We start from the raw sequence: 70346 nt of genomic DNA, 5'->3' as shown, positions 1-70346 counted from the left end.
AGGGTATGGTGTTCATGATCCCTCTCGTTGCATACATCTAGTATATATATTCTTGGGTTTTCTTCCGCATTTCTCGTAGGAAAATTTTTGTTTCCTATGCAACGAACCCAACAGTGGTATCAGAGCCAGGTTTATGCGTAGATGTTTTGTACGAGTAGAACACAATTTAGTTGTGGGCGTTGATGTTCATATTGCTACCTCTTTTGTGCACTATCGGATTTTGCGGGATAGTGGGATGAAGCGGCTCGGACCAACCTTACTTGTCTTCGCACAAGAGACCGGTTCCGCAATTAACATGCAACTTTTATTGCATAATGCGGCTGGCGGGTGTCTGTCTCTCCCACTATAGTTGAAATCTGATTTGCAATGGGAGGCCTATATGGTTAATAAGCAATTTGTATATCACCGTTGTGGCTTTTGCGTAAGTAAGAACGGTTCTTTTAGTGCAGCCCCTAAAGCCACGTAAAACATGCAACAACAAAGTAGAAGCGTCTAACTTGTTTTTGCAGGGGCATGTGATGTGGTATGGCCAAGATATGATATGATATATTTGATGTATGAGATGATCATGTTTTGTAATATTTCACGACTTGCATGTCGATGAGTTTGGCAACCGGCAGGAGCCGTATGGTTGTCTCATTAATTATTGTATGACCTTCGTGTCAATGATTTAATCGCCGTGTAATTGCTTTACTTTATCGCTAGTAGTAGCAATAGTCGTAGTAGCAATAGTTGGTGGAGGCAACTATACATGACGCCCGAGGACCTAGGCGCCATACTGGTGATGATGGAGATCATGCCCGTGCTTTGGAGATGGAGATCAAAGGCACACGAAGAGAAGGCCATATCATGTCACATTATTTATGCATGTGATGTTTATGCCTTTTATGCATCTTATTTTGCTTAGTTGACGGTAGCATTATAAGATGATCCCTCATTGTTAATATCAAGATAATAATGTGTTCTCCCTTAGTATGCACCGTTGCAAAAGTTCATCGTTTTGAAGCACCACGTGATGATCGGGTGTTATAAACTCTACGTTCGCATACAACGGGTGTAAGCCAGTTTTACACATGCAGAAATACTTTGGTTAACTTGACGAGCCTAGCATGTACAGACATGGCCTCGGAACACAAGGAACCGAAAGGTTAAACATGAGTCATATGAATGATATGATCAACATGCTGATGTTTACCATTGAAGCTACTCCATCTCACGTGATGATCGGACTTGGTGTAGTGGATTTGGATCATGTATCACTAAACAACCCGAGGGATGTTGATTTTAGTGGGAGTTCATTAGTAATTTGATTAGCTTGAACTTATTATCATGAACTTAGTCTAATTGCCTTTGCAAATATGTTGTAGATCAATGGCTCGTACTACGTTCAATATGAATACTCTCCTAGAGAAAGATAAACTGAAGTCCAATGGAAGCAACTTTATGGACTGGTTCCGGAATGTGAGGATTATCCTCGAAGCTGCCAAAAAGGCCTATGTTTTTGATGCAGCGCTTGGTGCAGAACCCGCAGCAACTGAGTCTGCTGACGTTAGGAACGTTTGGCTGACTCAATCTGAGGACCACAATGTAGTTAGGTGCGGCCTCTTGCTTGGTATGGAACCTGAGCTCCAAAAGCGTTTTGAGCACCACTCGGCATATGCTATGATTGGGGAACTGAATACTTTGTTTCAGACCCAAGCCCGTGCGGAGAGGTATGAAGCCTCCGAAAGGTTCTTTAACTGCAAGATGGAGGAGAACAGCTCTGTTAGTGAGCACGTGCTCAGAATGTCTGGGTACGCCGACCGCCTGAGACAACTGGGAATTGAGATTCCTAATGAATTAGGCATTGACCGGGTTCTTCAGTCACTACCACCTAACTATAAAAGTTTTGTGGTGAACTACAATATGCAAGGGATGGATAGGACACTTCCTCAGCTCCTCGCGATGTTAAAAACCGCGGAGGTGGAAATCAAGAAGGAGCATCAAGTGTTGATGGTCAATAAGACCACCAGTTTCAAGAAGGCAAAGGGAAAGAAGGGAAACTTCAAGAAGGGTGGCAAAACTGTTGCCACTCCCGCGAAGAAGCCCAAATCTGGACCTAAGCCGGATACTGAGTGCTTCTACTGCAAGGGGACTGGCCACTGGAAGCGTAACTGCCCCAAGTACCTGGCAGATAAGAAGTCTGGCAACGTCAAAGGTATATTTGATATACATATTATTGATGTGTACCTTACTAGTACTCGTAGTAGCACCTGGGTATTTGATACTGGTTCAGTTGCTCACATTTGTAACTCGAAACAGGAGCTGCAGAATAAACGAAGACTAGCAAGAGATGAGGTGACCATGCGCGTCGGGAATGGATCAAAAGTTGATGTGATCACCGTCGGCACGCTCCCTCTACATTTACCTTCAGGATTAGTTTTAAACCTTAGTAATTGTTATTTGGTGCCTGTGTTGAGCATGAACATTATATCAGGATCTTGTTTAATGCAAAACGGTTATTCATTTAAATCAGAGAATAATGGTTGTTCGATTTATATGAGTGATATCTTTTATGGTCATGCACCACTTGTGAATGGTTTATTTCTATTAAGTCTCGATAGTAGTGATACACATATTCATAATGTTAATGCCAAAAGGTGCAAAGTGGATAATGATAGTTCCACATATTTGTGGCACTGCCGTCTAGGTCATATTGGTATAAAACGCATGAAGAAACTCGATTCTGATGGACTACTTGAATCACTTGATTTTGAATCATTTGATACATGTGAACCATGCCTCATGGGTAAGATGACTAGAACCCCGTTTTCAGGCATAATGGAACGGGCGAGTGACTTGTTGGAAATCATACATACTGATGTGTGCGGACCAATGAGTGTTACAACACGCGGTGGATATCGTTACTTCCTAACCTTCACAGATGACTTAAGTAGATATGGGTATATTTACTTAATGAAACACAAGTCTGAAACATTTGAAAAGTTCAAGGAATTTCAGAATGAAGTGGAGAACCATCGTAACAAGAAAATTAAATTTCTACGATCGGATCGTGGAGGTGAATATTTGAGTTACGAGTTTGGCACGCATTTAAGACAATGTGGAATTGTTTCACAACTTACGCCGCCTGGAACACCACAACGTAATGGTGTGTCCGAACGTCGTAATCGTACTTTATTAGATATGGTACGGTCTATGATGTCTCTTACTGATTTGCCACTGTCGTTTTGGGGTTATGCATTAGAGACAGCCGCATTCACTTTAAATAGGGCACCATCTAAATCCGTTGAAACGACACCGTATGAATTATGGTTTGGCAAGAAACCTAAGCTGTCCTTTCTTAAAGTTTGGGGATGCGAAGCTTATGTAAAAAGGCTACAACCTGATAAGCTCGAACCCAAGTCGGAAAAATGCGTCTTCATAGGATACCCTAAAGAAACAATTGGGTACACCTTCTATCACAGATCCGAAGGCAAAGTGTTTGTCGCTAAGAACGGGTCCTTTCTGGAGAAGGAGTTTCTCTCGAAAGAAGTGAGTGGGAGGAAGGTAGAGCTCGATGAGGTTATTGAACCTTCTCTCGAATTTGAGTGTAGCGCAGCACCAGAAACTGTTCCCGTGCATCCTGCATCAGCTAGAGAGGAAGCTAATGATAATGATCATGAAGTTTTGAATGAGACAACTACTGAACTTCGCAGGTCGACAAGAACACGTAATACTCCTGAGTGGTACAATGTTCGTGTCATGAATGTCATGTTGTTGGACAACGATGAACCTGCGAATTATGAGGAAGCGATGATGAGCCCAGACTCCGAAAAATGGTTAGAAGCCATGAAATCCGAAATGGGATCCATGTATGAAAACCAAGTATGGACTTTGGTAGACTTACCGAATGACCGAAAGGCCGTTGAGAACAAATGGATTTTCAAGAAGAAAACAGATGCTGATGGAAATGTTACCGTCTATAAAGCTCGACTTGTCGCAAAAGGTTTTCGGCAAATTCAAGGAGTTGACTACGATGAGACTTTCTCACCCGTAGCGATGCTAAAGTCTGTTCGGATTATGTTAGCAATTGCTGCATTTTTCGATTACGAAATCTGGCAGATGAATGTCAAAACCACGTTCCTTAATGGTCACATTGAGGAAGAGTTATACATGGTTCAACCCAAAGGTTTTGTCGATCCTAAGGATGCTAATAAGGTATGCAAACTTCAGCGTTCCATTTATGGGCTGAAGCAAGCATCTCGGAGTTGAAATCTCCGTTTTGATAAGGTGATCAAAGGGTTTGGATTTGTCCAAACTCACGGAGAAGCTTGTATTTACAAGAAAGTGAGTGGGAGCTCTGTAGCATTTCTAATACTGTATGTGGATGACATATTGCTGATTGGGAATGATATAGAACTTCTTAAAAGTGTTAAAGGCTATTTGAATAAAAGTTTTTCAATGAAAGACCTTGGTGAAGCAGCTTACATATTAGGCATCAAGATTTATAAAGATAGATCAAGACGCCTGATAAGACTTACACAAAATACATACCTTGACAAAGTTTTGAAAAGGTTCAAAATGGATCAAGCAAAGAAAGGGTTCTTGCCCATGTTGCAAGGTAAGATATTGAGTAAGACTCAGTGTCCAGCTTCGGCAGAAGATAGAGAAAAGATGAATAGTATCCCCTATGCCTCAGCCATAGGCTCTATTATGTATGCCATGCTGTGTACTAGACCAGACGTGTGTCATGCTGTTAGTTTGACTAGCAGGTACCAAAGTGATGCAGGAGTGGAACACTGGACAGCAGTTAAGAATATCCTTAAGTACCTAAAAAGGACTAAAGAAATGTTTCTCGTTTATGGAGGTGACGAACAGCTCGTCGTAAAGGGTTATGTCGATGCTAGTTTTGACACTGATCCGGATGACTCTAAGTCTCAATCCGGATACGTATTTATTTTGAATGGTGGTGCTGTTAGCTGGAGGAGTTCCAAGCAGAGCGTTGTGGCAGCATCAACAACTGAGGCGGAATATATGGCTGCTTCAGAAGCGGCGCAGGAAGGGGTTTGGATGAAAGAGTTCATATCCGAACTAGGTGTGGTTCCGAGTGCGCTGGATCCTATGGACATCTACTGTGACAACACTGGTGCCATAGCCAACGCCAAGGAGCCAAGGTCTCACAAGAATTCCAAGCATATTAAACGCCGGTTTCACACTATTCGTGAATATGTCAAGGATGGTGACATAAAGATTTGCAAAGTACATACGGATCTGAATGTCGCAGACCCGTTGACTAAGCCTCTTCCACGAGCAAAACATGATCAACACCAAGACTCCATGGGTGTTAGATTTATTACAATGTAAACTAGATTATTGAATCTAGTGCAAGTGGGAGACTGTTGGAAATATGCCCTAGAGGCAATAATAAATTTGTTATTATCATATTTCATTGTTCTTGATAAATGTTTATTGTCCATGCTATAATTGTATTGATTGGAAACTCAAATACATGTGTGTGGATAAATAAACAAATACCGTGTCCCTAATATGCCTCTACTAGATTAGCTCGTTGATTAAAGATGGTTAACGTTTTCTAACCATAGACATGTGTTGTCATTTAATAACGAGGTCATATCATTAGGAGAATGATGTGATGGACAGACCCAAACCTAGACATAGCTTTTGATCGTGTCACTTAAGTTTAAGTTGCTTATGTTTTATTATGTCAAGTATCATTTCCTTAGACCATGAGATCAAGCCACTCCCTAGTACCGGAAGAATATTTTGTGGGCATCAACCGTCATCTCGTAACTGGGTGATCATAAAGGTGTTTTTCAGGTATCTCAGAAGGTGCTTGTTGGGTTGTATGGATCAAGACTGGGATTTGTCACTCCTTGTGACAGAGAGATATCTCTGGGCCCTCTCGGTAATATAACATAATGAGCTTGCAAGCATGCGACTAATGTGTTTAGTCGCGGGGGTATTATATTACGGAACGAGTAAAGAGAACTTGCCGGTAACGAGATTAAACTAGGTATGGCGATACCGACGATCAAATCTCGGGCAAGTAATATATCGCGAGACAAAGAGAATTGGATACTGGATTAATTGAATCCTCGACATAGTGGTTCAACCGATGAGATCTTCGTGGAATATGTGGGAACCATTATGGACATCCAGGTCCCGCTATTGGTTATTGATATTTGATCATGTCCACATGTTCTCGAACCCGTAGGGTCACACACTTAACGTTTCATGTTGCTTGGGTTAGATGAGATAAATGATGATGATATCGAATTATGATTCGGAGTCTTGGATGGGATCCTAGACGTAACGAGGAGCTCCGGAATGTTCCGGAGATAAAGATTTATATATGGAAAATTGTTTTCAGGTTCCGGAAAGTTCGGAATATTTTCCGGTTTTGACCGGGAAGCTTCTAGAAGGTTCCGGAGGGATCCGGAGGTTTCCACCTTGAGGCCCACCTATCCCTGGGCTACATGGGCTTGTGAGGAAGTACCCTGGCCTTAATGGGCCAGGGGGCTGCCCCCCACAAGGCCCATGCGGCCAGCCCACCCTAGGGCTAAAGGGTAACTTTGGGGGGGGGGGGGGGGGGAGGAAACCCTATTAGGGTTTCCCTCCCCTAGCCGCCAGCCCCCTTTTGGAAAGGGGGGCAGATCTGGCCGGCCACCCCCTCCCCTACCCCTATATAAATAGAGGGGGGGTGGCAAAGGGGAGGATACACCAAGCCTTCAGTTGGATCTCTCTCCCCTGAGCCCTCCTCTCCTCCTCTTCTCACGTGCACGGCGTAGCCCTGCCCGTGGGGATATTCACCATAGTCACCACGCCGTCGTGCTGCCGGGATCTCATCTACCTCTCCCTCTCGCTTGCTGGATCAAGGAAAGGAAGAGACGACGTGAAGCTGAACGTGTGGATACCAAGGAGGTGCTGTCCGTTCGGCACTGAGATTAATCTCATTGAAAGTTTCACTACACCAACAACGATCTCGTGATCGTAACGCTTAGTGGTCTACGAGGGTATGGTGTTCATGATCCCTCTCGTTGCATACATCTAGTATATATATTCTTGGGTTTTCTTCCGCACTTCTCGTAGGAAATTTTTTGTTTCCTATGCAACGAACCCAACATTGTTTTCTTAGACTTCGCTCACGTTGGCCATGCTCAAGGGAAGAAAACTATACCTACAAACTACAACATGTAACAGGTGCAATTCCAAAACATTCAAAATGTAATTGTACTCACTTTTATTGCGATTTCAAATGCTTCCTCCGTCACATAATTCTTGTCGTTGTTTTAGTTCAATTTTGTACTATGAGGTGAGGGAGTATTTGCAAATAATGCAATCAGAAAAAAGCTACAGGTGAATTTCAGAACATTCTAGCGTTCTTGTTGGCCTTGTTGATCATCCCCAAATAGCAAGTAGTGCAGTGAATCTGATCCAGTGTTATATGTTTTGTTTGCCCAGGTTCTAACTTCAGCCCTAGCAATTGCAGTTCCATATCAGTACTTGCTGTTGTAGCTTTCCTCTTCATGGCAGCTTTTCCTCTTCCTTGTCATCCTCAGCACTTGCTCTTCCTCTCCACTGACCTCCACCAGCATTGCTTGATCTACCTCTCCCCTGCCCAGCAACAACTTTGCTAGATTTTTCTCTCCCCTGTCCATCAGTAGCATTGCTTCCTTGTCCTCTCCCCTGTCCAGCAGTTGCACTTGCTCTTTCCCTGCTTCCCCTACCTCTCACACTCAAGCTGGCAGCAGTGGCTGTAGTGGACTTGTTAGTTGGCCTAGCTTCCCTTGCAGCCACAACAAAAGAGCTCTCCTCAGGAAAAGGGTCAAGTGACCTCTTTACTGATGCATGAGCTTGTATCATTCTCAATGCATTTAAACCCTTCATTATTCATTCCATCCCTGGCCTGCACCAATACATGTGCAGCCTGCCATCCATCTCATATCCCAACTATTTTAGACATTCTCAACCCACAACAAGGACTAAGTGTCGCAGCTATAATTGTCAAAATAATCTGTTGTTCCTCCCATGTAACAAAGGTTCCCCCCAAATCCACAAGAAAGTCCACTGTGCTCAATCGTGGTTGCAGACAAGTCATCACCGGCCTCTACATTGTCAAATTTGAGATAGGGTCTGAAGTAACTCATGTATTGTAAGGTTTTTACAATGAATTTGCTAACAAATTCAGTAAACAACTAGAAAATTTCAGTTAACAGCCAGGGAATTTCAGTAAACAACTAGGGTTTTACAAATGCAACTGATTTGATACATGGAGGGAAATATTATGATCTCTGAACATCTAATATACATACAAAATCAGAGCAACACATATCTAAATTTCCTACAACTCATTCGGTCAATTCCCTTCTGAACATTGCAACTGATCGTCTCGGTGGGTACATCAACATCATGACCTAAAGTACCGAAAACAAGGGCTCGATCAACCATACCGTCGATATATACATATTTTCACAGCTACAAATTACATCATAAGCCTAACATAAACCCTATCAAAATAACCCCAAGAAAACCAAAGCAAAATCACCCCAAAATAAAGCGGTTGAGCTATCTTACCGTACTGTGGTGACCCGTCGCCCCATCTACGGAGGTGCGGCTTCGGCGGCATCGTCGCGACTCGCCACCGAGTAGGAGCCCCTTGATCGCCCGTGACGTCGTCGTCCAGGCGGCAACACGAAGAGACATGCGGAGACGAAGCGGTTACCCGAGAGAAAAGCACGCAGGGGGGAGGGTGTTGTCAAATTATCTCTCTACCTATGTGGTGTGGACCTTGATGTTAATTGTTCCATTCGGGGGTGGGGGTATCTTTGCTAAAAATACAAATTGGCCTGCCGGACGGACGCGATGATGCCTCATCTTCATTCGGACTATCTTGGACCTTTTTGCTCCTGCATCTCAACTATTAGGACTAGTTCACCTCATTTTACAAAAAGTTGGACTAATTTGCTCACACCTCTCAAGAAGTTGGACCACTGGTTATTTACCACAATTACATTTGATGCTAGCCTTAGTGAACTCATAAACTACACTGTGGTGGTGTAACTATCCAAATCAGAGCATTCCTTGATCCCAATAAACAAAGCGAGAGAGAGAGAGAGAGAGAGAGAGATTGAGCCTAAAAAATAAATAAAAATAGAACCTTGTTGAATGGAAAATAAACAAATGTTTGTAAAAGATTACCTATTCTACTCCTACTCTGTATACTCCACTATGCATGCAATTATTTACGGGACTTGGATATAAAACGTCCCATTTGAGCTTGGTGGGCTCACGAACATGAAAGATGGGCATGTTTGGTTCGAGCCCCAACCAGCCCCATCAAAATATTGGCAAATTTTGACATGACCAAAACAAAGGCATGACCAAAATTTTGACAAGTATATGTTGTTTTGATAGCAGCCATTGTAATGACCAATTTTTTGACAAACTTTCCAGGTCTACATTTGGTTTGCAGCCAACTTAGTACTCAAACAATTAAGCATGATGCTTTAATTATTCCTTGAATTTTTTAGCATGATGTACCTCTCAATTAGCGCAAACGACTACCCGCGATTTTTTTAGCGCAAATGAACATGCAGCCGTATTCTTTAGGCAGAGGAATGAGAAAAGAAAAGAGAACATACATGCAGCAGTATTCTTTAGGCAGATGAATGAGAAAAAAAAAAGGATGGAACCATGGCCGGCCCATACTAGTGTTCACCGTATGCAAGGCTTATGGGAGGTGGGATATTTTGCAAGGAAAATTCTAATCGCAGTGTCTCCCCTAAAATAAAAATAAATGCCTAATGCTATATGTACTGGGCCTGTTCTGGTGACCCATAAGCCTTGCATACGGTGAATCAGCACACTATTCACGTGACAAGATTTACATCCAGATAATCGATCGGTAAATGGCAAAATATCCCACCTGTCACAATCCTCAAGTTCACAAGATTCAGTGCTCAACTTCTTTCTGTGCGCTTGCGCTGTCGGGGTCAAGTTCAGATAACGATTCGGCTGTTAAGTGAAGATGGACGGCGGATACTCAATGAGATCAATCAACGCTCCAGATCGCTTGCCTTCTTTACATTTACTGTTACCGTTCTCTATTGTCGTTTTACCTGAACTCCGTCGAACTATATTAAGCAGCTGTGCTGCCGTGAAGAGTAAGAAGAAAATTACCAAACATATTGTCTTTTAGATATTCTGCTTATCTAGGGTTAGTATCGCGTAGCTTTCCCCTTCAATTCCCCTCGCGATCTGTTGCGATTTCCTCTCAATTTGGCCAGATCCTTCCAGGATCTGACAAAGTGGTATCAGAGCCATCGATCTATTGGCGGCGAATTGATTCAGTGCGCAGGTGGTTGAGGCATCCTCGTAAAATCCCACTCTGCTGCCCTGTGTCTTGGCGGCGGCGTACGACGGCGTCAATTGGCGGTGGCGAATCTTGTGGCGGCGCGGAGGCGACGACACGTGAGGAGGCGACGTTAGGGCGGCGGTGAATTTTGTGCGGCGGCGGCAGCGAGGCACACGGGTGAGAGTTTGAGAACAAGTTTCTCTGTAAAATTCCATAGCTCTGTTGTGTCTCGATATGACCAGATCCAAGGCAGCGGAGGAGAACGCTCAGGAGGTAGCAACAATTAAGCTGGATCTGGAACAGGTTGGAACTCGAACTAACCAACTCAACACCAAGATTTGACGGAGTTCGGCAACAAGTTACTGCTAGACTGAACAACTTGGTCGCTTGCAGACTATCCTTCGTGAGCGTGGACAGCCACAACCTCCTCCAGATACATCCCCAGAATGGCATTCAGAGATTCCTCACTGGAGAAGAAGGGAGATGGAGCAACTAGTTTACACCACACTTCCATTTACTCAACACCAACCTGAGTTTTATCAGGAGTACCAGGAACATCAGCCAGCACCACATCAATATCAGCAACACTACTATGAGGTTGCCTAGTTCAAGATGAGAGTTGGCAGGCTCCTCAATTTGGCAATTCCCAGCAATTCCACCAGCCACACCCAACCCACACCACACTGACATGCATCAACACCACATCCACCTCCCCAACCATTCCAACAACCATTTCATATTCAACAACAGTTTATGGGTGAGCAAACCCAACACTTTCAGCCCCAACCAAATCATTTCCCATCCCACCCAAATCACTTCTAGTCCCATCCCAATCACTTTCACTCCCACCCAAGTCACTTCCCACCTCACCCACACCACTTTCAGCTCCAACCAAACCATTTCCAGCACCAAGGACCTCCCTTTCCTTCTTCTTACAAAGATAACAGGCAGGACAGAGATGCCCAGTTTTACAGATCCATTGCAAAACCTCCCAAGATGGATTTTCCCAGATTTGATGGCACTAATCCACAGGAGTGGTTGAGAACAACTGAAAAATATTTCTCAATGGTCCATGTCCCTAAAGCAGCCAAGTTTGACTATGCCCAACTTTACATCACCGGCAAAGCTAATGTTTGGCTGCGCAATTCTGGTTCCTCGATGAAGATCTCACTTGGAAGCAGTTCTGTCAAGTGGTTTGTCGTAGATTTGCTGGCAATAACTCTTATGAAGTGCTTGAGAACTTTAATACTCTTAAGCAGGGGACTAGTTCAGTAGCTGAATACTCTGACAAATATGAAGAACGCATATCCTTTTATAAGAAGGAGAATCCACATGTTAGTGAGGGTTACTATGTGAAGTGCTCATTAATGGTCTAAGAGGTGAAATCAAGCATGATTTGAAACCTTTCAAACCTCAGACTTTGTATGATGCTGTTGAAACTGCTAGAGATATGGAACTGGGAGCAAATGCTACTGCTTACAGTAGTCATAAGAAATATAGTACTTATAACACTCAACAGAAGAATGGTTATCAATACAAGAAACTCCTGCAGTCAAAAAGGACAATGGAAATGCCATCAAGCCAACTGGTAGACCTAAAGTTAAATTCAGAGAACCTGGGCTTTGCAGATATCGTGGTGCTAAATACTTCCTTGGGCATAAATGCCAACAATATCAAACCATTAATTTGATGGCCAGTGAAGAGGAGGATCCTACCACCACCCTAGAGGAGGAAGTTACTGAGGCACAAGTTGCTACTGATGATTCTCCTGAACAACTAGCTGAGGAACAACCAAAAGGCCAACTCATGCAGATTCCCTCCATGCTGCAAAAGGTGCCTCGGTTGTGTCCACTTTCATCATGGAGATTCTCATTGGGGGCAGAAAAGCTGCTGCCTTGGTGGATAGTGGCAGTACTCATACATTCATGGATTTGAAATTCTCCACTAAAACCACATGCAAGACTGTCAGTAATACTCTGCAAACAGTGTTTATTGCTGCGGGAGGTGAAAGCTGCTGCCTTGGTGGATAGTGGCAGTACTCATACATTCATGGATTTGAAATTCTCCACTAAAACCACATGCAAGACTGTCAGTAATACTCTGCAAACAGTGTTTATTGCTGCGGGAGGTGAACTCAAAATAGGGGCACATATTCCTACGACTGCATACACTATGCATGGTATAACATTTGCAAACTCTGAAATTACTACCTTTGAAGGGATATGATATTGTGCTTGGTTGTGATTGGTTGTGCACTCATAGCCCCATTGGGATGGATTTCCCAACTAGGAAACTGACCTTAACTGTCAATGGCAAGGAACAAGTGGATTTTTTTGACAAGGTTGCCAAGGGGGTACAAATCATTAAAGCTGCTAAACTTCACAAGTTACTGCAGAAGGGACATTCTGGTTATTATCTTTATCCTATTACTGCTAAGGATGTACAGCTAGTTGAGCTGGATGGTGATGTCAAAACATTACTGGCTCAATGTGAGGATGTCTTTGTGGAACCCACATCCCTGCCTCCCATTTGAGCTTGTGATCATTCTATCCCTCTGAAGTCTGGATCTGTACCACCAAATGTTAGACCCTATAGAGTTCCTCACAAGCAAAAAGATGAGATGGAACAACAGGTGAAAACCCTTCTGGACAATTCTATCATCAGACCTAGTGAGAGTCCTTATGCATCCCCGGCTATCCTAGTTAAGAAGAAAGATGGCAGTTGGCGCCTCTGCATTGACTGCCGCAAGCTCAATGAACAAACTTTTAAGAACAAGTTCCCTATTCCTGTCATTGAAGATTTACTGGATGAACTTGATGGGGCCCAGTACTTCTCCAAGTTGGACCTTCGATCTGGTTATCACCAGATTAGAATGAGAGAAACTAATATTCCTAAGACTGCCTTCAGAACCTACTTTGGTCACTACGAGTATTTAGTAATGACATTTGGCTTAACTAATGCTCCAGCTTCATTTCAGGCCTTAATGAATTCAGTTTTCTCCAAGCTCATGAGGAAGTGTATGTTAGTGTTCTTTGATGATATTCTGGTTTATAGTAAGACCAAAGCTGAACATCTGCAACATCTTCAGGCCGTGCATCAGATTTTGCAGCAAAATCAACTCTTTGCACGTCTGATCAAATGCAGCTTTGCAGTTCCGCAGGTTGAATATTTGGGTCATGTCATTTCTGGCCAGGGAGTTGCTACTGATCCTAAGAAAATTGAAGCAGTCCAAGCCTGGCCATTACCCAAGACCATTACATAGCTTAGAGGTTTTTTGGGCCTTGCTGGTTACTACAGGCGCTTTGTGAAAGGATATGGAGAGGTGTGCAGACCACTGCATGATTTACTGAAGAAAGATTCCTTTGTTTGGACTGATAAACACACAAATTCTTTTCAGCAATTAAAGAACTGTCTCACAACTGCTCCGGTGTTGGCCTGACCCGATTTCACAGTTCCTTTTACCATGGAAACTGATGCTTCTGGCACAGGTTTAGGTGCAGTTCTTATGCAGCAAGGCAGGCCTATTGCTTATTTCAGTAAAACATTGGGTGTGCGTTCTGCTGCACTTTCTACCTATGATAAAGAGGCCATGGTCATCCTGGAAGCTCTCAAAAATGGAGGCATTACTTCTTGGGCACTCCTTTTATCATCAAGACTGATCAGAAGAGTCTCAAATTCATAATTGAGCAAAAGGTCTCTGAAGGAATTCAACACAAGCTTTTCCTCAAGTTGCTTGAATTCACTTACACTATTGAGTATAAGAAGGGCAAGGAAAACAAAGCTGATGATGCTTTGAGTAGAAGGGATTCCCAATTGATGCCTATTTCAGCTGTTACTCCCCCTGTGGGTAAAAGCAGTGGAACAAAGTTACAGTCAGGATTCACATTGCCAGCAATTGCTAGAACAATTATTGGTGGCTACTCCTCATAATCCCCCCTATACTGTCACAGCTTGCATTCTCAGGTACCAAGGGAGGATTTATGTGGGATAGGATAGTGATTTAAGACAAAAATTGATTGGATCATTACATGCTTCTTCTATTGGAGGACAATCTGGAATAGTAGCCACTTACCACAGAGTCAAGAAGTTATTTTATTGGCCATTATTGAAAAAGGATGTTGAGCTCTTTGTCCAGCAATGCCCTGTTTGCCAACGAGCTAAATCTGAGCACTGTCAGTACCCTGGTTTATTGGATCCTCTCCCCATTGCTGATATGGCTTGGACCCATATTTCCTTGGATTTTATTGAAGGTCTTCCTAAATCTAATGGTAAAGAAGTTATTCTTGTGGTGGTTGACAGGTTCACTAAGTATTCCCACTTCATTCCCTTGTCTCATCCATATACTGTCCAATCTGTGGCCAAGGCATTCATGGACAATGTGCACAAATTGCATGGCCTGCCTGCCTGCATAGTTTCAGACAGGGATCGAATCTTCACCAGTAAGATGTGGCAAGATATGTTCAAGGCTTTCAAAGTTCGGTTGCATCTCAGTTCAGCATACCATCCACAGAGTGATGGACAAATTGAAAGTGTTAATCAGTGCTTAGAATCTTATCTTCATTGTATGGCCTTCCAGGAACAAAAAAAGGTGGGCTGACTGGCTGCCCATGGCTGAGTGGTGGTATAATACCACATACCACACAACATCGAAGGTCACTCCTTTTCAAGCACTCTATGGATTTCCACCTCCTATGATCAGTGAAGTGTCTATCCCTGGACCAGTTACTGTGGAAGCTCTAGATTTCTTACAACAAAAGCAACGAATCTTAGACCAACTCAAAGCAAATCTGGCACAAGCACAAGGCATAATGAAGAAATATGTTGATTTAAAACGCACAGAACGCACGTTTGATGTGGGTGCCATGGTTTACTTAAAGATGCAGCCTTACAGAATGGCACCATTTGGCCTGCGACAAAACATCAGGCTCACCACTAAATATTATGGTCCTTTCAGAGTTTTGTCCAAGATTGGGAACACTGCTTACAAGCTGAACTTACCTGAAGGTGTGGGGATACATCCAATTTTCCATGTCAGTCAATTGAAGAAACATGTCGGCCCCAATGTTGTTCCACTACCTAACTTACCTCTCGTTGGACCTGATGGCAAAATCAAGACTGAATCTTCGGCAGTTTTGGAAACAAGGGCTCTGCCAAGAAATGGTGAACTGGTCACTTAGTGGTTAGTACAGTGGGCCAATCTCTCCCCTCAAGACGCTTCATGGGAAGATGCTGACTTTATCAAGAGTCTGTTTCCTACCTTCTACACCAAGACTCTCCATACTTGGTTCCCTGACACTGCTACTTGAGGACAAGTTCGCTCTCAAGGGGGAAGGAATGTCACAATCCTCAAGTTCAGAAGATTCAGTGTTCAACTTCTTTATGTGCGCTTGCGCTGTCGGGGTCAAGTTCAGATAACGATTCGGCTGTTAAGTGAAGATGGACGGCGGATACTCAATGAGATCAATCAACGCTCCAGATCGCTCGCCTTCTTTACTTTTACTGTTACCGTTCTCTATTGTCGTTTTACCTGAACTCTGTCAAACTATATTAAGCAGCTATGCTGCCGTGAAGAGTAAGAAGAAAACTACCAAACATATTGTCTTTTAGATATTCTGCTTAGCTAGGGTTAGTATCGCGTAGCTTTCCCCTTCAATTCCCCTCGCGATCTGTTGCGATTTCGTCTCAATTTGGCCAGATCCTTCCAGGAGGATCTGACACCCCCCCCCCCCATCGTTTCGCTGATAGATTGGATCGGGTATACGCATACCGCACAGCAACCGGCAGCCGCCAGTTCCTGCAATTACGCGGATTAGCGGATAGCCAGAGAGACGGCCGAGTCGCCGAGAGCCTGAGACGCATGCAACGCATATGGAAAGCCAGACCCTTCGTCGCGGGATCACGGTGACGGCCGGCCGCTGCAACTGCGTCCTCCCATTGCCCTCTCGCCGGCCAAGCTCCCGCCGAACGTCATCCCACGCCGAGGCGAGAGACTGCTGTCCAAGCTGTCGTGATAATGGTACACTTTTATTAAGTTGATCTAGAATTTTGTAATTTCGTGTTGGTTTACGAAGAATTTGATGTGGATACCCTTTTTTTAGTATTTATATTGGTGAAATTTATTAACTACTGTTTTGATGTCAAATCGAGGGCCCGACTACACACCCGAGATTTTCGCTCCAGGCTCCCAAAAACCTAGGACCGGCCCTGCCATCAGGATGAGTGGGCGAGTGGAGTTGGCGAAGCTTTTGCTCATCCTCAGCTCGCCAATTCTTTCGCTGGGATACCACAGGCACGGCGCGCCGTGGCATGGGCGAGCCAAATTTTGGGTCTCAATCCAAACGACCACCAACTATAACGGGCGATCCAAATATTGCAATGGTTAGTTTTGACTGCGAAGCAAACATAAAGCATGAACCTCGCTGACCTGGCACCAACTGGTTTGCGATCCCACGGGCAGCAGGTGGGCCCTCATTACTCTGGGTAGTGGTGCGGTCGGCAACTAGCCAGCCACAAGGGGCCGACGCACCCACGCCGTCGTGTGCCGGTGCCAACTCGAACAACAATTCATCCTACCCAGGGGTAGTTCTTTGTTTCTGCTTCAACTCGGAAATGGTTCATTCTTACCTAAACACGTACATGGTCTTCCGCGTTAATGCGGCCCGGCACAAGGATTTCTGTCCTTACCACTGAACTGACCTAAACGCTTACTGTGCGGCATATGAATCAGCAGTGATATGAATTTTAAACTATCGAGTCTGAATGAACAATTCGCTTCTTGTATGTGAAGAATATGCCCTACAACATGAGAAGCAGGGGTGCAGGCCGTGCAGGCACAGGCCCTACCATCTCGACAAAAAATGTGAGAAAAACAACACGTCGCAGCTACGTCATGACTCGTGTGATTTACAAACATGCACCCTGACCAGATTAAGCTTTACAGTCTTTCAAAAAGACAAGAAGAAGAGAGCAATAATAACCACTTGAAATATACTCTGCACTACGGAGTAGTACTGTATTTCTCAAAAATATATGTACTATTGCACTACTGTAATATCCTTGTTTCTTTTTGAACAGAAGACTGTAATATCCTTGTTTCTGCAACATTCGCACGGTTCCCACACACCCAAACAGAGGACAGAAGAGGGGAGAAAACAGAAAAGCAAAGCTCATCACCAGCCCTTGCCAATCAACCACAGCCAGTCAAGCACTACACCGGAGAATATGCCGGCAAGGAGGCAGACGACAAGCACGTTCCCCAGAGCGTTCTGCTCCGGTCCCTGCACAAGCAAAAATGAACTTCGAGTTACAACCTCAGATCCATACCGTGAAACAGTGACCAGCTCCTGACAGCAATTTTTTTTTCTTTCTCAATACGATATTTGCATATGGAAAAGGATGAATGGACTCACCTTGTATCCGCTGGGCGCATCGGTGAGGACGCACACGGTGAGGTAGCCGTTGGTCAGGCCCAGGAAAGACGTCAGGAAGATCATGTAACCTTGGTCGCCGTACTTGGCGGTGAAGTAGAACGCTGGGATGAACAGGAAGCGCGCAAGGATCGCAGCCATCAGGCCCTTCCGGTTGGTGAGCTTCAGGCACTTGATCAGTGGCACGTACCTACCAATCAGATCTAACCCATTGTACATCACGATCAGCACAAGCACGTACCTGAATTTTGTCATGAAATATTATGTCAGATACTTGCACAATATTACAGAGATTTGCAGAAATTTGCAAAAGTGCTCGATACATTACCATGTCCCCAGACCGTGTGTTCCAGTGTCTTCAGATAAGAATCCAGGGAAGATTGATAGGGTCAAGATGTATATCAGGAAAATATCAAGCGCGTAGTCTATGTTCTGCATCAGCAGCTGTTTGGTGCTGTAACGTTCGTGCTTTTGCGGATCCTCCTCAACCTGCAATATCAGTAGATCAAACATTTCATTCTCATGGCAAACTTAAAGGCAAGCCTATGTAGGCATATCAGACAGACATACTTGTCTATCTTGATCAGTTTTGAGTCCTGCAGCAGCAAGGTCACTGCCAACAGTCTTGCTCCCTTCGGAGGCTGCCTTTGCCCGGTAGTACTTCACGATAGGTAATTTGGGGAAGACATATGCATATAGAACGAGGCAAACTAGCTCGAAGATACATGTTATTGAAAAGAATAGCACTGCACCCCAAAACAATTGATTGGTTATACAGATAAATCATGAGATACATCTGCAAGTAAGATTGAAAGAAGCACTCAAACATTAAAAGAAGATAATTATATGAACAAGAAGATTTTATAGCATTACTATTTACGCATAATCAATGCACAACAAATTTATCTGTAAAAGTAGCCATAAGCAAGACATAATTCTCGGACGATCTTTTTAAGACAAGTGGTTCTATAATTTGGTTCATAATCAGAATTCCAAGATCTATTTTTACACTGAATCATCAGTACAATTGATTATTTAATAAAATGTTTTGGAGTAAATTTCACAGAACTCAGGTTTTCTTTGTCATAGTTGTAGAAAACCCCATGTTCCTTGGCTAGTGGTACCTAACCCCAGATTTTTATGTTAAGAGATTTCATAATACCCAGGCTTCTCAAAACATGTACTTGCTTTCTGTTCATCATCGTGCCCAGGAGTTTTCTAGTAAATTTTACAGTTCCCTCTACTGTCGGTCCACTCGACCTGGAGCCCACCATCTCAGTGCCAACAGGTTTCTTTTAAAATCGTTTGCCATTAGAACCAGGGTAAATGTCAACTAGACACTGAACTTACTGTTTCATGCAACAATGGCCATATTTCTCTGGAACTTTTCTCAAATTTACAATATTTTTACCATACAAAAACGAAATTTATTAATTTTTAAAGCAACCTTTGTATGGAAGTCATGTCACTGTTCATCCTCTTCATTTTTTTCATATAGTTCAAAAACTCGACCTGCAAAGGGGTGACCCACCCCCCCAGGCATTTGCATTAAGAAGACCTTCTCACGCAGGTCGAGAAAGCGCCGAACCCCTGCCCCACCCATACACAGCTGCACCGAAGCCCGTGTGAGACCGGGCGGGCCTCAGGTTGCTTAAGGTGTGAGACAGACGAGAGGAATTTTTAACCATAGCCTGAATTCGCTACCACGGGGAGTCGAACTCAAGACCTGAGGAGTGCTACTAGAGTTGTTCCCTTAACCATTAGCCAAGGATTTTCATATAGTTTAATATAAAAGTTCTATATTATGCTATAGTTTCACTAAATCTGCATATCTTGGCAAGATTAGGACATACTAGCTCCATTTCGAAGACCATTTTGTGAATTCTCAAAAGCTGCCTTTGTAATTAATCTCAAAACTGATGTTAGAACTCCTGATGCAGCCAAACCCGCCAGGTAGGACTGAAAATGAAAAGCAAGATATGGGTCATGAAAGGTTAAATATGGCCTCTCAGCCTCAGATACACAAAGATAACGCAAGCATCACAGGGTACTGAAAAGAACTAAATATTGTTATAATGGACTAAAAGGTGACCTGAATGAACTCTGGGCACATCAAGGAAAGGTCACCAACCAAGCCACCTTGAACAAGCGCATCAGACGTCCCAAAAAAGGCACTGATTATGCATACACCAATGTATACTGCAATTCCACCTCGTCCTTTAGTACCAACATCCAGCTAAAATAACAAAGATTGTTTGCATCAGCTGTTATACTGGAACATCAATCTCTGTTTGTTTTGGCCAAGAGGCAATATACAATGTGCTTACCAGTATTAACGCGAAAGAGCTAAGGAAGAAAAGTGCAAATCCCAACAGATTTCTGCGCCTCGTGTTGAGTTTTGCTTCATGGTATGTCAGGATGCAGGTTATTCCAAAGGCAAAAGGCTGGTAAACTAGCGTAAGAACTCTTGTGGGATGGTAGTTCTGCAGTCAGTTACAGTAAGTTATAAATCATTGGATAAATTTTTGAATATAACGCTGCAACAAGAATGGGAAGCAATGGAGGGTAGAAATGATAAATCACATCACTAAAATGAGTTCAGCGTCCAATCGACAAGCACTGGATCCGAATGTTTGGATATTTGCTGAACTGAGAAGAAAATCATGGCTATTTCTCAGCCTACAGCAACATTCTGAGCAACGGCAAAAGGATGTCCTTAGCTTCTATTAAGTGTTAGAACGATGTTACTGGTGTACTTTTGCGTCTAAAGTGCGGGTATGATGCTACTACACACTGATTTGAATCAAACCATCTTGAGTTTCACCAAACAAGTACATACCGGGAACAGAGAGACATAGTAGTCTTCGATGGTAAGCATACTGTTCCATGCGAAAAGGCTTCCATTGCCCAAAAACCAGCACACAAGTATGCCCCAGAACTTCCCCTGTAAAACACAACCAAAGTAGCAATAGTAAGTTCATCGTTAAATTTAAGACAGGATCACTACGAGAACCATCAGATGAATTTGCATAACAAAAGAAGTGAAGTAAAGAGACCTTTACTGCAGGTGACTCTGCACCTGCTATCTCGAGTCCCATGATAATTGCCTTCACCTTAGCCTACCCCAGAAAAGTCGGAAACACTGCAAAGAAATCAGGACTCTGTTAACACACTGGAAGAATCCGTACGTCAGAGTCTGAGAGAAAGAAGTAGACGCCTGAGCAAAACGTTGCCATGCTGACAGAGTTTATAGCAAGATGACATCTGTAAGAGAAATCAATTCATAGAAGGGATTCAAGGAACAGAAGTGTCTAAATCCAAGAGCTCCCATGGTCCGGCATCTAAAAGTAGTTCAGACGTTTAAGGAACCAGTTACCGGTCACTCGTCGTAGGAATCTGAGACTTGGAACCTAATAAAACTGGCCTATTAACTCCATGGATTTGAATTAGCAAGAACCCATGGCCGCACGTCGCCAGAACTAGCACCGTTCCGGGCGTACCTACCGCTTTTTATTTTTGGAGAAAAAAACTACGCGGTCACCTACGCAAATAAAGAAGAGCCCAACTGAGACCGACCGAGCGTACTGAAGAAGAAGAGCCTAACTGAACATGATATGGATGGTAGCACGCGCTAAGCAAAATTGGCAATTCAATGAACCATGATTTGGGACCCGATTGCTCATTGCCACATCAAAGAAGGATTCCCCACGAACCCCGTAAAAACTGAACTCCCCAAACAACCCATCCAAAATCCGATCGAGCCAGCGTTTCTGGGCAGGAGAACCCAATCCACGACAGTCCAGTACGAGTAGGCTTACCCTGTTGCGCCCCGCACGTCGCCGTCGGCCGGCGCAACAGGTCGCGGGGAAGAAAGCTAAACAACAACGAACGGCCAGATCTGCCGCCAGAGCACGGGAAGAAAGCACTGACCGGAAGGAGCAAGAGCATCCGATCTCCGGCACGGTCGCGCGCGGCGGCCGGCGGCCAAGTCGAGGGGGGAAGGGGAGCCTACAGGAGGCGGGATCTCCAGCCGTGCGGTCCGCTCAAGGATATATATAGTGGCCGTCGAGATTTATGAAAGGCAGTTGAGATTTACGTGCGGCAGCTGGGATATTGGAACCTTTTGTTTTCTTAACCTTCGATTGACCACTGGCTGTCTGGCTGGAAGAATCTTGGGGAATAAATCACCCGGCACGCTTAACGCATGTAGCGTGGGCGCACGAGGATCAGTCGGCGCATGTTCATCCGGGAGGATACTATATCTTGACGGCGACAGATAGTTGGATTGGAAAATCCGACGGCCGGCGCCCGGCGAGTTCAGAGTTCAGACTGTCTAGAACGGCGTTCCCACTAGAAGTCCACCACGGCGACTTCGTGGACCCTGTTTTATCTATATCTATATCTATACTCATAAATAAATAAATAAATAAACAAAAAGCAGAAACGTTTTCTTCCTGGTCCGTACGTGAAATTTGCGATTGGGGACTTCAAGTTTTTGTTAATTCAACCCACGATCCAAATTATATGGGCTATTATGAAAATTTGCATCTCCTTCCCAATATCTCTCCCAAACCCCAATACCGTTGCACCTCTGCTCTTCTTTCTCCCGACCTCCCGTGGCCGACGCCGCTCCCTCCCGCTGCCGGCGCTGCTCTTCTCTGCCGCCCGGGCGCCGCTTCCTCCCGCCGTTGGCGCTTCTCCCCTATGCTCTACCGCTGGCGCTGCTCCCTCCCGCACGAGGCGACCAACAGAGGAGCTGGGTGAGGGGGCGTGGCTGTAGACCCGCGGGAGGTGTTTCCTCAGTGCACCCCATCGTCTAGCAGCTGGTCCTGCACCGACCGCGCGTGCCTCCTCCACTTCCCTTTCTCTGTCGATCTCCGTCTCTCCCTGTCTCTCTCTGTCTCTATCTTTCTCTCTTCATAATGACCCCTCCCCTTCTCTTCTCTATTGTTTATGTTGGTGATAATGGTGACTTATGTTGCCGTGTCATATACGCATATCAATGTTGTATTAAATATTGATGAATTTTATCCGTTATCATTATATTGAGGAGGTAATCTCATTTTGGCACACAAATGTTACCACAATCCAGCTCATCCAGGTTAATTAGAAACCAAACAACAACCTGGCTCATCCATGTTAGACAACGAAACACAGAAAAGAAATATCCTTATACACGCCATCAATGGCTATCCCTATCCACTTTTGCTTGACCGCGAACCTAACGTACTCAAGTGACCGTGACAACGCACGAGCACTGTACTAGTTTATTTAAAAGACAAAATATAAATAGTAGAACAGAGGGATCGATGTAGATTGAGCCGCTAAAGTTAACACTGTCGATTAAAAAACTCAATCCGGAAAAAATGTGCAATTTTAGCAAAGTTCTAGTGCATATTTTGGTTTGCGGTTGTGTTATTTCTAAGACGAATTAATTCTAACAATCGCACGATCTAATCACTCAGATTCGTGCAAGATTCTTGCAAATACAAAAGATGAGAAAATCTTAGTCGGATGGTTATGATGGTCGGCTCAGAAAATCATAAATATAAGTTGTTCTGATTTTGTCAGGTCAAGTTTGACCAACACCTACCACCATCTATAATTCTAAATTAGTTTGTTAAATCCATCATTGTATATACCTTCTTAAATATTAGTACTACGTTTTTTATAAACTTGAAAAAGTTTGACTTAGGATAAACTTATAGACTATCTTATAATTAGGAATGGAGGGTTCATCATTTAGATTGAAGCCCTCGCGGATGCAAGTTTTGGTTCCTGTTTACGATTTTATACCTGAATTTCATGGAGTATCAATTTTCTCTCAGCTTCTTTCATATCTTTTTGTTAGTGATTCTGCGCGTAGATGGCACGGAAGTACGGAGTACCATGAAAGAGTACTGCCTGCTCCAGGGACTCTTATTCATCGATTGCCATGTGCTCGTCCTCAGGACATGCATTATCAACATCTGAACATCTGGTTCCTTACTTCTGGGTTTTCTAGTAGCCAATCTCCAACGGCTTCCTCACATAATTGGTCACGGCTCACTTTAATTCGTGAAACACAAACGGTGACAACTCATCACTGACATCTTGCCACATTGGAGGTTCGCATTGTTATTCGACAGCTGAAGATGGACGTTGGTTCGCTTAGGACAAGGGTGTATGTACACACTTGTCCTAAGTGTAGAGATTTTTTTTTTCATTTTTGGCTTTTTCCTATAGTGTAATATACTGTGAGGAGTTTAACCTTTTCTTTCTGGGCACGCCTACCTCTCAGTCGATGGCATCGCAGCAACGTGATTAGCCCTCCGCCTGCATGTGCCTGTGCGTGAGTGCGTCCGTGTGTGTGCGTTGACTGTCCTAGCTATTCCAAGAAAAAGGCTTAGCTGATTTTTTTTTTGATAGAAAATTACATAAGTTTTACGTCTCTATTATTAGAAGCGCACGTGTTACTTGTTGTTGTGTGCATCGAGCGATGCGGAGGTCAGGGATGTCCTTCTTTTCGTAAAAAAAAACGTACATTACTTGTGCTACCGCCATTTTGGATTGTGCCACAAGAGAAATGGAGAATTGGGACCCGATACACATAAATAAAGCTCACGTCTATAACATGTTTTACCACGTGCCAAACACAACATGTAGTACAAAGTTGGGACGAACCTCAATGGTGAATCTAACGACCATAAAATCGTCTGAGCAATAAAAAAAAAATCTCATGCCACTAAGATTTAGCAAAACTCATAGAGATATATTTGCTGATAAATAAGAAATGTTAAATCTCGGTCATTTGCAACTCACACACACACAAAACTCAATTGCGCATCAAGAATTTTAATGTGCAACCCACCAAAAAAATTAAATTGCACATTAGGAGGGAAGATGTGCAATTCATCTAAGAAAGTAGTCTTAAGTCCCAGTCATCAAGAAATACATTTAAACCTCAGTCATGCGCAAATTCAATTGCACATCACTATACTTAACGTGCAACTCACCCCCCCCCCCCAAAAAAAATGCACATTATAAGAGGTGATGTGCAATTCACCTAAAAAATATTCTTAAGTCTCGGTCATGAAAAACTACATTTAAAATAACAGTCATGCACGAATCACACATGAAATAACCCAATTGCACATTTGTATACTTAATGTGCAACTCACTCAAAAAAATAAATTGCACATTACTAGAGATGATGTGCAATTCACTTAAAAAAAACTCTCAAGTCACGATCATGTGCAACTCACACCAAAAAACGCAATTACACATCAAGAGTCTTAATGCACAGCTTCTCGAGAAAAAATAAATTGCACATTAGGAGAGGTAGTGTGCAACTCATCCAAAAAAATACTCTTAAGTATCAGTCATGTGCAACTCACACAAAAAATACTCATTTGCACAACAAGAGTCGTAATGTCTAACTCTTCCAGAAAAAATAAGTTGCACATTAGGAGAGGTGATATGCAACTAAAAAAACACAATTGCACATCAAAAGGCGTAGTGTGCAACTTACCAAAAAAGGCTTAATTAATGTGCAACTTGATCATGTTCAAAAAAAAATACTAAATTGTGCATCGAGGGAGGTGATGTGCAACAAACAAACAAAAATCAATTGCACATCAAAAGGCTTAATGAGCAATTCACCCCCGAAACACTAAATTGTGCATCAAGAGAGCTGATGTGCAACTAACCAAAAAAACTCAATTATGCGTCCATATAGGGCACGAGCTCTAATCCAATAATCAATTACGCATTGGGACAGATCTTGTGCAACTGGTCTCAAAAACTCAAATGGACTTATCCTCAACTATTTCTCTGACAACTTATATCTAGCAAACTCCAAACGAAAAATTTACCCCACTAGCATCTAAGCCCATGCGTTGGTTGCTTGACCTCGAAAAAAAAGAGAGGCTAATCATCTTTCCAAAAAAAAGAATACTAACCATGGCACGTGACCAATCATACGGTTATGGAGGTGATTGGGTTCTAATAAAAATAAGCGATTGAGAGTTAGCAAATACCTAAAAATAGGACATAAGAAAAATAAATAAAGTGCAGATTATCTTCTTTATATGTTGCATTTTAAGTTATGTCACATATCTAACTTGTTCAATGATAGTGGAACTCGGAGCGTGGAGTAGGTCACAATTATTTTACTTTTAAAGTATCTCATTTATATAGACCCGGAAAACACAAATCAACCACTTGTGATTAACACAACCTAAGAAACTAAATAATAAAATAGAATATATAGATGAAAACAGAAAGTCAAGAGAAACAGAAAAACCAAAACCAAAAATCAATCAAAGCAAGGTGCAAATAAGAAACCAAATAAAAAATGAAACAAACAAAATGCAAGAAGATAGGGTCAAACCTGCAACCTCCATATCACTGCTACACAACAGCCTACCAGTGGCGGTGGAAAAACTGGATCAGTGGCTGGCATGCAGCCCGCCACTAAGCTTGCGCCACTGGTGATGTACACCACCGGTGGCGGTGACACCAACGGCCACCGATGTCAACCCAACAACAGTGGCTGTCGCATGCCACCGCCACAGGTGTTGTTTTGCCGCAACAAAAAAAGAAACATCGGTGGCTGTCGCATGGCACCACCACCAGTGTGGTTTTGCCAAAATAAAATAAAAAACATTGGGCCGGCCCGCAGGCCCACACCGAATCCAAGAAGCGGCGGCGCTCTCGTCGTCTCCACAGCGGCGGCGAGCTCCTCCCATGGCGGCGGCGCTCAGTCTGCAGGAAAATGATAGATCTGAGAGTGAGAGGGGGAGAGAGAGGGAGATAGAAGGAGTGAGAGGGAGAGAGAGAGGGAGTGAGCTCACAGGATCCGGCAGCGGCATGGTCGAGGGCAACATAAAGCAGACCCGCGGCATGGTCGAGGGGGAAACCGGATCTCGTCGTGGCGGAGGAAACCGGGGATCCGGCGACCGCACCATGGACGCGATGAGGAGGGAGGAGGTCGGCGGCCGCGAGCGAGGAGGAGGGAGGAGGCCGAGCTCCTCACGCGCCTGTCCTCGGAGGCGGCGACTCGCGCAGGAGGCGCCGTATCCCATGGCGGCCTCCTCCATGGCGGCGAGGCTGGGGGAGCCCGTGTCTGGCGGAGGAGATAAGGAGGAGGGCGCGAGGAGGAGCCCATGTTCGGCGTGGATCTGCAGAGGGGGAGGAGGAGAACAGGAGAGATGGGGAGAGGATCGGGAGGGGAGGAGATCGGGAGGGAGGAGTCATGAGATGAGGAAGGGAGAGAGGAGATGGGTTCGGGTCCTTCTGGAGGGTGGAGATATGGAGAGAGAGAAAGGAGCGAGAGAATCGGAGGGAGATAAGAGGCGCCACGTCATGGATCCGGTCCGGTTTTCCTCCACCAATCACACGAGAGCACTCGGATCCGTGTTTTTTCAGATTCCAGACAACCATTGGGCTCAAATACAGCACCAGTGGCGGGTGTCATCCCCAAAACAACCACTGGTGACTTATGCAATTTTATTTTTTTATTTTTCATATAATTTATAAATACTTTATGTGACTAAATTGGTTTAGAAGTGTGTAATAATGGTCTACTTTGTGTTAAAATTGGATATGCAACATTTTGAGTATTATTACATGTACTTGCTTCACAAAACACTCTATTTCTGCATTTATAAAATGGAAAGAACATTCATTTTACTTATAAAGTTGTAAATTTCTTTGGAAACCTTGTTTGTCATGACAAGATACACCTCTGTGCAAAAATTGGATACAATATGATGAACGGTGACATAGAAATGGTCGTGACTTTGGTCATCTGGCTTGAAACTCATTAACATTCATTCGTAATAGTCCATTTTGAGAAGATGTTTTTTGAAATGTAGTCAAAATTCGAGTTTATTATTTTTCATGGCAACTAGTACACATAAAAGGATTCCATGCCAAAGAATGGAATTTTTTGACATTTTCTTCATATTGTTAGATTTTTCGCAAGATGGGATGAAAATTATCGGCACATCTTTCCATAGAAGGTTGCTGAATATTTGAACATCCTATACGAATCTTACATCATTCTTACTTGGGTACCTTAAAATGGTTTTTTGAATTTTTTAGGAACAAACTATCACACACTTGTAGTTCAAATTTGAATTACTTTCGGGAAATCGCTAGACATTCATTTAAATGGAGAAAAATAGCAATATAGATAGAAAATTTAAAACCTTTGGACAGTAGCAATTAAATATGTCATAGTTGTGTGAACATTAGATAGGTGCCATTTCGAACCATAAAAAATTGACTTGTTTCACATAATACTTTATTTTTTGCATTGAAAAAAATGGAAAATCATATTTTATTGGAAAGACCATGTGATATTATTGTTCCAACGTGTAAATAAGTAGAAATGAGGACTTTAGCAAAAAGAATCCCATTGTTTGGTTTTTTTTTTTGAATTAGTTATGATTTTTGCAAATTTCAGCGGTCTCCGAGGAGAACACCAGTGGCGAGTCTATAAGCCAAGACCAGCCACTGGTGACCCCACAGCAGTGGTGGGCTGAGAAACCAGCCACTGGTGAGCCACCATCAGTGGCGGGTGTTTAGACACGACCCGCCACTGGTGACCCCCTACAGACCGCTGAAACTTGAAAATTTGTATATAATTCATAAAAAATCAGACAAAGGTGATTCTTTTTGCTAAGGTCTTCATTTTTATTGATTAACATGTTGGAATAAAAATATCATATGGTGTTTCTCCAAAAAATGATTTACAACCAAGATAATCATCATATATGAAATAAATAAATAAATTACTTTTTCTAACCAAAATCAATTATATTATTGCTCCATAATATAAAGCATGAAAAGGGAAGAATTTACAAAAAAAGAATCATATTTTTCTCTTTTGTTGTGAATTAGTTATGAATTCTACAATTTTAAGGGGTCTCTAGTGGCCGTTTTTAAATTTTCAGTTAAAAACGGCCACTAGAGGTGTGGGATCACCAGTGGCTGTTTTAATCTTAGGACAGCCACTGGTAACAAGTGGGGGAATCCCCACCGAACATCAGTGGCTGTGGACTTGCACCGCCACCAGTGGTTGTGATTCAGTTTTCACCATCTCCACCGCCACTGGTGCTAGACCACCAGTGGCTGTTGCTGTCCACCGCCACTGGTGGAGCACCAGGGGCTGTGATTTTTTTGCCCCGCTCGAACAGCCACCGGAGGTCGTCCGCCAAAGCTACATTCTGGCGTAGTGTATACAGACAAACAAATGGCACCATCTACCACCACGACAACATGTTGCTAGTGCACATTCCCAGTTAGTCACCTATGTATCGTGTCGTTTGTTTGCTCTAGCTGCAGCACGAATCTCAATGTCCGATCGGACGGACCAGAACATCGACTGAGAAATAACTATTTCTCAGCAACAGCAAATCCGTTTCTTTTAAAGATGACCAATTCGATCTGACCTATGCTCTCATGAGATCAACGGCGTAATGAACCATCAATCATAGCCAAGTGCAGCATAGCATAGCTGCCGATTAGAATATCTAGGATAGATCCCCCAAATTTGCTTACTTTTTCTTGCTACTACTTAGTTGTTTATTGTACTTTGCACAGCTAAAGGTCTGTCTTCTTTGCTTTCTGCCCGCCACTTTGTATTAAATTTCGCACAATCTTATGTCACCCCTTGCTTCCAACATTTACCCTTTCTTGCACGCTCTCTTAGTCAAACCTCGTGGACCCGCGACGTGATGTTTTGCACGTTGTTTTATGCTCCTATGCTTAAGGGTTTCGACACCTACTACTCATCATCAGTTCCACTTAAATGAAAAATTCGGGAGAGAAGAATGGTTGGTTTGCTCCCGTCAACAGCTAACCGGGTTCTGAGAACCTGTCATGAACGATGCTGACAGACCGTTGGCATCCTGAGTTTTCATCGTTGCAATGATGCCTTCAACGGCCCCAACCTAGCTAGCTTGATTTGTCAGGAACTTAACCATTTATTTAAATCGTGTTTTTTTTAAGATGGCACTTGCCCTTTGCATCCTTGGATCCACACAACAACAGACATCACGATGAATTAACCGTGCATCGTGTGCTCATCTTGTGAAAAAAAAGATCATCTACCACAAACCTATCATTCGGACGACTAAATCCACCGCCGGAATAATATTGGGCCAAGCAACGGGCCAGCTAATTGAAATCAACGCCTTCGAGAAGAGAACGCTGCTCACATGTCGATGTTGCCGGGTCCAACATGGGGCAGTCACACTTGGAACATAGTTTCGAGCCAACACCTTTAAAAAGGATACAGCACACGTACTGCCCAATCAAGCCAGCGAAGGTTAGACCGTGAGTTTTCACCCGAAGAGCTCGCATCCTCGTTAAAATCACCAATATTGCCTTGTATCCTTCTAATCGATAAACGTTTGCCCTCACAGAACATCGTACTAGCTGGTTCATAAGGCGAAAAAGAGCTAGCATGCTCATATCAAGGGAAAACCATTGGAAGCAGGTTAAGGACCATCACCTGTATCATATCCGGTCGTTGTCGCACCACCATTAGGGACCTTCGTCCCGCTATTCATGTTGAACCTCCAGGCTAAAAAGATCAACGAAAGATCAGTGACAACGGAACGTTAAGGCATTGGCGACGGGTTGAACAGTGACAAATGTCATCCAAACCACGAGTCGTCGTCTAGCTCCTACGGAAGAAAGCTGCAATCACAGATCTCGAGAATGACTCATCACCGGGGGTTGGATACATCGCGGTTTGCCCAATCTCATCCACCGCCTTGGGTCGCCGCCACATCAGGGTCCGATCATCCCGGTGCCACCGCCCACCAGAGACAGGACCAAATCACCACCGGGACAATGTTAGAGGAAGCCAACTGTTTTTTTAGTCCCGGTGGTCTACCTTCCTCCTAGGCCTCTCTCTACCTTCCATAAAACCCTAATTCCCCCCAAACCCTGACTCCAACACCCGCGTCCGCTGCCATTTCGCCTCTTTTCCTGGCACTGGACTACAAGTACGTCACCGAGGAGTGCCTCCGCAAATGGAAGAGCCAGTCCGCCGCCGGCTTCCGCCTCCCCGATCCGGTTCCCATGTCACGCTTCCTCTACGAGCTATATATGCTAGAGCGATTGTGAGCTCCTGACGAATGATTAGGTTCTGTGCAGTTCGTTGGGGCTGGTCATTCTTTTGGTGCTGATTGCGTTGGTTGGGGTGCGCAGGTGCGGGGCGACCTGCCGTCGAAGAAGCACCGTATTTTTAGTTACGAATACGCATTTGACTTATTTTCCGTCTCCAAAAAGCCAAAAGCACGACATGAATTAAATCGATGGCACCGTTACCGTATCTAGGGGTGAACATTTTAACTGAAAACCGAACCAAAAAACCGGGATCGAAACCGAATGATCCAGAACCAACAATTTCGGTATCTAATTCGGTTCTGAACTTTGAAGAACCAAAATTAATGTGGCTAATTCGGTTTTCAGCCGAAATAACCGAAGCCCCCCCCGAACAACACACATAGAAAAGCCTATACCATCCGTACCGGCCCAATAGCCCACGTACTAGTCCACTGGCGCAGCAGCCCATAAAAACAGCCTCGTTCCTGAATCGGTCTATCTCATGCCGATCGATCTCTCCTGATCGTTGCTTCTCCCGATCCCCTCCCTCCCCGATCTGCGAGTCTGCTACCTGGCAGGCTGGCAGCCCACGAGCCCGCGCCGCTCCATCCGCAGCCGGCACACTCGCGACGGCGCGACCCGGCCATCCGGTTCGGTTTGACAAGCGCCCGTATCACATTCGCACACACCTCCGCCTCCCTCGCCGTCTCTCTTCCCCGTCTAGCACCGCCGCTGTCTCCTCTTCCTTAGGCCTCGCTCTACGCCTCTACCAGTCTACCTCCCATGAAACCCTAATTCCCGCAAAACCCTGACTCCAACACCCGCGTCCGCTGCCATGTCGCCTCCTCTCCAGGCGCCGGACTACAAGTACGTCACCGAGGAGTGCCTCCGCGAATGGAAGAGCCAGTCCGCCGCCGGCTTCCGCCTCCCCGATCCGGTCCCCATGGCGCGGTTCCTCTACGAGCTGTGCTGGGCGATTGTGAGCTCCTGCCAGTTTCTACTAACTGTGTGATTAAAGTTCTGCGCAGCTCTTTGGGCTGGTCGTTTTTCCGGTGCTGATTCCGTTGGTTGAGGTGCGCAGGTGCGGGGCGACCTTCCGCCGCAGAAGTGCCGGGTGGCGCTGGATTCGGTGGTGTTCGTGGAGGAGGCATGGCACGAGGAGTCCGGCTCTGTGCTCGCGGACATCGTCGCCCACCTAGGGCAGGATGTGAGTATTCATGAGTACCCTTTTGCTGCTGTGTGGTGCTTGGTGCGTTTCTAGTGGGTGGATAGAGTGCGTCTGATTAGTCAATTTGCTATAGGGGGATCGTATGCAGTAGCAGGATGCACTGAATTGGTCAATTTTTAGAGTGTGTTACTTGTTGTGCTAGCTGAAGTGAAAATTTTGTTCACTTGTAAGGCATCTCCACGATTAATAATCTTTCGCTGGAATTTATAGATAGGATAACCACGGACAAGTCCAGGGCTATGTTTGGAAAAGTATTCCGCTGAAGTCGTAGCAGAATAAAAGGTGAAACTATGCTCTTATGCTGGGAGTCATGGGATATGCTTAAACATGTTCACAGGGGATAAAACGTCTAAAACCTATTCATTATTACTACCGTAATTATAGATCAGAAGTGTTTACTGCTGCATTCTTGTACAGATGGTCATGCATTGTAGCTAGTGCTCCCTCTGTTCCATATTAATTGGCGCGGATTTAGTACAAGTGATGGAGTGATATGCTTTAGCTATCTATCTGCAGTGATGGAGTGTAGATGATATTTGATGAGCTTCTGTGGAAGTGCAACACACTCATGTAGAAAATCTCGCACTGTTTCTTTCCAGTTTCTCTTTAACCAATTCAAGTGTTCACCCTGTGTCGCTTTAATCTCTTGTTCAGTGCAATCATTCTAAAATTGAACCGGTCAGGGTCTATACCAGAAAAAGGTTACAATGATCACTGTTGTCAAGGCGTCACCTAGTAGTCGACTTGGCATCCCATCGACGGGAGGCAGGCGCAGGGGAGTGTCACCCAGGGATTTGTGGTTTAGCGATTGAGTGGCGATGGGGTCGGTGATAGGAATGTATATTTAGCTATAAGCGCTAAGTTGACCAATACATGTTCTCCTATCGCCATGGCAGTGGCACGTTCCATGCCCCTGGTGTTGCCGTGACTTGTTGAGGTGTCATGACAAGCTTGACTTCATGTTGCTAACTGTTACGCAGTGTTATTGTTGTTCTTCCCACGGCAGAGGGTCATCAGAAATGTAAATGTCATCTTTTTCGTTCAGTGTGACTCCATATCCTGCAATTTTTTTGTTGACACTGCCTTGTTTCTCATAGAGCTTCAACCTAGACCCTTCTGTTTCCAACCTACAAGTGTATGAGCTTTCATGACTTCTCTGCGTGTTATGCTTTCAATCAGTGCTTCATACTTACATTCAAGATGCATATTTTCCAGAATCATGTAACCTGAATTTGCCACTCCATTGTTTGCATTGCTATTTCCTCACAACAATCTAGTGCTGCATTAGTAGTTGATCTGACTTATGTTAACGTGCAGATTACAATTTCTGGCGAGTATCGCAACCGCCTTGTCAAAATGGTAGCAACTCTTTTTGATACTTCCGCACCTATTTATAATTTTAGTAATACAAATATGCTATATTCTCAGTCCCTACTTCCTTTTGGTGGAGATTTTATTGCTCACTAATCGCCAGCTGAATACTCGGTTGCAGACTAAGTCATTTGTGGAGTCTTCGTTGATTGTGCCTAGGCTTCTTCAAGAGCGATGTGAAGTGAGTACTTGTTTTAACCCATACTAGGGCACCACATCTCTGTCAACACCACTTATTGATAATTGAAGCTCACACATGCTGTCTCTGTTTCCTGTATGTGTACACTTGAAGGAAGAGTTCCTATGGGAGGTTGAGCAGAGTAAGTCCAAGGGCCAGGATTTAAAAGCCAAAGAGGTATCGTAGTAATACCAGACATATTGTTAGGATATCATAATACTGTTATCTATTGCTGATATTTTCTGTGTATTCACATGAATTACAATACGCGGTATCATAATTGTGCTCTTATCTTTTAAACATGGTTCCTGTGCAACGCCCTTCTCCTTATTTTGTTACTTAATAGCTAATTTGCATAGTTTCATTTTTTACCTGCTAACCGCATCACTGTTTGATGGTTACTTGAAAAAATGCTAATAGGTCAGAGTCAACACGCGACTTCTTTATCAGCAAACTAAATTCAACCTTTTAAGAGAGGAAAGCGAGGGCTACGCCAAGTTGGTATGTATATCTACCCGCGGAACCTTTTCTTTCTTTCCTCTTGTGATGGTTGTACATTATATTTTCTTCTGAGACTTATTAAGTTATTTTGTAATCATAGTTATTTCTTTGTGCAATATGAAATGAGTAGCATAACCTAAACATTTGTCCTTGCCGTGCTTCTAGTTTCTACACTGATACATTGCTCAGCGTCACTGTCTTAATTTGCAAAGTATTTGATCCAAATTACTGACTGGACACGTTTGTAGTCAAGGGGAGTCTGTAAATCAATCAGCTAATTCCAATCTTTGATGTATGACTGATATTAAATTACAGAGTTGATTTGCAAAATGGTGGAAAACTAATAATCTTTGTTTCTCAAAGTATTTCTTTGAAAAAATGCTATAGAACACTGCACTACACAAAATCATGTTATTGCCACATATTAGCCATTGGACACCTTTTGCTTCCTAAAAACTCTAGAAAACTGTGCTCATTTGTGTTGTCTATAGCAAATGAACACAACATTATGACGTGTCTGGGTGTGACACAATTGGGAAATGTCAAAGTGGAGTTTCCTGCAGCCAATTTTGTCTTCCCTTTTTAACAAATATTCTACCAAATCTAGAGGGTAAACTCTGATCTTGGACACTTTAACAAAGAATTTATGCTTTTAGATTTGTTGTATATTTACACCTGTGTTCTTATGATTTCAATTTGATAATTATAGGAGAATATGTCACAATCATGTGGGATTTACCGCTAGTTTTTGTATGATGCGTCTAAAATGGCATACTGAAGCATGTTTTTTTAACCTAGTTACCTTCTTTTGTCTGGAATTCAGGTCACCCTACTTTGTCAAGTTGGTTCAGATTTGGCTTGCCAAAATGCTTCTTCAGCTACTATCAGCATTATAAAGGTTGGGTGTTAGAATTTTCCTTGTTTCTCCTATGTTATGATTCAAGCAGGTGATGGCAATATGTTATAATGTGATATTTTTTGACAGTCATTAATTGGGCACTTTGACCTGGACCCGAATCGCGTATTTGACATAGTGAGTTTTTTCTTTCTATCCCAGTATTATTATCTAATATTGTTAAAGTATATTTTTGTTATAATATAATTCTGTTTTTCTTGTTTGCTTGCTAGGTGTTGGAATGTTTTGAACTCTATCCAGATAACAGTACCTTTTACCAGCTTATACCTCTTTTTCCAAAGGTATTCATTGTTAGATACTTTAGACAGCCTCTAAAGGTCATTACCGTACTTCAATTAGTACTATTTTCAGCCCATCTTACCACTTCTCTTTGTTACAGTCCCATGCTGCTCAAATTTTAGGGTTCAAATTCCAATACTATCAACAATTGGATGTCAACAGCCCTGTTCCATCTGGTCTTTTCCGAATAGCAGCCTTGTTGGTGAAATCTGGTCTTATTGATCTTGATAATCTGTAAGTTTTCTTATTTTCCTTGTGTTTCTCTATAGTTCTTGACTGCAAGCTCTTATGTCAGACATCCTCCTTAAAAATATCCCTGCAATATTTTTCCTGGATGAAAATATCTACCATTTTAAATAATTTCAGGATCAGTGTTTTTAGATTTATGTACATGTAAATTGGTATTTTAATACGGAGTATGAAACTCCTTTCACAAAGTTCTCTTCAACTATATCTCTTATTTTTTATGGTCATTTCTTGTAATTATGTGATAGAATAATAGACTTCTCTCTTCTGTTAGTCCATTTCCCCCAGAATGTGTTAATGTACAATGAATGCTGTTACTAATGATTTTACTAACTGACTGACCATAACCAGTCTCAAGTCCTTGTTTGTTTTTTGTTTTAGTCTTTGCTATGTTGCATCAGTATGAATTGGTGTTCCTACCAGATCTATTTTGTGGAAATAGCCTTTACAGCCACACCTCAGATGTTTCATGACATGTTTAGGACTTTTGTTTCAGCTACGCCCATTTACTTCCAAATGATGATGAGGCATTCGAGCATTTTGGGTCCTTTGTTTCAAGGAGAATTGATGAGGTTAGTGACCTGTTGATTTCATCTGTTCAAAAAACTGATTTGAAGTTTTTTACAGGGTTTTAATGGATAATTGTATGCATGTCGCTACAATGCACTCAAATAATAAAAATGTTACAACAAATATTTCAATAATGCCATTCTAAACCACAACTCTTATATTTTCATGCTTTGGCTCTTTGATTTAACACAAGAACAAATCTACCTTTTTGAAGAAAAAAAAACATGTATTCAAATCTTGGTTCTGTTTAAGCAAACAATATCACCATGTTAACGCCTGGTGAGAAAAAGGTATTTTGGGTGTAAATAGCTTATCCTGTGTTATATCAGCGCTGGGGGTAGCTGATGATCACCAGGGAAGGGAGCAGGGCCTAGACGTGAGTCTGCACATGGTCATGAAGGGACAAATTCACGGGGTCCTGATTTGGGAAGAAAAAATGAGTTTGGGTTTTTGAGGGTATTATAGAGGTTTCTATCTTAAATCTGAAATGAAACCAAAGTGTGAAATTTATAACAGTTGTTCTTTTTTATTGGCATCTTGTAGTTTTAGGCTCTGAAGGAGTACAGTTACCTCTAAATATAAGAACCTCTTCTTCAACAGTAAGTAGATACACTGCTATAGCTGTACCGCTGGTTGGAAGATGTCATAACTGTTTTAGTAACTGGAATGATTTCAAGATGCTCATGTGTATTTGGTCTTACGTTTATGCTATATCTGCATTGATCTTCAATGTACTTTGATAATTATGAATGTGTTGGAATTTTAACTTATGGAGTTTATTCCTCCCTTGCATGATTCCAGGCTACTAAAATCGGCAAAATAAATCTTGCTGCTACTGGGAAAGACCTTATGGATGATGAGAAGCAAGAAATAACAATTGATTTGTACACAGCATTGGAGATGGAGAATGATATAATTGAGGAGCGAGCCCCTGAGATAGAAAAGAACCAGAAGCTTGGACTTCTTCTTGGTTTCCTCTCAGTTCATGATTGGTAATAACACATGCCATTTATCTTACTTGGTATATTGTAATACTATTAGTTTCTTACAACATGTCTACTGGGATACTCGATCGGTATAATTCCACTTCTGTGGTAAATATGTTTCTCTTCTTTGCCGTGTTATAAATGCTGCTGATCAATTTCTGCTGTTATTCGCCAGGGATCACGCCCAGCTACTCTTTGAGCGTCTCGCACAGCTAAATCCTGTCGAGCACATTGAAATTTGTGATGGATTATTTAGGTTTGTCAACTTCCAGTGCATCGTTTATTAGCAGCCTCGGGCAGCACAGATACGTATCCGATACGTGATACGGGGATATACCGCGATACGTCAACTTTTGAAAAACATAGATACGGGGATACGTTTGTATATATACACTTGCCATGGCTGACCTGAACAGGGAAGGGAGAACCAGAGAAGAGAAGAAATCAATCTACCAGTCCAACAAAATGGAGAAGGAAGCAGAGAAGAGAGGAAATTTGGATCCTGGAGAGGGGATTAGGGAAAAGAAGACTCACAGTCTCTCAGATGCAGGAGAGGCACCGGCTGTGGTAGCAGACAGCGGGTGACTCCTCCTTCCAGGTCGCCGGCGGATGAATGCGGCGGTGGGCGACGGGCTGCGGATGGCAGGTGCGGGCTCCTCCTCCCACCTTGCTGGTGGATGAGCACGGCAGTGCCTGGGGCTAGGAGAGCCTGGCGGCGGCACCTGAGTGAACTCGTACGATACGAGAGGGAGGGGGAAGGGTAGGTTGATGGGCTTTTGTTGGTTTCCCGTATCTGGCAGGTATCGGAGAGGTATCCTTCACGTATCTGATTTTTTTTTCTTTTAATAAAAAAATAATCTGATACGGGCAAAATACGTATCGGGCCGTATCCGGGCGTATCCCCGTATCCATGCAGTATCCGATACGGGTATGCTAGTTTTCAGCCGTATCCGCGTTTCATGGCCCCAGGCATCTATTAACTGCTTCCTGTACTGCTGCGCAAATAGGGCATGTTATTTTATGCTCGAGTACATTTCCTGCCATGAAATGGTTGAATTCCCTTTTTTTTGTTGTTCATTTCTACTTTTCATTTGTGCAGAGTTATTGAAAAGACTATTTCATCAGCCTACACTATATATTGTCAAGCACATCATAAAATCCCCGGTAACATCGACACTCACATGGTAGAAGCATCATCTGTCTCTTCACCAAGTTATTTGGTTGATCTGCCGAAAGAGTTTTTCCAAATGCTTGCTGCTTGTGGACCGTACCTTCATCGTGACACACAATTATTTCAGAAGGTAACGTAAAAGCTTTTACTGTTGAATTCTTCTTGTATTAGTACCTGCTCACTATCCTGCTGTCCTAATTTATATATATGTCTGGATATTTTCTCCAGTGCATTTAGGTCATATATTGTTGATTTGTTTTAGACATTTTTTATAAACTACAAAGAATACCATGACCCAAGATCTTCTGTTTCATCAGTCGTTTTGAATTATGATGACCAGGATTTTGCTTCCTCTCTTGTGTTGCCGTAATAAATTAAGAAGCCAAAAATGCCATCCATGATACAATTCAGCATTTTTGAACTGGTGTTCACATGCAAGAGGCAAAAATGCCATCCATGATATAATGCAGCGTTTTGGAACTGGTATGCACTGGCTATCTGCTGAGCATGCATCATAGCGTGGGCAAGGGGGCAGCTGTGGTGTCCAATGCTTTGACATGAATATCCTGGCCGCATGATGCTAAAATTCAATGGCAGCAGATAGCCAGTGCATGTGGGCATCTCTTCCATCAGGACTTAATGTGCTTGTTACATAAAGAATATATTTCCAGCTTATAGCAAAAAATATTATTACATTTGTTTAGAAAGCATTTGGTCAGGTCCAATGACTGGATACCTTTGCTTGCGACCTGGATACCTTTGCTTGCAATTATGCAGTTGCACATGGAGCCTGTTGATGGCGAATATTTTTGGGTGTTGCTTACTTAATGGCCCATTTGGTATGTTTACTTTTCAGGTTTGCAGAGTGCTAAAAGTGTATCACGTCCGATCAAAAGACTCAGCACGTACAGCTGGTGTAATGTCTTCAGAATCTCGTGTCGAGGAAGCACTTGGGTCATGCTTGCTTCCTTCATTGCAGCTTATACCTGCTAATCCTGCTGTTGATATGGAGATATGGGGAGTTCTTTCCCTTCTTCCTTACGAGGTTTGTCATGTTGCCTCATGGTTGTTACTCCCTCCGTTCCATAATTCTTGTCGAAGTATTGCATGTATCTAGACACTTTTTAGGAATAGACACATCCATTTTTGGGCAAATTTGAGACAAGAATTATGGAACAGAGGGAGTACTTGTTATATCACACCAGCTTTTTGTTAGAGTTGTAGTTGTATAGCCATGTTATATCCCCATTGTATAAGGGGTTTTCTGCATATTTGCCACACCTGTACCTGTATATATACTGGCCTTTGGCCTCCTGGAAATACAAGTTGCATATTTCCTAACATGGTATCAGAGCCTAGGATTTGTTTTTCCACCGCACGCGCAACTCGTGCAAATTGAATCGATTTCTGCAATCTCAGATCGATCTCTCCCAGTTAATCCCGTCGATTCAGATCGATTCTCCGTCGATCTGATCAATTCCACTGCAGCTTTCTCCCCTGCCCGCACGCGATTCCGCTGCAGCTTTCTCCCCTGCCCATCCCCGCGTGGCCGCAGTCTGATCGATTCTCTCGTCTCTGCCGGCCGCTGCTGGTTGCTGCCCGTCTCCGCCGGGCGCCTCTGCTGCACGGGTCTTCATCAGCCGCTGCTGCCTCGTGGGATCTCCGCCGGCTGCCGCCGCCTCACAGCTTCTCCCCGGCCGCTGGCCCTTTGATCGGGTCTGTTCCGCTGGTCTGTTTCTTCGAACAGCAGCGTAGCAGTTTCCGATCCAGTTAAGAAGAAGAACAGGTACAATGACGTCCTCCGGCTACGTTGCTATACCTCGCTGTCCGGTGATTTTTGATGGGATCAACTACACGGACTTCGTTGCCCACACGCGCATCCACACGCGCGGTCTTGGACTTTGGGGCGCTCTTTCCGGCGAGGTGCCGTGTCCACCGTCTCCCGTTCAACCGGTCGAGCCTTCTCCGCCGGTCCCTCCGGCTGTTGATCCGACGGCTTCCCAGGATATTGTTGCTGCTGTCAAGAAGGCCGGCGATGCTGTTGTTGTTGCCTATGAGCGACGGCTCTCCGACTACAAGCTTGCACTTGATGATTTTCGTGTTGTGCTTGCTGCCTACACACACTGGATGGATGCAGATGCTCGTGCCTCGGCTGTTCTTGTTTCTAGTGTTCTGCCCCAGTTCTCCTCCGAGATTGTCGGCTTCTCCTCGGCGTTTCAAATGTGGACTCATCTGAGCCAGCGTTATCAGCCCTCTGGTGATGCTCTGTACCTCTCCGTGATTCGTCAGGAGCACGAACTTTGACAGGGTGATGCTACCATCGATGAATTCTATTCTCGGAGCTCAGCTATTTGGAGACAGCTTGATTCTCTTCGCTCCACTGGTTGTGGCACTTGTTCGTGCTGTCAGACTGCTCGTGCTGATAAGGAGTTCCACCGTCTCTACGAGTTTTTGTCGCGGCTCCATAAGGAGTTCGAGCCGCGGCGTGCTCAGCTCTTTGCATGGGTCCCTCGTATCACTCTACTGGAGGCACTCACCGAGCTTCGTGCCGAGGAGACTCGTCTGCGTAGTGCTGGTTTATTGGAGATTCCCACCGTCCTCGCTGCTCAACCACCTGCTACACTGGCTACACCTCATTCTAGTGCCTCGGCTCCCCTGTTGCCTACTCCAGTGGGTGGATCACGCCCTCCCTCTGGTGGTGGTCACCCTCATTGCACCTACCGGTGAAGGACGGTCACAGTTATTCTTCCTGCTTCAGGCGGAAGCGGGATCTTTCTCGTGGTTCTTCGTCTTCGGGCACCGGATCGTCTACTTCGACTTCTGCATCGACATCCTCGGCCTTGTCATCCATCGAGCAGGAGATTGCACGTCTTCGTCGTATGCTTGCTGCTACTGGTTCTCCCTCAGCAGGTTCTACAGGTTCTGCTACTGAGTCTTCTAGCACTGAGAGACCGCCTCCGCAGTCAGGTACATTCCCGTGGATTCTCGATTCTGGAGCATCTTTTCACATGACCTCTAATTCTTCTATCTTGTCCTCCCTTAGACCTTTAGATTCTCCAGTTCACGTTCTTACTGCTGATGGTACTTCTCTTCCGGTTGCTAGTCAAGGCATTCTTAGCAATTCTACTTTCCATGTTTCTCCTGTTGCTCATGTTCCTCGACTCACCATGCAGCTTCTTTCTGCTGGTCAGCTTATTGACTCTGGTTGTCGCGTCATTCTCGACGCTGACTCTTGTTCTGTTCAGGATCGTCGCACGAGCGCTCTGGTTGGAGCTGGCCCCCGGCGCCGTGACTCTCAAGGCCTCTGGGAGCTTGACTGGCTTCGTTCTCCTTCCGCTGCCCTTGTCGCCAGCCTTTCAACTCCAGTTGTTATGTCTACTAGCTCTTTTTAGCAGTGGCACCATCGTCTTGGTCATCTATGTGGTTCTCGTCTGTCGTCTTTAGTTCGTCGAGGTCTTCTGGGGTCTGTCTCAGGAGATGTGTCATTAGATTGTCAGGGTTGTAAACTTAGTAAACAGATTCAGTTACCATATCCTCATAGTGAGTCAGTGTCTAAGCGTCCTTCTGATCTTGTTCACTCAGATGTTTGGGGTCAGGCTCCCTTCGTTTCGAAAGGGGGTCATCGCTACTATGTTCTTTTTATAGATGATTTTTCACGCTACACTTGGATACACTTTATGTCTTCTCGTAGTGAGGTTTTATCTATCTATCAGAAGTTTGCTGCCATGGTTCACACCCAGTTCCACACTCCTATTCGTGTTTTCCGTGCAGATTTTGCTGGTGAGTATACCTCTCGTTCTCTACGCGGATTCCTTGCTGAGCAGGGCACGCTTGCTCAGTTCTCTTGTCCCGGTGCTCATGCTCAGAATGGTGTTGCTGAGCGCAAGCATCGTCATCTACTTGAGACGGCTCGCGCCTTGATGATCGTTGCCTCTCTTCCTCCTCACTTTTGGGCTGAGGCGGTATCTACCGCTGCCTATCTTATCAACATCCAGCCATCCTCTGCTCTAAAAGGGGGCATTCCTCTTGAGCGTCTTTGGGATCGCTCTCCTGATTACTCTGAGCTTTGGTCATTGGGCTGCGTTTGCTACGTTCTTCTAGCTGATCGCGAGCGTACCAAACTGACCGCTCAGTCTGTTGAGTGCGTCTTCCTCGGCTATGATGATGAGCACAAGGGCTATCGGTGTTGGGATCTGAATGCTCGTCGGATACGGATTTCTCGAGATGTGACTTTTGATGAGTCTCGTCCTTTCTATCCTCGCCCATCTTCTCCCGAGGTTACCCCTGTTGAGTCTCTCTCCTTCCTGATTCTTCCCGATACATCTATACCAGCTAGTCGATTATCTGATCGTTCCACTGTGTCTTCACATCCTACCTTTGAGACTTCACACACCCCCCCCCCCCGTCTCCTCCCCACACACCAGATTCTACCGCTCCATCTACCTTGGTTCCACCTGTGCCTTCCTATCCTTTTTACTACACCCCTCGTTCTCGACTTTCGGCTACTCCGGTTTATCCTGTTCGGTTATCTTCCCTGATATTTCGGACTCTCTTGTTCAGTTATCTTCCCCTGTTCAGACTTCAGATGTGCCTGGTCCTTCAGGTGAGGCCTCGTCTACCACTGTGCAGCCTCCCGTTCCTTCATATGGCCTTCGCGCTCGTCCGCTTCCTGCAGTTGACCGTTATGGTTTTGTTGGCGCTGCTCCTCTTGAGCCATCCTCTTATCGTGATGCTGTTGTTCATCCTGAATGGCAGCATGCGATGGCCGAGGAGATTGCTGCCCTTGAGCGCACTGGCACGTGGGATGTTGTTTCTCCTCCCCGTGTTCGTCCTATCACTTGCAAGTGGGTCTACAAGGTTAAGACTCACTCTGATGGTACTCTTGAGCACTATAAGGCGTGTCTTGTGGCTCGTGGTTTTCAGCAGGAGCATGGTCGTGATTATGATGAGACCTTTGCTCCTGTGGCTCATATGACCACTGTTCGCACTCTTCTTGTTGTGGCCTCTGTTCGTCACTGGTCTATTTCCCAGCTCGATGTCAAGAATGCCTTTCTTAATGGTGAGTTGCGTGAGGAGGTCTACATGCAGCCACCTCCTGGGTATTCTGTTCCTGGCGGCATGGTTTGTCGTCTTCGTCGCTCTCTCTATGGCCTTAAGCAGGCCCCTCGTGCCTGGTTTGAGCGCTTTGCCTCCGTGATCACCGCTGCTGGTTTTTCCGCCAGTGCACATGATCCTACGCTCTTCGTCCACCTTTCTCCTTGAGGTCGGACTCTCCTTTTCCTCTATGTTGATGATATGATCATCACTGGGGATGACCCTGAGTATATTGCCTTCGTTAAGGCACGTCTTAGCGAGCAGTTCCTTATGTCTGATCTTGGCCCCCTTCGATATTTTCTTGGGATTGAGGTCTCTTCCACCTCTGATGGCTTCTTTATTTCTCAGGAGAAGTACATTCAGGATCTTCTTGCTCGTGCTGGTCTTATTGATGAGCGCACTGTTGAGACTCCGATGGAGCTCAATGTTCATCTTCGTGCTTCTGTTGGTGAGCCTCTTTCTGATCCGACTCGCTATCGTCATCTTGTTGGGAGTTTGGTCTATCTAGCTGTCACTTGTCCAGATATTTCTCATCCGGTTCATGTTCTCAGTCAGTTTGTTTCTGCTCCCACTCATGTTCACTATAGCCACCTCCTTCGAGTTCTGCGTTATCTTCGTGGGACTGTCTCTCGTCTTTTCTTCCCACGCTCCAGCTTCGGGCCTACTCGGATGCTACCTGGGCTAGTGATCCTTCGGATCGCCGGTCCTTGTTTGCTTATTGTGTTTTTCTAGGTGGTTCACTTATTGCTTGGAAGACGAAGAAACAGGTTGCAGTCTCTCGTTCGAGTGCGGAGGCAGAGTTGCATGCTATGGCGCTTTTGACGGCTGAGGTGACTTGGCTTCGGTGGTTACTTGAGGATTTTGGTGTTTCTGTTACTACACCTACTCCTCTTTTGTCAGACAGTACAGGTGCTATCAGCATTGCGCGTGATCCCGTGAAGCATGAGCTTACCAAGCATATTGGTGTGGATGCTTCTTTCATGCGCTCTTGTGTACAGGATCAGGTTGTTGATCTTCAGTTTGTGCCTTCTGAGCTCCAGTTAGCAGATTTCTTCACGAAAGCCCAGACTAGAGCACATCATGGCTTTTATCTCTCCAAACTCACTGTTGCTGATCCACCATGAGTTTGAGGGGGGGTGTTAGAGTTGTAGTTGTATAGCCATGTTATATCCCCATTGTATAAGGGGTTTTCTGCATATTTGCCACACCTGTACCTGTATATATACTGGCCTTTGGCCTCCTGGAAATACAAGTTGCATATTTCCTAACACTTTTAAGCAACCTGGCACTGTACATGTTTAGGTACGCTATCGGTTGTATGGTGAGTGGGAGAAGGACACTGAACAAAATCCAATTGTCCTTGCTGCAAGGCAGACAGCAAAGGTTGCCTACTTACTCCATGACTGGGGTTTTCTTTCTTTCACATATCATTTTGTCTTGAGCTTTAAATTCACTGGCATTCTTCATTTTTAATTAGCTCGACACCAGAAGGCTCTTAAAAAGGCTGGCCAAGGAAAATCTTAAGCAGCTTGGCCGCATGGTGGCTAAACTTGCTCATGCAAATCCAATGACCGTACTTCGGACAATTGTCACACAGGTATTTCGAACCAGTGTTATGCACATACAATTCATTCAGAGCGATAATAGATACTTCATTTATATTTTAAACATGTGATATATGTACCTCCATTTAGACTAGGGGTTTGTTTTTGTGGCCTTATGCAAATGACCTATCCCCCTCGTTCTGTTTCAATGTTGGAGATGGCCAACCATTGTTACATCAGCCGAAAACTCCATCTGCACCGTATTTGGCTCTTTTATCCTCAGTCAATTTGTTTGCACCAACTTTGTTGTATCCAAATCCATATATGTTTCCTAGCCTAGATCCTGAACTTACTGAGTGCACACTGTGCTGGTTTGACCGGGCTACATCAGCTCTTTGTGCACTTGATTTGCCAATGGGTACAGGTGGAGGCTGCCTAGTGCACAGGCACCAGGGTCCAAAAGGAAAATTAGTGCTAATTACACCTAATTTTTGATGGGGCACCATGGATTAGCAGCATCAGGACACCAGGCTAAGGGATTTTTGGTCGAAATTGCATATAAATTTGTGTTCTTGTTAAAGTTGTGCACCTGGGTATTTTTTCCCTAGCTCCGCCCCTGAATGGGTATGATCCATGGTGACCTTCATTTCCCTGGTGACGACGTCTGCAGATCTACTCTAGCTTTGTACTATTAGCTTGCGGCAGACCCTAGAATGTCGTCTGCTGTTGCTACATTCTCTGACTTCACGCCTTTTAGGCTCGAGTTGTGGTAAGTTATGCAGAAGCAGAACGGACCTAGAGAGGGGAATAGTCAAACCTTAACTGAGAAAGGGGAGTCCTTGTCTCGTTTTCTCAGTAATTTTGGTATGTGACTTAATCATAATAGTGTGAGCAAATGGCTGTGGAGGGAGTTTTTCTTGGGACCAAAAACAGTAGCAGAGGCTCCTACTGCACTGTACATCAGTAATAAAGTGGAATATGTACATGTGGAGAGCAAACATGCCCTTTAGAGCTACAAAGGCACTTAATGAAACAATGGAGGGAGGGACTTTGGCCAATGACTTTCCTAAGATCTTTTTGACGTGTTAACTATGATAATCAATGATTCTGGAAGTTCACCTTTATAACTATAATCCTTCATTGCCTGGTTTCATCTTGCTTTATCTTCAGTTCTTTCATGTGCCTTATCTCTGCAATGTGCTGTCACAATTTTCAGGTTGAAGCATACAGGGACATGATAAATCCTGTTGTGGATGCTTTTAAATACTTGACCCAGGTATTAGCTGCTTATGTGATGCATGTTTTATGGAGATGCTCATACGCTTTTTGTAGTTAAATTTACAACATTGTCTAAATGTGCTTCATTTACAGCTGGAGTATGATATCTTGCAATATATTGTAATTGAACGGTTGGCTCAAGGTGGTCGTGAGAAAGTAAAAGATGATGGTCTTAATCTGTCAGACTGGCTTCAGTGTCTTGCATCATTTTGGGGACACCTGTATGTTCTTTTTACTCCTGTCTGTGATTAAATTATTTACACAACACATGATACGTGCTACTAGTTTTTAGTTAAACCTGATGATCTAGTGATATTTGATCTTGCATGTTCTTGCTTATTTGGCACGTCTAAGTGCTTTTGTAACATGGCTCGAACAATGATACACAATTTATTCAAATTAAGTCCTAGACTGTTGATTGGTTTGTCTTCCTTTTCTAGTGGTTAGCACACTAACCAATGAAATGAATATCTGTGTAAGATGCAGCTACTTTTAATAAATATCACAAGGATATGTTTCTGTGCTCATATTCTTGTGTTGTAAGCTAGGCGCACCGTAGATTATGTCAAACATGGACGCCGGCGATATTAGATATGCTAATGCATTACAATACAACTGATTTATAACCTAAATATTTAAAAGTTTAATTTTTGTTTGCTCATATTGACATGGCATCTGAGAAAAATAAATCATATAACAAAGATATCACAGATTTGCCAATACTCCATTTTTTGTTACTGTTGTTAATCATAACTGAACCTGAACTTTAATAGACCGATAGTTACTGTTGTCAGTTGACTCTTTGAATAAATCCCAACTATGTTTTGAAAATGGAAGTAATTTCTTCTAGCGCTATACACCTTTCTCTATGCTCCTATTCTGAACCAGTAGATTTTAACAGCTGCAAGAAGCATCTTTCCATGGAGCTAAAATGCCTTTTCCAATACATTGTTAATCAACTGAAGAAAGGATTGGGCACCGAGCTTGTTGTACTGGAGGTTTGTTGGCTACTTCGAAACTACCTTGGTTCCTAGGAATTGCATGAATCTGATGTTTAAAAATGATAAACCATGCAGGAACTGATTCAGCAAATGGCAAATGTACAGTATACTGAGAACATGACAGATGAACAGGTTGATGCTATGGCAGGGAGTGAAACATTGCGGCTTCAATCTTCACTATTTGGATCCACAAGGAATTATAAGGTATAAGGTTTTACCCAAGGAATTGAGATCCTTTCTCGTTTCCATGATAAGGGCAAATTCAGAAAGTAAGCAGACTAAAATCATTTTATTTTGTAGGTCCTGAATAAGTCTATGAATAAGTTGCGGGATTCTTTGCTTCCGAAAGATGAACCAACACTTGCTATTCCTCTATTACTGCTTATTGCTCAGCATCGATCTAAGTAAGCTGACTAAATCATTTCCTTGCACTCTTTGTAACATGGTGTTTGCACTGACATACTAACGTACTCCCTCTGATCCATAAAAAGTGCAGCCCATTTTGTACTAAATGGGCGACACTTTTTATCGATCGGAGGGAGTATTATTGATGTATCCTAATTGAACCGAATTGCTGACTATATTTCTGGAAACATGAAGTATTTATGCTACTCCCTCCGTCCCATATTAAGTGACTTTCTATTACATGTATCTAGACGCTTTTTAGACATAGATACATCCATATTTTGACAAATTTGAGTCACCTAATATGGGACGGAGGGAGTAGAAAATAGATGCAAGTAGAAATTATCCTGAAGCAACACATTAGCTAAAGGTTTATTATCTCTACATTTCGGGGTTCATGTCTTGGCCATAAATACCTGCCGTATTCAGTTTTGACTTTTCACACCACTCTTTTTAACTCAATAATGTTGCTATTGTTCCCAGGATTATAATAAATGCAGATGCTACATATATCAAAATGGTCAGCGAGCAGTTTGATAGATGTCATGGTATACTGCTTCAGTATGCTGAGTTTCTTTCAAGTGCTGTAACTCCAGCGATCTATATTCAACTAATACCTCCACTGGAAGATTTGGTTTATAAATATCATATTGAGCCAGACGTAATACACTCCTATCTTGTGCACTCTCTATATTTCGTAATGTACTTGAGCTTATTCCATTGCTTTATTACACCTCGACTTGAGTAAACATTGTAGCACTCCTGCTTTATTCTAGGTTGCTTTCCTTATATACCGCCCGGTGATGAGGCTTTTCAAAAGCGCAAATGGCGGTGACACCTGTTGGCCTCTGGATGACAATGAAGAAGGGGAGTCTGTGTCTTGTGATGATATGATCTTGCATGGTGATTCATCTCAGAAGTTAATCATGTAAGTCTGTCCTCTATGCTATTTGTATTATTCCATCGAGCATATCCCTAAATGCCATAGAACCTGCATCAATTATATAATTCGTTTTGTAACATGTACCTTGTTCACAAAATTCATATTTCATGTGTGCATTTTAAGGATCTATTCAATGGTATGGATCATCGCCATTAATTATTTGTGAAATTCATACAAAAAGCATGAAAATCCCTGCCTGGAATATCACATCTTAGTTATTCCATTTTCACCTTTTGATTCATCTTGCAATAAACTTGAAAGCTAAATTACAAAGGAAGGTAAGTTATGAGAAAGTCCCTTCAGTGTTATGAGAACTTGATCCCCTCCTGTTTGCTACTAAAGAGAGCAGGGATGTTCTTGAGAATTGCTAGTTCTGACTTCTTAGTTAGAAAATAGAACATATTTGAAGCAATGCCCATGGTATTTTAGGTTCTCAATTGCAATTGTTTGCATTCTGTTTTGCTACAGGTGGTCTGATCTTCTTAACACAATCCGGACAATTTTGCCAACAAAAGCCTGGATCGCTCTTTCACCTGAGTTATACGCTACTTTCTGGGGTTTAACACTATATGATCTTCATTTTCCAAAAGATCGTTATGATGCAGAAATCAAGAAGCTGCATGACAATCTGAAACAACTTGAAGATAACTCAGATAATTCTAGCATTGCAATATCACGACGTAAGAAGGATAAGGAGAGAATCCAAGATTTACTTGACAAATTGAACAATGAATCTGAGAAGCACCAACAACATGTCGTATCAGTGTTCCAAAGGCTAACCCGTGAAAAGGACAAGTGGCTGAGTTCTAGTCCAGACGCACTGAAGATTAACATGGAATTTCTCCAGCGTTGCGTATACCCACGCTGTGTTCTTAGCATGCAGGATGCTGTGTATTGCGCTACATTTGTCCAGACGATGCATTCACTTGGGACTCCATTTTTCAACACGGTCAATCATATTGATGTTTTCATCTGCAAGACACTGCAGCCAATGATCTGTTGTTGTACAGAATATGAGGCAGGCAGGCTTGGAAGGTTTCTTCACGAGACACTGAAGATGGCCTACCATTGGAAGGTATTTTTATTGATTCAAGTGTGCTAGACACATTATTGCATAGCTTTCCTGATGGTTATTACATTTTCTAGTGCTTCTGAGTTTGCATATACAACTTTTTGCAGAGTGATGAATCAGTATATGAGCGTGAATGTGGAAATAAGCCGGGATTTGCTGTGTACTTCAGATTTCCAAATAGTCAACGTGTGTCTTATACTCAGTTTATTAAAGTATGCTTTACACACTCCCTGAAGTTATGTGTGTCGCATAATTAAGAATTTTCTGTATGTTTGTCATTTCCCTTGGGTTTAGCGACCATCGAGAGACTCTTTTGAGCTTACATCATCAATTCTAAAATTTTAAGACCAAGCTGTACTCAAGTGGCATGATATAGTGAAATGGCAACCCCCTGGAGTTCCTAGGGGTGCTTTGTAGTACAAAAGTACAATCTGGTGCACAAGTAACTTTTTCATACCTTTTTCTAGGCATGAAATCAACATAGAAAATAAATCTATAATATAGCTTATGGCATGGTGTATCACCCATTAAAATAACTTCAAACAGAAAGTATGTATGAAGAACAAAAGAGAACCTTCATGGTGTACACATACAAAAATTCCATTCTTTCTGTCATTCCTTGAATAAATCCCATGAGGAAATACACAAAATCATGTTTAGGTGTCGACAGTTTATAATTTGTGTAAGCCTTTGGCTCACCAGATTTTGATTGACTTGAGTTCATGAGATTACAATTTACGAATGAACTCACTCACAAATGGAGGAACTATGTTAACCTGGTCTCCTCGTTCAACCTAGATCTGGTGCATCTAATATTCATGAAATGCCACATATCGTGTTAACATGCTAGTACCCGGACATTAATTCTTCCTCTTCGTTCCATACATTAATGACAAAATCTTTCTACTCCTTGTAGTATGATCACATTTGCGAAAATGTGGCAATATAGTGAATACTAAGCTTGCAGGCCCTGCCATTCTTATGCCAAATGTATTGGAGGCTCTGTTGTTTGTGAATTGTATTGCTGTCATTCAGATTTTCAAAAGGAATCGGTTATTATGTGCTCGACGTGTTGACCTTAGTTAGCTGTACACTATTAGTGATGCCATGTGTGAGCTGTGCGACAGAAGTGCAGTGGCAACCCTCTATTGATATGTTAAAACTTGCAAGTTTTCCATAATGTGTAAATGTATATGTAAATGATCCTCTGTAATGCATTTTTTTGTTGATAACCCATTTTTCTTGGAGAAAACTCTTTTTTTTTTGTTCAATCCATATAAATGCAGCATGATTCCATCAACAGATATTTATTATTGACCTGTGCTGATTTTGCCATATATTTTGGTCATGTCACCTGAAATATATGAAGAAGTGAATGCTTAATATCTTAATTGTATGGAGTCCTTTTATTTGCTATTTTCTTTAGATATATATTTTTAAGTCTTTTCCTGTATTTTTGAAAGGTTCATTGGAAATGGAGTGGAAGAATTACAAAGGTGCTTAACCAATGTATGGAATCAAAAGAATACATGGAAATCAGAAATGCCCTTATTGTGCTCACAAAGATTACTAGTATTTTTCCCGTGATTCGAAAAAGCGGTGTCAATATCGAGAAAAGGGTAAATACATTGCTAGTCACCGTTCTTGATATGCTTCTGGGCTATTTCTCACAAATAGTTTCACGACCAGGTTGCAAAGCTAAAGGGGGATGAGAGGGAAGATCTGAAAGTACTGGCCACTGGTGTAGCTGCTGCTTTGGCAGCTCGCAAGGTAAGTGTTACATCGTCCGTAATTAGTGCATTTTGTCCGTATCAGGAGATACCTGTATGATTATGAGATTTATGTGTAATGCCTATTTATTATGCAGAGTTCATGGCTATCTGAAGAAGAGTTTGGCATGGGTCACCTTGATACAAAGCCAGTGCCTGCGAAACCTATTCCTGGTAAATAGAAGCTACAGAAAGTGTTCTTTTGTCTATCCATTATGATTTGCTGGAGCATAATTAATCTTTGCATTTCATGTAGGAAATCACTCGTCAGATCCCTCGACAGCAAAAGATCAGATTGTTCGTGCGAAATCTACAGAGGGTAGGCATGAGAGAACAGAAAATGCCATGAAGCCTGATGCTCAACATAAGAACAATCCCTTGCCTGCAAATGGATCTGATAGTCAAATACCATCTTCCGTTGCACAAGGAAAAGTTTCAGGGGTTGCACGTGGTTCAGATGAACCTCCAAAACTTCTCTCTGACGAGGGAGTTAAGGTTTTGAAGCCTACTACAGAATCTGAGGTACCTCTCAGTTTATCATATCAAAAGCTAACATTAGAATAATTTGCACAAAAATTTCAAAGTTGCATTGGCTCCAAAAAAGTTTCTGGCATTGCAAAAAAATAAAAATGCTTGCACCCAAAAAATGGCACGCAAATAGTTTCAATCTTAGCCCTTCATCCTTATGCTTACGTTCTTATCCTGACCACAAATGAATATAGTTTTTTCACGTAATTTTGCAAGTAGATAGTGTATTCCCCAGGTGTGAAATAGTTGTGAACTTTTTAACTTTTAAACCCCATTTAAAAAAAAGCCCTCTATTACATTCTGATGCGTAGCAGTGACTGGCGAGCAATTTTGTGCTGGAAATTATTTCTAATTACTTTTACTACAACAGACAAGAGTATCACAAAAGCGTGCCACACACAATGCTGCAAAGGTATCTAAGCATGATGCAGTGAAGGAACATGCAAAATCTGGGAAATCTACCAGCAGGGGTCTTAATCAACAAGCCTCTTCTCTTCCTATCGATAGACAAGTATTGTCTCAGGCAGCTGATGGTGTGCTGGATACTAATCCTACTAGTTCGTTCGTTGGCACCAATGGTAACGTACATCTGGTGCCGCGAAAGGTATCAGCATCTTCTCAAAGATCAACAGTGTTGGCTGCACATAGTGGCGGAACAGCTAATCCCACCGGTGAAGGTGAATCTACTGACTTGATTGACTCTACCGTGAAACAGCAAAAAAGATCTGTTCCAGCTGAAGAACAAGAGAGAATAAGTAAACGGAGGAAAGGGGACATTCAAGGCCGTGATGGTGAGTTGACAGAACAACACACAGACAAAGAAAGAAAATTGGACACACGATCAGCAGATAGATTTCGCTCCGCGGATCATGAGAGGGGTGCTAGTGAGGAACAGAACATAATTAGGACAGACAAATTAAAAGAAAAGTTTGATGATAAACATGACAGAGATCCCAGAGAAAAAGCAGACCAACTTGAGAGGCGCCGTGGGGAAGACGTGATTGAGAGACCACTGGACAGAGCATCGGATAGGAGAGAGCGTTCTATTGACAGGATGCAAGACATGGCTCCCGAAAAAGGAAGAGAAGACAGGAATAAGGAGGATAGAAACAAAGCTAAGCATGCTGAACCCTCCGTAGATCGAGCACATAGTTCTGATGAACGGTTCCCAGGGCAAAGCTTACCACCGCCTCCACCTCTTCCAGCAAGTTTTGTACCCCAATCAGTTGGTTCTAACCGAAGAGATGAAGATAGTGGCCGAAGAGGTGGCAGCACAAGGCATACTCAACGATTGTCTCCCAGGCGCGATGAGAAAGAAAGGTGGCATTTGGAGGAGAATGCTTCGTTGTTGCAGGATGATGGGAAACACAGAAGAGAGGAAGATCTCCGGGATAGAAAGCGTGAAGATAGGGATGTTTCATCAAGCAAGGTAATATATCTTTACCCCCTCATTACTCTTGCTATTTGTGATCAGTTTGCTCACTACTTTAGTTATATCGGAAGTTGATATGTCTTGTGCTTGGTACTTGTTCATCTTGCACTTGACAGCTCTATGGCTTTAATAATGTGCCTTGACATGCAATCATTCCTCTTATGAGCTTGCATTCTGTAACTGAACATTCTTGCTTGACCTCTAATGCTTTGATATTTTTATAGGTAGATGACAGGGATAGGGACAAAGTTAGTACTATGAAGGAGGACAGCGACCCTAACAGTGCTTCCAAACGGCGAAAGATTAAGAGAGAGCAGTCTGCTTTAGAAGCTGGGGAATATGCACCTTCTGCTCCACAGCCTCCCAGCCTTGGAGCTGGTGGCTTGCAACTTGAAATCCGAGAGAGAGAAAGAAAGGGTGTTATCTCACAGCATCGGCCATCACATGCTGATGACCTTCCTAGGATAACAAGCAAGACAAGCCGTAGAGAGGTTGACCAGTAAGTTTAGTAAATATTAGACTCGTGAAATTAGTATTGCACACCTTTCTATAATTTACATTTCACTTGCAGTGTGTTCTTTATATCTTAGATGTGTTGTGAGCCACACAATCAAGGATCAATTTTGTATTGAAAAGTCGTAAAATCATCAGTTTAAAATTCTTTCCTAAAAGTTCCTATGTCTGGCACATACAAAACTACAAACTGTCATTTTCTTTGACATCTTTTAGCATGCACCAGCCGCTTCCTTAGTTGAAAGTTAATATTTAGTCAAGAAAAGAATTTTGGTCCCTTGTTTGTTAGGCAGGTAAAGAGTGTTGAAAAATCCATCATTCTTCCTTTAAACCGTGTGGCGCCACACACTTAACGTGGCACTGGTAATGCTGGCAACAAACCACTTATTCTGAGCTAGTGCTATTGCGCAAGTTTGCCTCAAAGCCTTGAGACTCGCTAGGCTAGTCACGACTATTCGCGAAACTACTCTGAGTCTCACATCATGGTTTAACAACTGAAAGTGAAAAATAGAAGTACTCATGGGCAGTATGAATTAGTGGGAAATACGCAACTACTCCCTCTGTCCCATAATTCTTGTCGCTGTTTTAGTAATTATGGGACGGAGGGAGTAAATAATTGTTGTTTTTGTTAGAATGTACAAATGCCCCATGTATAAACAGCTAAATGGGGTATGTATTGCACCGTTGCCAAGAATTGGCAGTTATTCAAATTCGACGTTTCCATTGATAGAGAAGATTGAGATTTATGATCCACTTAATCATCATGGGTGACGCCTTGTTATATACTCCCTCCATCCCATATTAAGTGACTCCAATTTGCCCAAATATGGATGTATCTATACCTAAGAAGTGTCTACATTCATGTCATATTTTGTCACTTAATATGGGACGGAGGGAGTACTAGCCACCATGTTACATCAGTGAATGGTGTATCCAGAATTGATTATGCTCTCTATTTTACTTCTGTAAGAGTTATCTTAAAAGAAGTAAGCATTGAAAACTTACAAAAGAGGATGCTCAGTTGGCAAGGTGGTGTTGAGACCACCCAGCCTGCGTGCGTTCGAGGCTTGCCTCTGTGATTATTCAGGTGGATTTTTTCCCCTTGGTGACCCTAAAAAACTTAGTTATCTTGGAGCTTATTTTAGCAGCATCAGCATCATTCTGTGGGTTCTTAGTTACGTGTTACCATAATTGTGTTGATCCTCATATTGGTGCATGTAGTTTGAGCTTTTCGTAATAAATTGGCAAGCTACATAACAAAACAGAAAAATCCCATGGAAATGAGTAGTTAGACTCGCATCTTACGTTAAATATGTTGCAGTCATAAAGTATATTAGAAATCTGCAGAAATATGATTGGTAGTATGATTTTCTTTCTAGTTTTGTGCAACAGTTGCTATAACGTAACATCTGATGCAGCCACAATTTTGGTAAAATTCCATTTCTCTAACAGCCTTTGTAAAATCGCAGAACGCTCGAGAGAGAATGGGAAGAGGAAAAGAGGCCTAGAACTGAAGCAAAAAGAAAGCATTGGAAGTAGGTTTTCGTGAGGACTTTGGTCCTTCCCTATAACATGATCTCACTTGAGAACGTGCATGACCAACAGCGAACGAGATGATGTTTTCTTGTAGCGGGAAGATCTATTTGGGCATGGTTTTTAAAGGTGTGCTGGGGCTTAAAGAGAACACGGGTTCAGTCCTTCACCCAATACTTCATCGATGCTGTGTCCAGATGCAAAATTGTTACTCCCTCCGTTCCATAATTCTTGTCTCAAATTTGCCCAAATATGGATGTATCTATTCCTAAAAAGCGTCTAGATATATGTAATATTTCGACAAGAATTATGAAACGGAGGGAGTATAACAATGTGGGGTGCAAGCAACAAACATCTGGGTCATGTGTCCGTTAAACAAATTGTTATGAATCCTTTGGAGTGCGAGAAACAAATCTGTGGGCGGTGCATTAACTTTGAGAAATTTTGTACTGTAAACAAGGATGAGCAGATAGTCATCTAGATATTGTGTAATTGATTTGATACTAACTGCAGATATGTTCGTTGTAGGGAGCATTTGGGTTTCCCTTTTTTGCACTGTCTAGGAATAATGGTAGGGGTCAGATCGAGCAGCAGGTTGTACAAATCATAGTTACAGTAGTTGCATTAACCCGTGTATTCTAGTTTGCACTGAGATGGTTGCAATTCATGCATTGCCAAACGATGTGGTTACGGACACTTTCTTTATTTCGCTGCGGAACAATTCAAAGAGAATGGCGGAACCGCGGAACCTGGAGCTAGTTTGCTCCCCAGGTTCTTGTTGGTACCGTTCCCTGATTTAGCAAAGTGTCAGCGAAATATGTCAACCAACTAGCATAGTTTCCATGTCATGGCACATCGATCAATGGAAAAAGAACAACTTCTGAAGTATGCTACCTCTTTGACGGTTTTTCTTTCCCGTCCGCTGTTCTTCTTTCTCGATTCCATCACACTGTTCTTCTCTCAGGCAATGAATTTTTCTTTCCACGCCAGATCTTATGGATAGCAAGATCTAAAATCCAAGCAATAGTGTCCGACGAATGCGGGACCTGCGGCTGATGCAGATCCAGTTCGAAAGAAAATTCCTTCTTACATTTTTTGGACCGGAAGTGGAGATCTGGATACCAGCGGCATGGATCAGATGGCAATGAGTGGTTTCTTTTTGGACTTGCTTAACAGTGTCACAAAATATCAATTAGTAGAAAAGATTTTTGTGTCCAATATGTAATTTTCATTACGACTATGGAATAACATGCATATTTGTATTGTTTAGACCTTACGACAGGACAATGTATCTAGTAAAAACCACCTTTACGATGAAAACTACTGTAAAATGTTTATAAAATTCCCCAAAAAAATGTATATGCTAGGAAAGTGAAGTTTATACATTCGTAAAACCTCAAGTCCAAACTCAATCTCGTTTAATAGCAGTGAAAAAAAAATCAGCATGAATAGTGATTTCTCACTGTTTGGCACTATTTATTTGTATACTTTTATCTTTTATTCCTTCCAAATGCAATTGAGTTCCGATTTGAAATTTTGCGTCATTACAGAACATGACATCTTCAGCATATGGTATTTTTCTATAATTTGTTTGATACTTCTAAACATGATTATTGTGAAATTTAAACATTGTGCACCGTAAAAGTGGTTTTCACCAGATATTTTGCGTTACGACGTATGCTACCTCTTTGACGGTTTTAAACTTTTTATGATTCTAGTTCTAGCCCCTCCCATTCCCAGTTCGAGGCTTCGTCCCTGCTTCTTTTGGTCCATCTTCAAACATCGATTTTGTTTCTTTAGTATTTGAAATTTAGGAAAATACAAAGAAATCGACACTCCATAGATACACAAGATATTATTCATTTCCGCAGAAATTTCCAACAGTCCATCCTATTCTCTTTTTCATTTGAACATCTGAACTTCAAGTTAAGTAACAGTATATCCCCAACCATTTATCATAAACTCTGTATTTAAGAGCACTCGAATGCTGCTTGGTGCTCAATTCAGTACAATCAAAACTGAAACCTTTGCCTCTAAAAAAACTGAATAATGGTTAAAGAGGATAGACACATACACTCACCATGGTAGTGTGTTGCTTCCCAACTTCGGCTTACTTTGGCATTACTGAACTGTACGTCTTGTGCTGAAAAAAAAATTAATCTGCTGTTGAAAAATACACACAAAAGCAGGAAAAAAGTTGGTTAGCCAAACATGAAAATAGCCAAAACCCGGTTGGAAAAGCTAGATTATCATAATCCACCTCAATGCCAAACACAACATTCATGCCATCTTGCTTGAAGGGGGTGCGCCCCCCCCCCCCCCCCCCCTTCAATCATGGTTCTCTTCCTCTCTTAGGATCAGTTTGGCATTGCTGAACTGTGTTGCCCTTAACTTATTTAATAATCTGTTGTGGAGAAATACACATAAAAACAGAAAAAAGTTGGTTATCCGGACATAAAAATAGCCAAAAGCTTGTTGAAAAAGCTGGATTATCACAATCCACCTCATGCCAAACTTACTCTTACACTTTCGTCTCGCTTCGTGTAAAAGAGTCAACCCGAAGGTGTGCTATATTTGGAGCACAAGGGTATATGCTATCTCAACTCTCTCTAAACTAGAAATGCATAACTAATCCAACTAGCAACTACACATGTGTCTCTTGGACCAAAACTAAAACGGTGTTACAATATTAACCGGAGGTGCTATGTTTGGTACACAAGCGTATATATGATGGTGCAACTCTCTCTTCACTATGACTGTGAGGCTCGCACCAGAAACTGCACATGAGCCTAATGAGTTTGAGTGTTACACTAATACTTCTCCAGGGTTCGATATAACCTAGATTACGTCGAGATCCAACGGTCTTGATAGCTAAAAGTCAACAACATCAAAGCTTTTGGCATCACCTGCCATCAAGAGGTCCTCCCTCATCATTTTATCAAGACACGGTGCGATCTTCACATGATCTCTTGGTGTACGTGTGCACTCGTACACTACCATAGAACAATAGCATACAAGATAACATACATGTGTACAATCGTCAACCAAGCTATTTCACCAATGTCACATAATATTTAGAACATTTGATGTTTCTAACGAGCGTGAATGGACATTCTTGAATTAGGGCTTGTCAAAAGACGGCAATCCCAAAATACGAAGGTCTTTAATGTTCTAAAAAACGAAGGTCTTTATTTCCGAATATCGTTCTATTGAGCGTTAATACTATCCGGACCGGACGAAACTCGCCAAAATCTGTCCATAAATACACGGCATGCGATCTAGTGCGTCCAATGGTGATCGAATGGCACTCGCACTTTCCAGATAATCATGTTTGATCACAACATCAATCTCTTTCCTTTATTTCACGATATTAATTGCCTTCCTTTATTTATTCGAAGAGATAATAATCTTCCAATTATTAAAAATCATATTATTTACTAACTAAAAAAGGTTTCGCATCCGACCCGGACGCTCGTCGGTCCTCGCCTCGTCGCGCTGTGAGAAACCGGGGGGGGGGGGGGGCATATTGGCAGGTCCTCTTAACCCCACCCCTTCTATTCTCTCCTTGTAGAAACCAGTGACCCGCTGATCTGCCGATCCCTCCCCAAATCCCACTCGCCGGAACCCTAGCCTCCGCTCCCGCCGCCGCCATGCCGCCGCGCCGCAAGGGAAGGGGCAGGGGCAGGGGCAAACCTAAGCCCAAATCCACCGCTCCCGAGCCCGTAGACGAGACTGTCGAGACCGAGGTCGACGCCGCGGAGGACGCTAAGCCCGAAGAGCAGTCTGACGAGGACTCCAAGGGGGATTCCTCTGAGAGCGGAGCCGAGGATATGGATGCCGAGGACGCCGAGGAGGAAGCCGCCGACAGCAAGGCGGAGGAGATGGACGCGGAGGAAGCCGCCGATGCCAAGGCTAACGGGGCCGAGGTGGAGACCAAAGGTGAGGAGATGGATGCCAAGGCCGAAGCAGAAGCGGAAGGTGCTGAGAGCGACTCCGAGGGCGAAGCAGATGCTGACGCTGATCTAGAAGCGGAAGCAGAGGAAACCGACGGTGAGAATGAAGAGAAAGCCGCTGGCACAGGCGGCGAGAGTGAAGAGGAAGCCGCCGAGACCGGCGGCGAGAATGAAGAAGAAGCTGACGGAACTGACGGTGAGGACGGAGAGGAAGGTGCTGAGACTGGTGGTGAGAACGAAGACGACGGGGCGGATTCCGATCCAGAAGGTCAGGGCACAGATGCCGAGCCCGATGCTGTCGAGGAATCCCCTCCTCCCTCCCCTCTAGCCCGCAGCCGCCGTCGTAAGAGAGCCACCACGCCCGACCCTGCTCCTGAGGCTGAGGACCACGAGGCAGAGGAGACCCCTGTGCCACCACGTCGTCGGCGGCGGCGCAAGTCAGGGGACCGCGGTAACTCTCCTTCACCACCACCAGACCACCTCCGGTGCCGCCGAAGTGACGGGAAGAAGTGGCGCTGCCAAGCTCTGGCACTCCCCACCGTCAGCTTCTGTGAGTACCACTATGCGAGGGCTAGCAAGGGCAAGAAGCCTCCAGCCGATGGGGAGGTACTTGCTGTCGCTCTCCAGCGGCAGAAGAAGAACAGGAGGAAGGGAAGGAGGAGCCTGAATCTGACGCCAGCATCACCTCCAAAGGCCACAAAGGATCTCCCAAACGGATTGATGACAATCTCGCCAGGGAGCAGTGGGGCTGCAGGCTCACCTATAACGATGAAGGTGGGAGTGGACATTCCTGTGCCACTCCGGCGGTGCTACCGTTCCAAGAATGCTGAGCCATTGCCTGTTGGCCCTGTGAAGGTAACCTAACTAATCTTTTATTGTTCTTGATTGATGGTTTGATTTGCATTTGCTTAGTTATTTGTTTAGCATGTTCTTATTATTTACATCTCTCTGGTGTTAGGTTGTTCCTCGAGCAATGGGTATGGCAAAGGCAGCAGCACAGAATGCATGCCACCGTTGCGGGTTGAAAAAGGTTGCACGCGTTGTCAAGTGCAAGAACTGTAACAACCAGTACTTCTGCAACAGTTGCATCAATAAATGGTTAGTTTCTTATTTGTATATCAGTTTTGTTTGCTTGTTTAGCTACATTGCTTGTTGCTGCATCAGCATCATGAATTTGTGCTGTGATGCAATCTTTCAACTATCATTAATGAGGACTTGGTTGAGAAGTAACTGGAAGTATATCTCATCAAGTTTTACGTTTACATGATGTGTAGCTCCCCTGTGGTTGTGCTAAGCTGCTCTGTTTCATGCTAGGCCATAAATTTGGTAATTATTTTTTATGTTTATCCTGAATTATTGGTAATAAACAGTAGTTTATTGCAATCTTGTTTGCACGGCAGGGAGCATTCTCATTTCTTGTTGTGTGATTCTTTCATGTTTTTGTTTGGGCTGCAGCTGACTTATTATTTTCGGTGTCCCATTAGTCAGGATCAACAGTAAAAACTTGAAATTTGCTTCATTTCCCCAAATTAAGCCAACCTTGCTGAATTCTCGCATTTGATTTCTCTATTTCGTGTTTGAGGTTGGGAATAGTACCATGGGGATTTAACTTGATTATTCTTATGCGTTAGATGATTATAGGAAGCATTCTTTATTTTTCTATCATAGAAATATACTAGCGTATAATGGCATCATCTAAGTAGAGGGAGGGAGAGGCACACCACCAATACAGAGCAGATGGAGGGAGAGGGGAACAGAGCATAGCAGAGAGTGTCAGTAGCATAGTACAGAACAAAGCAGAGGGAGGGAGCAAGGGCAGAACAGAGCAGAGAGGGAAGGAGGGAGAGGAGAAGCTGGGAGGAAGACATACCTGCTGCTGGAGTTCGGAGAGGTCGGAGAAGAGCCGCTGGGCCGGCGCTGGGGAAGGAACACCTGATTCTCTCTCCTCTCCATTTCTCTTTTTCCCAATTTCCTAATTTCTCTGTGACTTTGATTTCACGGGAGGGAGGCTCGCCCAATTCCCTCTCCTCTCTCCCTCCCTCCTGCACAACTGCCTTTCCTCCTCACCCGCGCGCGCCCTGCAGTTTCCCTCCCGTGCACGTCTGCTCTGATGTTCTCTTCTGTGACGTCGCAATTTCAGCGCCACAGGGTTCAAAACGTCCCTGCGACGCCACATGAGGTATCTCGACGCAACAGATCATTTTTATCGTGCGGGTGGACGTGATGCCTTCCATGGGCTCCACGACTTTGTATCATCGTCATAATGAAGATATGATGACGTCGTATTAAAAACCATGATCATGTCGACTGATTCGGTTTTATGGATTTGGTCAAGTGTGACTGAGGGCCGTTTGGTACCTAAGCTGAGGTGGGCAATAGCTCAGCTAGCCCAGCTAGCCATGCTCAGCTTCACTTGGCTTGCCATCACTAATTGTTTGGTTGTCAACGCTAGCTTTTGATTGCACGGTTAATTATTTCGCGCTGGCTGAGCTTGCCATCGAAGGAGAGCCGATCCGGCTCTCCCAGCTGGGCAAGTTTTTTCTAGCTCCTGAAGGCTAGCTGGCCCTCAAAAGCTAGGTAACTATCGTGGTTCCAAACGCGCACCCCAGCCAGGCAAGACTAGGAGGGAGTTTGCCTGAGATCCAAACACGCCCTGAGTTACTATGCTGATTGGACATAGGCCGTGGAGGATACACCAAAACCACAAGAAAAAAGGGGAGCACTCTTCAATTGAAGAGGACAATAAGAATTCATATGAGCTCCAAAAATTCATGAATTCATAGATTGGGTAGAGTGGGCCTGTTGGGGTGACCTGAGTGTTCCCTGCTTTCCCTAGGGGCAAGTTCTTTTTAAAAAAAATTCAAGAATTGAACCCCACCTTACAAAAATTTAATTTGTTATGTATACTTGTGTAGAACCTAAACTTGCACTACACATATTTACCTCTATATTTTTTCACAGCAAGTTTTTTTTTTGCATGATTATATAAAATCAGCATACTTGGGATGGTTTAAAATTCTGCAAAAATGCACGTGCTCTATATTACCGTCAGCCTCTTGTAGATTCTTTTATGTTAAGTGCTCTATTATGTTTCTGTATTAATGTGTGCATTTGATCTATATAATCTTTGCTATAACTTGAGTATAATCAGTGGTTTACTAGGTTCTGTTGAATTTGGTGTGCGTTGCTCGCCTAATTGGATCCAGTGGCTAACTAGGTTTTGATATGCCCATGTGTAATTTTATTCTAGTCCTCCCCTCCTGACTATTACTGTAATGCAGGTATTCTGGGATGTCCAAGAAGGATATAAAAATGCAATGTCCAGTTTGCCGTGGCTCTTGTGATTGTGAAGAATGCACCCTTGGTCAGTCAAGGGGTGCTATGTCTAAGGTCGGTTTTTACTAGATATAACTGCATGAAGATCAATTTGGCAATATCCTTTATTAAATTTATTTATTTATTTATTGGTCTTTATGCCTTAATATTCAGGGATCAGCAAGTGATCACAGTAAACTAGTCAGGATTAAAATCTGCAACCACCAACTGTACAAGCTTCTACCATTAAATCTTAACCAGGAGCAGCTTGATGAATTGGAAATAGAATCTAAAATACAAGGTATGTTGGTATATTCTTTGTTAGCAAGTTTGCATGTGCAGTTTTAATGTATTGTCCTGCTATTTTATAGGAACAAAAATATCCAATATCCGGGTCCAGGTAGCTGAAGATGACCATAGTGGGTCACTTTACTGGTAAGCTCTTGTATCTGCTGCTGTTCTCATTTATACATATGAACTAGTAGCTTGAATCCCAGTTTGATCAAATTCTCTCCTCAGTTCACAATTATCATTTATATTAAATCTTTAACATGGAGTAGATCACCCTTGAAATATAATCGTAGCTACATTTCTCTTTGATGTTCTGCATGTTAATCATCTCATGTGAACTATACAAGTTGGAAAAAAAAATGTTTTTGACCCTCCTTTTTTGGAGTGTAGCATTCATCCCTTGATTATAAAACAGCCTGAAGTTGGCCCCTCAACTATCAATGCAATGCAATTGCCATCCTCACCTTCTTTGTACAAATTAACAGCACAATACTGATAGTTCAGGGAACAACGTGGTGTTAGAATTGAGGGATGAAGTCTACACTCTGGCTATGGTTGAGGGATGAGAAAAGCATTTTTCTCTTACAATTTTAGCAGCATAGCGATTAAGTTTTTAGCTATTTCCACTTATATTGCTGATAGAGCAAAGCTATCTATTTCCTTGACTTTGTCGAAATGTTTGATAAGTTATGATGCCCCCTGGATGACCTTTTGCATTCTAGAATCTTAAAGAGAAATATCAGTTCCTTTGCATTTTGTAGTTTTTGCTTGTTTGTATTTATTCAGTATGCCTCTCATAGTAGGTTTTGTTACTTTCAAGTTTGGCTAATTGCATTGTCGTTCACGCAATTTCTTTATCTGATCAAAGATTTTTGTTACAGTAATAACTGTAAGCTGTCCATGCACCAAGCCTTGAGAAGCTGCCCGAGATGCCCTTTTAAGCTATGTTTAAGCTGCTGTCAGAAGATACGTGAAGGAAATATGTCAGACAGCACCCCTGAAGATAAATTTACACAACGATTGCTGCAGCAGGAGTCGGTCCAGGAGGATGGCAGCATAAGTTGCCCTTCCATTGAGTTGGGTGGTTGTGGCGACTCTCTACTCAACTTGATATATGCACCTCCTTCTGGCCAGTCTGAGGAATTCAGCTCAGGAGATGAGCAAGATGCTCCAGGCAATCATTCTGGAGATAAGGATGCCCAACCTCACTCCTCGCCTTTAGCCGAGAGTAATGGAAGCCTTGCCAGACTATCAGGTGGTCAGCAGGAATCCATGTCCACATAATTGCCGGAGATGTTGCAGATAACCATTCATCTTTCAGGCATGAGGTGTCATAATTTGCGGAGCAACGAGAGGGCTATTCATTCAGAAGCCTGAAAAGGTGGGGATATGGTCTGAAGATGGTAGAAGATAGAATGGCTTATTTAGTTTGATTATTGGCTAATATGGCCATTGATTTTAGGTCTGTGACCTGGAGTAGTTCTTCCGTGCTATTCATCTTTTGAATTGGACTTTATGCTGGCTATCAGCGTAAATAGGGTATGACTTTATCTATCATCAGTAGAAAACTGATTCAGGTTGTATCGGCCGTGCTCTGGTTAATCTAGAACTGTCTGTACTCTGTTGGCTATTGCTGTGTGCGTTGAGTGTCGTATGCTATGCGATTAGAGTATTTTTGAATAAAACGTGGATGTCAGATAGTGAACTGAATCTTGTATGTCCTGTTCAGATATTGATATTGAGTCGGTAGAATAATGCATGTTCTGTTAGGTGAACGTTTGCTTTTCTGGTGTTGAGGTCGGCGTGATGGCATTGGCGTTGCACATCACCTCATGGTCTGTCTGCATTAGGAAGGCCTTGTAGCCTGGTTACTCTTGGTCTTGTGTAGCTTTAGACCCTCCACTTTACAGTTGTTTCAAGGGACTTCTGGTGTTTGTCCGGTTTGAATGCTTGATGCAGGGGGGTTTGCGCTCCTTGCTTGAGAAAACAGTCGTTTGTTCTCTTAGATAGTATATATACTTGCAGGAAAAGCATTTTTTTTAAGAACAATTCAGCTGTGAAGTCAATAGTTCTATGAAAGTGCTCTGTCCGTTGTCAAACAGAGGGCGATCTAGTCTGGGTTTGAAGTTTGAACGGGCTCACTGGTGGAGCACAGGGAGCTAGGTCTGAGAACTCGAGGCTACCCTTTGTGCCAATATGGGCTCGTGGGATTGATCGGGCAAATCTAAATCAAAGATGCACGAGGGGTTGGGGGTGGCCCGTCGCCGTTGGAGTTGCAGAATGCAGAGATGTCACGACTCACGGGCCAGCGCCCAGCAGGGCTCACGAACACGCGCTGAGCCTGACAAAAAGCGGGACGTGCAACGGCAGCACGTACCCGGGCAGGTGGAGAGTGGAGGACAGCCCCTCAAGCGGGGTTCGGCGTTTGCCTGCTGCATGCATGCATCCCTCCATTCCGTTGATTTTTTTCGCGTTTGCCACGATGTAGTGGACTCGACTACGATGCGGCAGCGAAGCTGAAGCAACCATTTTCTTTTCTCGGACCGCTCCGTCGCCTCGCCCAGGCCACAGCGCGGAAAGCGGAAGTGCGGAACAGGACGCGACGCCCGCAGGAATCCAGGGCCCCAGCCCCCAAGCAGGCAGGCGGCCACAAGAAAAGGAGGACACAGGCTGACAGCCAGGGATGCACACTATACGCGACACGCGAGGCTACCTACCAGGCTACCACGTGAACTGCCGCACCAAAGCCAAAACTTCCTCCTCGTCGTGACATGCCCAACAACAGCCCAAGGAAATTTCGACTTATTTTTTCTTCGGTTTTCTCGTTCTTCGTAGCCGCCGCAAGATCGGCCCTTGCAAAAAGTTCAAAGCACCAGCTCCCTGTACTATACCACGGAAATCCCTTTTAGGCACAGAAAGAAGTTGCTTGATTCACCAAAACAGCAGTGTGTTAAGTCGGTGGTAACTCAGTGTAGAAGCACCGAGATTAGCGACACTCACTCCTCAGCCTCAGGTACACACCACTGTTCAGTGCCATCAATCGACGCCGGCACCAGCAAACAACACATTTCTCGCGGCCATGACATGCCACTGCCACATCTGCTAATTAACCTGCACTACTATGCAAAATGTAATAAGAAGCTACTCCCTCCCCTAACAAAAACAATCTTATCAACAACAGCTCGCTGCAATCCACGCCGTCTCTATCACAAGAACGCGTCCCAGACCAGGCAGAGCAGCAGCAGCACCAGCTGGGAGCAGCCGCGGAGCAAGAGAGCGCGCCGAGGGGCCGAGGAGGCCGTGCTGCTGGCATGCTCGAACTGCAGCGAGTCCACGGCCAGCGGCATGTTCTCCTGGTCCGGGCTGCACTTCGGCGGCGGCGGCGCGTTGCTCCCGCCGGACACCCTGGAGGAGTGCCCGCTGCCGGACTCGGTGGGGTGCGCGCTGTAGAGCATGGCGCGCAGCACGGCGGAGACGGTGGGGATGTACGCCGTCTTGTTCTTGGCCAGCAGCCACGTCAGGCCCATCAGCTGGCAGTCCAGCCCCAGCATCCGCCGCGCCCGCTCGCCGCCTCCATTTGCCTCCCGGCTCACGTTCCCCTTCACCTGACATCACAAATTAAGCAGTTAGTTCGACGATCGATTTGAACTGAAGACAGCAAACAAACCCTGAAGAAGAAGAACTGCATTGCATAAACGCATTTAATGTGTTCCATGCAGGGACGTCGATGCAACGCAGGTTGGTGCGAAGTTGGTGGCACTAGCATTTGCATTTGGATTGGATTGCTCGTGTTACGAATCTCAATAAATGATGCCCATGCACAACAACCTATTCATGCCCACGCACATGCTCGATCGATCTCCAGCTTCTTCTTGTTCTGGCACCAAAATCCCGGTACAATATGCGAAGGTGAAGAATGTCAAAGATTACAGCTCCCGAATTCATGGCTGGCAGTACAGGTACAGGGATGGTTTCTTCACAGATCAGGGGCAGATGCCTTTGAGGATGCGCGACAAACGGGTCCGGGACAAGATCTCCTCAATAATCAACAACTTTCCGTAGCGCAGTATCACGCTGTGGGTGCGTTTAACCGATTAATCAAAGGATTCAACTCATCATTGAGATTTGAGAAGGCATTGGACCATGGTTCTTTTGGCCTTGCTGTCATGATAGTATGGCTTGCTTCCCAACACTACTGTACAAGCCATGGTCCTGTAATTAACTGGCAATGCTAACTAACACTATCAGCAATAGCAAGTGGGAGTTGCCAGTCCCCAAACCCAAATGCTTTCAGCAAAGCAGTGGAGTCTCAATCAAGTAGCTGATGATTAGTGATCAGCTCAAGAACAGGCAGCAAAGCCCATCTGAGCATGTGAACCAATAATGTGGCTAGAAAGGGGCTTTCTATGTGGAAAGGGATCTCCTGGATGTCAAATGCAATGCTCTTCCTGCTAGATAAAAGAAGAAAAAGGCATCGCTTCCGGTGCCACACTTTAGTTGTTAACTAGCACAGGAGAACTGATAGCAAATCAAACAATGAACAACGGAACAGCGAAAAGAAAACCAGAAATGCATCAATATGATGAACAAAATGCACCATGAAAAAGTACTAAATGCATCCCAAAATCCAACACAAAAGAAAAGCAGCACAGAATAGATGAAAAGGCAATCAAAAGCGAAGCAAAGAAAGCAAACAAGGAAAAAGGGCCTCACCTTTTGCAGGGCCTGGACGCAGCGGGAGCAGCCGGCGTAGGATGCGTCGCGGCAGCTCTTCTCCAGGTCCTTGACCGCGGCGGTGGGCGTGGCGTTCTTGGCGACGGCGAAGGCGGCGGGGCAGCGGAGCGAGCCGATCTGGTGGAGCCGGATGCCGCAGAAGCAGAGCACCATGTCGCACGTGGCGTTGGGCCGGGGCATCGCCACCCCGCGCTTCTCCAGCGCGGCGCCCAGCGAGTCGACGCACCGCTGGTTGTCGTACGGCACCATGGGCCCCTCCTCCCCGCCGCCCAGGCCCAGGCCCAGGCCCTCCTGGCCTGCGAGCGCAGGCGCCGGGGCCGGGACGGAGAGCGCGGTGCGCGCGTGGGCCGCAAAGAGCCAGGCCGCGAGGACGGGGCAGCAGCGGCCGCGGTCCAGGGAGCCCGGCCCGCCGCCGGCCCCGCACGCCGCGGCCACGCCGCCGAAGAGCTCCGCGGAGAGGTCGAGGCGGCAGGGCGGGGAGGAGGGCCCCGCGGAGGTGTTGGCCGGGGACTGGGCCTGCGTGAGCGGGACCGAGGAGACGTCGGAGCCTCGGGCGGCGGGACTGATGAGCGCGACGAGCAGCGCGGCGGCGACAAGGTGCGCCGACATTGCCGCCGGCGAGGAGGTCCTGGCAGTGGAAGAAGGCGAGGGACGAAAAGGTGGGGCTTTTGTCTGTGCGGGGCATCGGGGGCTGGGTTTTATACAAGAGAAAGAGATAGTGGAGGAGGAGGGGATGTTTGCCTTGTTGCTTGAGGATTTTTTGGGGCTGGAGATAACAAAAGGATGCTACTCAGGTAGTTTGGAGACCGTATTTCGAATTTCGGTCCATATTTTACTAGCACTGGCTATGTTTAAGTTTAATCATTAGCACATGAAACCGGGCTTATGGATCACCACACCACACCACACGAGACCATACTGTTATTTCCCGGATTTCTTCATGATGATTACTGGAAGCAGTGTGAGTACGTACGCAGTAGGAACATCTCGAAAGTGATAGCACTGGATATGCTATCGTGGTCTCGCTCTAGAATCTAGATTTAGGGTAATAATAAATCGCGAGACTTTTCCACGGTCTAAATATTCGTTCCTCTGTAGGGGATAAACAACTCACCAGCACGGCAGAATAATGACCATGCCACCGGAGTGTGCAGTGAAATTGCGATCTGGGCTATTTGGTAATTAACCAACCATTCGTTGTTCGGATTGTGCTATACTTCTTTTTCCGTCATGATGTGATCCTACGGTTCGGTCAAGATCTCAAAGGAGTACTGCCGTACTGGTTAAAGAAAAGAGAAAAAAACAGCACGCCAAATCTTCCACAGGATTATTTTTCTCAGAACATCTTACACATAATTGGAAAAAAAAAACATCACGCGATGGGAGCAAGCCGCTTGACAGGTGCGCCAGGTAGAATCATTTCTATCCTCGACCAAACAAGTGCCGAATGGTTTGGGCCCTGTCGCCTGTCGAAGGGATGAACAAACTAATAAATGGAGAACCATCGGGTGTTTGCCACAAAAATCTGCAGTTTCCACTTGATCTGCAAACTTGGCAATCTATTTTCTTTTCCTTTTTATCTTATTTATCAACAAAATGGACACTTTACCCCTGCGTAAAAAAGGGACACTATTACAATCTTGTCGTGCTGAAATATTTGTACATGTGTCTTTGATTCGTACTCATATCATAGAAACAATTTAAATTCTGCAAAAAAAAATCAAAGAGCTATATTGAACTGCTTTCAGTTCATAGTGTGTAAGTTTATTTCTGTGGAAATTAAATGAGTAGCTTCCCCATTTCATTGAGAAAAACACATTGTCTGAAGAACAAGTAAACATATTAATTGACCATCATCAAGACACTTAACCACGCCCTAAGTAGGCATCTACCGATCTACTCCCTCCGATCCTAAATTGTTGTCGAAATATTACATGTATCTAGACGTCTTTTAAAAATAGATACATCCATATTTGGATAAATTTGAGTCAAGAATTTAGGATAGAGGGAGTAGATTAATTACTTCAGAGTGAAAGTTGAGGAGTCTTCCGGGTTGATATTCTGTCGACAGCGGACATGCCATCAACTCCTAAGAACCTTAGATGAGGCATGCCTATTGCAATTTAAGGAAAATGAGTCGGTCGGGTGAGAAAAGAGGACAAAATATGAAGGGGCGGGAGTTTATATAGGCAGTGCATTTTGGCAGTAAACACAACAACTTATAGGGGCATTTCTATGGGGACAAAGCGTGGAAGCTGCTACGGGTCACCGAAAGCGCATGTTTGGTTCTTCTTTTTTTCTTTTACAAATGCTTCTCATAGGCTTAGTTGAAAAATCGGACGGCTCAACACTATCCACGGTTAGCGGTGTTATTGCTCTCTCACCTTGGTAGGTTAGAGAATATGCCAAGCTGCTTGCTATGTGGGGGCGAGCAGGACATTTTTCCATGTGGGAGTTTGGCGGCCCTTTTTTAACGAACAATCAAAATGAAATAACACTTGATTGAGCACCCAAATTACGATTATTTCTTCATTGTTGTGTTTCACACACCGGTATCTGAAAATAGATATTGTACCAATGAAATTTACTATGTTTCTAGTGGATTATCTT

At 43.8% G+C, this 70346-nt stretch overlaps 4 protein-coding genes across 8 annotated transcripts; 2 read left to right on the top strand and 2 right to left on the bottom strand.

Annotated features, from left to right (window-relative positions):
- Positions 1-17214: 17214 nt before the first annotated feature.
- Positions 17215-22004, bottom strand: LOC100846581 (equilibrative nucleotide transporter 3). 3 transcript variants are annotated; one of them, XM_003562881.4, is made up of 10 exons: positions 21712-22004; positions 20838-20923; positions 20621-20725; positions 20109-20264; positions 19874-20017; positions 19635-19740; positions 18352-18527; positions 18110-18270; positions 17764-18022; positions 17215-17631 (listed from the first exon to the last, which is right to left on the bottom strand). In XM_003562881.4, the coding sequence occupies exons 2-10, from the start codon at positions 20877-20879 to the stop codon at positions 17524-17526; spliced, it is 1257 nt and encodes a 418-aa protein (XP_003562929.1). In that variant the 5' UTR covers positions 20880-20923; positions 21712-22004; the 3' UTR covers positions 17215-17523. The 3 variants fall into 3 exon arrangements, with proteins under 3 accessions (XP_003562929.1, XP_014753263.1, XP_010237136.1); XM_014897777.2 differs by having other exon boundaries at positions 21600-21881; XM_010238834.3 differs by lacking the exon at positions 21712-22004 and adding an exon at positions 21158-21283.
- Positions 22005-31444: 9440 nt separating this feature from the next.
- On the top strand, positions 31445-56135 carry LOC100846277 (THO complex subunit 2). 3 transcript variants are annotated; one of them, XM_010238814.3, is made up of 33 exons: positions 31445-31864; positions 31967-32092; positions 33431-33472; positions 33606-33665; positions 33777-33839; positions 34083-34163; positions 34987-35061; positions 35149-35196; positions 35292-35360; positions 35459-35592; positions 36101-36176; positions 36976-37166; positions 37336-37416; positions 38260-38461; positions 39188-39376; positions 44728-44808; positions 44903-45022; positions 46186-46245; positions 46341-46468; positions 47149-47245; positions 47324-47452; positions 47549-47652; positions 48137-48314; positions 48430-48581; positions 49065-49671; positions 49776-49880; positions 51132-51287; positions 51358-51438; positions 51536-51611; positions 51694-51959; positions 52336-53394; positions 53622-53888; positions 55380-56135. In XM_010238814.3, exons 1-33 carry the CDS (start codon positions 31721-31723, stop codon positions 55416-55418), a joined length of 5286 nt encoding a protein of 1761 aa, XP_010237116.1. In that variant the 5' UTR covers positions 31445-31720; the 3' UTR covers positions 55419-56135. The 3 variants fall into 3 exon arrangements, with proteins under 3 accessions (XP_010237116.1, XP_014752392.1, XP_010237114.1); XM_010238812.3 differs by having other exon boundaries at positions 31446-31864; positions 53622-53896; XM_014896906.2 differs by lacking the exon at positions 49776-49880 and having other exon boundaries at positions 53622-53896.
- A 2841-nt stretch (positions 56136-58976) lies between these two features.
- LOC100841894 lies at positions 58977-64757 on the top strand. Its single transcript, XM_010238806.3, has 6 exons — positions 58977-60251; positions 60355-60494; positions 62678-62786; positions 62886-63012; positions 63083-63146; positions 63884-64757. The coding sequence occupies exons 1-6, from the start codon at positions 59094-59096 to the stop codon at positions 64284-64286; spliced, it is 2001 nt and encodes a 666-aa protein (XP_010237108.1). The 5' UTR covers positions 58977-59093; the 3' UTR covers positions 64287-64757.
- A 1148-nt stretch (positions 64758-65905) lies between these two features.
- On the bottom strand, positions 65906-68430 carry LOC100841587 (uncharacterized GPI-anchored protein At4g28100). The gene is made up of 2 exons (XM_003560050.4): positions 67716-68430; positions 65906-66607 (listed from the first exon to the last, which is right to left on the bottom strand). Exons 1-2 carry the CDS (start codon positions 68343-68345, stop codon positions 66209-66211), a joined length of 1029 nt encoding a protein of 342 aa, XP_003560098.1. The 5' UTR covers positions 68346-68430; the 3' UTR covers positions 65906-66208.
- Between the last annotated feature and the right edge of the window lie 1916 nt (positions 68431-70346).

Source organism: Brachypodium distachyon, chromosome 1, assembly GCF_000005505.3.
Source record: "Brachypodium distachyon strain Bd21 chromosome 1, Brachypodium_distachyon_v3.0, whole genome shotgun sequence".
NCBI classification, from domain to species: Eukaryota; Viridiplantae; Streptophyta; class Magnoliopsida; order Poales; family Poaceae; genus Brachypodium; species Brachypodium distachyon.
This window is presented reverse-complemented; position numbering and strand designations above follow the sequence as displayed.

What these genes read in the sequence shown, in the direction of transcription:
- LOC100841894 (XM_010238806.3), top strand. Translation starts at nt 59,094, where the DNA reads ATGCCGCCGCGCCGCAAGGGAAGGGGCAGGGGCAGGGGCAAACCTAAG. An exon ending in AACAGTTGCATCAATAAATG is followed by an intron (nt 60,495 to 62,677) that starts GTTAGTTTCTTA and finishes ACTGTAATGCAG; the next exon opens with GTATTCTGGGATGTCCAAGA. An exon ending in CATAGTGGGTCACTTTACTG is followed by an intron (nt 63,147 to 63,883) that starts GTAAGCTCTTGT and finishes TTTTTGTTACAG; the next exon opens with TAATAACTGTAAGCTGTCCA.
- LOC100841587 (XM_003560050.4), bottom strand. Translation starts at nt 68,345, where the DNA reads ATGTCGGCGCACCTTGTCGCCGCCGCGCTGCTCGTCGCGCTCATCAGT. An exon ending in GCGTCCAGGCCCTGCAAAAG is followed by an intron (nt 66,608 to 67,715) that starts GTGAGGCCCTTT and finishes TTGTGATGTCAG; the next exon opens with GTGAAGGGGAACGTGAGCCG.
- LOC100846277 (XM_010238812.3), top strand. Translation starts at nt 31,721, where the DNA reads ATGTCGCCTCCTCTCCAGGCGCCGGACTACAAGTACGTCACCGAGGAG. An exon ending in CTTATTGATCTTGATAATCT is followed by an intron (nt 35,593 to 36,100) that starts GTAAGTTTTCTT and finishes CTTTTGTTTCAG; the next exon opens with CTACGCCCATTTACTTCCAA. An exon ending in ACACACAATTATTTCAGAAG is followed by an intron (nt 38,462 to 39,187) that starts GTAACGTAAAAG and finishes TTTACTTTTCAG; the next exon opens with GTTTGCAGAGTGCTAAAAGT.
- LOC100846581 (XM_003562881.4), bottom strand. Translation starts at nt 20,879, where the DNA reads ATGGGACTCGAGATAGCAGGTGCAGAGTCACCTGCAGTAAAG. An exon ending in TGTGCCCAGAGTTCATTCAG is followed by an intron (nt 19,741 to 19,873) that starts GTCACCTTTTAG and finishes TTTCATTTTCAG; the next exon opens with TCCTACCTGGCGGGTTTGGC. An exon ending in ACACACGGTCTGGGGACATG is followed by an intron (nt 18,023 to 18,109) that starts GTAATGTATCGA and finishes GACAAAATTCAG; the next exon opens with GTACGTGCTTGTGCTGATCG.